This window comes from Liolophura sinensis, chromosome 7 (assembly GCF_032854445.1).
Source record: "Liolophura sinensis isolate JHLJ2023 chromosome 7, CUHK_Ljap_v2, whole genome shotgun sequence".
Lineage (NCBI taxonomy): Eukaryota > Metazoa > Mollusca > Polyplacophora > Chitonida > Chitonidae > Liolophura > Liolophura sinensis.
Window position 1 is genome coordinate 49711743 of NC_088301.1, and position 65925 is coordinate 49777667.

Below are 65925 nucleotides of genomic sequence, written 5' to 3' on the forward strand. Positions count from 1 at the left end.
ATGAAACGAGGTGAGTGAGTGAGTGCTTGGGGTTTAATGTCGTACTCAACAATTTTTCAGTCATATGACGACGAAGGAATCCTTAGGGTGCATGTACGTGTAATGTGCCTCCTTGTTGCAGGACGGATTTCCTGCCGCACTTTTATTTAGTGCTGCTTCACTGAGACGACTTACCAAAGGCAAGTAAGCCGCCCCGCCCGAGCCTTTATACTGATACTTGTCAACCAGTCGTTGCATTATCCCCTTCTGGCTGAACGCCAAGCGAGTCTTGGTGTGGTTAAAGTCTTAGGTGTGACTCCATCAAGGATTGATCCTGGATCTACCGGTCCCGAAGCGGACGCTCTACCAACTGTGCTATCCGGGCCGGTCATATGAAACGAGTGAGGACAAACAATTGACTAGACTCAAATGCACAGTATGTTCGTAACATATTTCCAAGATTCCCTTCGAGGCAAAGAATCTAGGCATCAGAGGACAGTCATAAACTATGTATACGGCGTAACTTACGTCCACAAATCCAGTATGATAAAGACATGTCAAGTCTGGGTCTTTGTATGACTCGGCAAAGCGAAAATTCTGTTCAGTTGCGCAACGAGAAACATCGGCAACAACATCCACTGTTTGCAGCATGAGTGACGCCAGTGACAGTACGCCTAGTGGCAGTTCAATATCACAACAGGGGCCTGCCAATCAAAAATTATTCTTAAAATGTGTCAGAGTGTGCTTTATTCAACAAAACGAATTATTTATTTTACAATGAGGTATATTCATTGTGTAAAACATTTTTACTGGAAAGGCACAATGAACAACTGTATGGACTTTTGCTCTGGTTACGATCACCAGAGCTTAATTCCAACTTTGCTTTGCAACGAAAAAACAAAACAAAACAAAACAAAAAAACAGTCTTATCGAAGTTCTGGGATTGATACTAAAGCTTTATTTGTTAGATCGAAATCTCCGTGAAACTGAAAGTAACAAGAAACGTGCGTTAACAATGCAGTTTACACAAAACGAAAACTGGGGCACCAAATGACGATTAAAACATTACGCCATGTGTGTTTTACATTTATACCGTTTTACTCCAAATAAAGCTTCTAGATGAAAGTTACACAGTTATCCAGTTGAATCACAACTTGTCATTACGTTAGCACTAACAGTTATTACAAACAAAAACCACTCTAACTACTATGGCTCGGTGAACTTAGACAAGATCTACATTACGTTTTCGCCAAAATGGCTGCACACAGGTACACAAATCATTATACAAAAAGGGGGAACAACTCTCATAATACAAAGGGGAACTACTCTTGGCAACTTTCTCTCAGCCCTAGTACAGGCCGTTAAAAAAATCCCAAGCAAGGCCCAGTTCCTATAGCTATATGTTCACAGGCCAAATCTTACACGAATCCAAAAAGTCTTAAACAATTTTAGATATTATGTCAATATATCATGCGGAAAGCAAACTACCTAGACGGCTGAAGAACGGACTTAACCCCACTATATACGTGTACCCCGTAGGCTCTTCATGTAATATGGGAATGAAAGAATGTTGGTAGAGCCAAAAAATATTTTAGCTCACATATAAACGTAGATATATATCAGTGAGAATGTTGTATATACATGTATATGATTGTAAAATTTAATACCTCACCATTACTTGACGTCATTTCATCTACGCGGTTGATTTTTAAAGCTTTTTTTTTTACATAGCCTAGTTCTGATTTTAGATGTATACAGTGTATATGTATTACGTTGAATCTGCGGTTAACAGATATGTTTGTCCCAGGCTGAAATAACTGATGACTTGGCATTGTTGACATTGTTACACTGAATGTAGATGTGTATATATATAGGCATACCAGAATACAGAGCTGTGTAACGGTGTTGTGTTTAATGCAGTAATTCGGTCAAATATAGCGCCATTCTGGGTTGTCCCGAACATATATACTGGGGGTGTGACACTTTCTGACCAATGAGAATGTTATCATGCAGCAATGTGACATGTGACAAAACACCTGGGTGAAGCATTTAATGTGAGTTCCCTTTCTGATGTTAGCTCGCGTCTGGGTCCTGCCGATAGGTAAGACTTTTTATCAGGTGAGTAATTTAACGGGTTAGTGGTGTCTTGCATGATCATTAATTTAAACTGGGCTATGTACACGATGTACCGATGCACGTATGGGTCATTGCAACTATAACTATTATGAATTAGTAGATGTATTGTATGCATTGATTGATTGTTCATCTACTAATTGATTTATGATTACAATGTATGCAGCTATATCTTGCACGTGTATCTGTAATTGACAAATGAGTATATTATAGAACCTTACTATAAATGTATCTTTGCAAACGACTTGTGCATGGTTGTAATGTAATATGGCTTGTCTAATTCTACTTCATGAGTATGGCGTTAATCAACAAGTAAAAAATAAATAGCTCATACATTTGCAAATAGGAATAGGGTTATATAGTATGTGGCTATATATAGGCATACAAATGCCGCATAGGATTAATAAACGCATGTTTGTCTTCACTAGTTATAGTGAAATATTCCAATGGTCTAAAGACAACAGAAAACTTAAACATCATTTATTATTATAGCCTACAGAATTTAAAAAGTATTCTGGTGGATTTCCACAGCTTCTTCACCAGCTAGCCAGCTACCGCTGGTTTTAGGCGAATCTATACAGTATATGTTAGTGGGTTAGGCATGTATTTAGTGTACGTGTGGGAAACTTAATGTAGCTGTTGCTTCCTGCAGGACTTGCACAGTTCCGGCCCCACCCCATCCATAAACCTAGATGAAACATTTGTGAGTAATATACAGCACATCACATCAACAAAATGAATAAATAAATAGGATGATCGAGCTTGTATACGATACACTATATGACCGTTACCTCCACAATGGCTGCATGGACATATATGGTCTCTGCATTGGTATAATTATATGGTCTATGTATGGGTATATATGGCCTCTCTGCAAGGGTATGTATTGCCTCCCTGCATGTGTGATACACAATAGTGTACATTGTATTCTGTATATCATGTCTAGATAGACAAACCTATTTTCACATAAATACACAAATGCATACACCATAGGAGGAATAATTTTACGAATGTGTGTAATGTTAGGGACCTGTACATGCATGTTATATGATGTTTGGGACCACTTCACCACCATGAGAACAGGCATAGACCAACATGTAGGACAACACAAATGTAGGGCAAATATATTAACGTGCACGCATTTATGTACAGCTAGCTTCACTAAATGTAGGTTAAAGTATACACATACATGTACGTAATCTTACTCTTCATATATATAGTTTTAATGGATTATAAGTTAGGGGAATATAGGAATGAAACCTGATTTTTTTAAATTTTGTTTTTGGTAGGACTTTATATATATATTTCTTAATTCGCACAAAAAAGCCTTTAGCCATTAACCATATATGGGTTATACATGCATCTTCTAGTCTAAAAAGGGTTATCAGCATGAACCAGTAATCTGTAGTTATATATACATAGTTTAGTTGGTGAAGTAGATTTATCACATTTGCAGTGATATTGAGTGATATTGAGCTGGTTTGAACTGGATCAAACAGGAGCTTGCATTATCAAGAATCTCGGATAAGTAAACCTTTCAGGCCTATGCGATGAATATTGAAGTGTAATCCCATGGCAAGGGTACATATATACTAGATAACACTTGAACTCATATACATGTAGATCTAGACTTTTCCGGATTGTAACAGAAATACAGAATGTCAACTCAGATATGGAGCAGATCAAACAAAACATGTAGCTGTAGGGTAAGCAGGACTATTCAGCACAAAGCGGTTAAAACACGATTTTTAAACAACTTGGTCTTGTATGGAGTTTGATATCTTGATGCGAAAAACTCATGCAAAATTTAATTACCAGTACATGTATAGTTACCGTAAGTAATACACAGACAAATTACATTTTGAGCCGAAATATATATATATACAGACCGGGCCTTAACAGAATGAAAACAAAAGGAAAATTATGAGAGATGTACGGAAATTTAGAACTTAAAAACAAGAATGATTGGATCATGCACCATCATATCTATCACATATTTGAACGGACACCACCAGTAATCTTGTGCTGTTATATAACTGTTATGAAATGGTATTAACATTATGTCATACCGTATATAGGCTAGTTGACACTGGAGATCAATCTCGTTATTATATACGTCGGGCAATTAAAATCTGTGATTTCTCATGAGAGGACTCAGAGAGAGCCTATATCTACATTTACGTATATACCTTTGTATTTAAACTAGGCATATTGGTTAATTTACAAGATACATGTGTCATTATTTCTGTTATGTTCCCCTTAACACGTATGGCTGTACCCAGTGTGGATTATACTTGACCCCTTGGTGAACTTTACGTGTACGTCAATTACTGAAAATGCTGTATGAATGAAAACCAGAAACACAGGTAAATGAAGCTACCCCATAATGGCAAGAAAAGGCCCGTCCAATGACTGTATTAACAGCGATAGCGGGCCATTCCACTCGGACTTTGGGGGTAGCCACATATATTCGGAGGAGTAACCCACAACAGCTGTGCTGAGCTGTTTGACAACGACGAATGTGGAGATACCATTGTTAAATTAGCACGGATTTAGTGATACACGGAGGCTCGGGGTTGAGAAGTGCTCAAGGGTAATATCTGTTCTAGTATTGCATAATGAGGTACTCTCTGTCTAGACAGTAATGCAGAGCAGTGCAGTCGTACATGTTAGACGATTAACCTGTATAACGTGTGTGCAACAACAACAACAGTAGTGGACACACGTACATTATGCTTAATGGGTATACTTAAGATCAGTGTATGAAATTCAACTTGGTTGTATTAGTAATAAATACAATACTGTCATACAGTAATTTCGGTAATAAACTAAACAGATTGTAAAAATAATATTGCGGATGGAAAACAGGTGAATAAAAGGTACACACATTAAGAAAAATAAATCTTCAGTCGAATCAGTGTCAAATAAAGTCAATCTCAAAGGAAGTTTGATACTTCCAGAGAGCAGACAATATATCTTCAGGAATGTCAGAAGGACATCAGTGCCATTTTCTAAGTTAGTCTGAACGCTCTCCATTTAAAAACCTGATACAGTTGCTGTGGAAGTGTGTCACTGTGTGTGAGACAAAAATTGTGTATCAAATACATCTCCCTGGCAGTCATTTTGCAGGCACTTATGTTCCTTATCTTTTCGTCAGTTGTCTTATCGAAAACGTAATGTAAATTTGTTATTTCCAAGGCGGCATGGGTCCAAGATTACCTGGTGGTGCTCAGAATGAACAATTGCTCTGACAGCCTTGACATTTGACAAGGGCAAGTAACTGCACCAGCTTTTTAAATAGAGTGCACTCTGACGTTGGTAAGGGGTCATCCATGGCGGAACAAAATTTTTCCAAACCTAACGTTAGAGCAATCTTTGACTATTTCTAAACAGTGAATCTGCACGCAGACATATATTGCAAGGTTTAAATTCCAGACTTACAATATGTTTTCAAACTCAGTTCACGAAGCAACTGACCAGGTTATCAGATGAGCATCCAAGTCATGTTTATTAAGATGCTGCAGGTATTGATTGGACTGAGTGAGATACCCTTAAATAGGTACTTCTGGAAAGGTGTTATTTTTTTCCCTTCACTTAAATTATAATGAACATCCTTCAAAATCCTTTTTCTTATGACACATTGATACATGATAGACAGTGACCTCCACATTACACACTGTTCATGGACTGTTTCCTGTATTAAAAAATTCATACTAAATCTGGGGAGTGGGATAATATTAAAATGCCCATTTAGCTGAAATAGATTTATTTGTTTTTTCCTTTTTGTGCAGGCGGCCAGAATTCACATTGCAAAAATGAAGATTGCCGTTATAGGACAAAGTCGATTTGGAGCTGATGTCTACAGCCTTCTTCGTCAGGCGGGCCACGAGATTGTGGGGGTCTTTACAATCCCAGATGTTAAAGGAAGACAAGATCCTTTAGGTTATAAGGCTTTCACATCAACTTATGCAGAGACTTGTTTATTTGTTTGGTTGGTTGGTGTTTTATGCCGTTCTCAGGATTATTTCACTTATGCGACTGTGGCCAGCATTATGGTGGGAGGAAACCGGAAAGAGCCTACAGCCATCTGCAAGTTGTTGGCAGACCTTTTCACGTAGGGCCACAAATTTAAGATTGCTAAGATAAACGCTTTAATATTGTACACATGTATGTTAGAATCAAATAATATTCCTACACGAAAAATTTGTAAATTGATAGATTTTAAGTATATATGATAATTTGTTTGATTTAGACTATGCCATGTTATCAAAATCTATACAGTAAAGAAGTGTATATATCATAGATAATGTTTAATGTTTCATTATTATCACATGGTTTGAAATAGAATTAACAAGGAGAAAGTAAAGTCCCGAATTCAGTGTTCAGTGTACTTGAATTTGTTTTTCAGCTGCATGTGCTAGTGAAGATGGAGTTCCAGTATTCAAGTACAAGCGATGGCAGGTGAAGAAGGTCGCTGTACCAGAGGTAGTGGAGGAGTACAAATCTGTTGGTGCAGAGCTGAATGTGATGCCCTTCTGTTCCCAGTTCATCCCCATGGAAGTCATCAACTTCCCTAAACACCAGTCCATCGTGTATCATCCTTCCATTTTACCCAGGCACAGAGGCGCATCTGCCATTAACTGGTACATTAACACATGAGCTTACACTCAATACGTAAATACATGTAGCTGTGCTGTTTAGTAGATTGGCCTGATTAGCTTAGTAAATTTAACACTGCTCCAATGAAAATTAAAAACGTTATATGAATCAGCTTCTTTTATAAACCCTAAATGTAAATATGCAGATTGATCTGTGAGATTCACTATTAACCATCTCAATAAAATAGGGCAGGTGACAGGAAATGTTCTTTTTTTTTATTCTGGTTGATGGAAAAGATAAGGACTTTATTAGGAATTAACATTGAGAGGAAAGTCTACCAAAAACCCAACTGAAGCATTTATTGTTTCTTTTTTTTCTAAGAGTTTCCAAACACTATACACAATCAGTTTCATCAGTCAGTTAAATTTTGTTGGTGGTCAGTATAGTTCAGTCCCTGTGTCTGTAGTGAAGGAACTTGGGTGTGCAGCTGTTGCGCAGGTTTATGGTATTCTGGTGACTTCTAGTTGACCTATGAAAAGTCATGAATATTGCTGCTTGATTTTAGGACCTTGATTCAGGGTGACAAGAAGGCTGGGTTTTGCGTGTTCTGGGCAGATGACGGTTTGGATACAGGACCAGTTCTATTACAGAAGGAGTGCTATGTGGATCCTGATGATACTCTGGACTCTCTGTACAACCGCTTCCTCTACCCTGAGGGTGTCAAGGCCATGGTATGTTTGTACATATATGCTTGGGGTTTTGCAATGTGCTTAACAGTCATATGATGATAACTAAGTCTCCTTATGACAGGGCTAGACCATGTGGCCAAAGTGCTGCCACCAATGAAGTATCATGCCAGATAACACCAGTCATAATACTGAAGACACCAGACACAATACTCAAGACACCTAGTCAAAATTACACTGACACCGGTCCAACCAGTCCCGTTCCCATGCTCTAGCCTCCCTGTGGTGAGCCCCAAGCGAGGCAGCAACAAGTACCATTTTTAAAGTCATTGGAACGATCCAATCTGAGTTTGGTTCCTCAAGGTCTCCAGACTTCGAGGCAGGCTCTCTAAGTGGTGTGAAGACCATGGTAGGACTATAATTTGATATGCACTGGGGACATTGCTTGCTTAGATTGTTCATTATGTTGTTAGATCTGGACTGGTAACTTAAATAGGGTAGGAGCCTCCGTTACTGAGGTGGTTAACATACCAGCACTGCATAATGACCGAATGGCCCTGCAGTTGCATTGAGTTCAAGTACAGCTCATGCTGGGGTGGGAAGGTCTGTCAGCAACCTATGGGTGGCTGTGGGTTTCCCCCAGGCTCTCTCTGGTTTCCTCCCACCATAGAGCTGGCACCTGTTGTACGAGCGAAATATTCTGGAGTATGGCGTAAAACACTAATCAAATAAATTAATAAATAAATAGAGTAAATGTTTTGGAGAGATGCATCAGTTCCATCATTGATTTTGTGTATATTTCTCTTAAGTGTTGTAGGCTTCAGCTTATGTAAAGTGTATCTGTCGTGGATACCATCTAAACATAAAATGAACATTTGTATCTCTGCAGCAGTATGAAATACAAGTGTGGAATTTTATCTACTTGTAGCGGTTGTGGAAAACTGTTTTAAGAAGACATCCACAACCTTTACCCCTCTCATTTGTAATCAGTACTTTAATCCATGGTGTTTTATATTCACTAACTTTATATGATTGAGGCTTTAATTTTGCTTATTTCAAGGATTAATCACTGTCTTTTGTTTTATGTAGGGTGAAGCAGTGCAATTAATAGCTGAGGGGAGAGCTCCAAAAGTTCCCCAACCGGAGGAAGGGGCGACTTATGACCCCATGATGAAAAAGGCTACAGCTGAAGTGAGACAATTACTCTATTCTTTGGGCAGCATTTTACCCACCTGTTCACATTCTTTTCTATTCTTTATAAATGGGTGTTTAGTTTTATGTTTAAGTTTAATATGTTCCTTTTTTATAAATTTCTATTTCTTAGTAAAGTAGTGCAGTAACGTATAGGAGCTTCACACATGTTTTTAATATAGTTTATAATGCAGACAAGCATTTTGTGATTGACCTAGTCAGACACAAGGTGTGTATGTACCTGGCTGGAATGCATGTCCAATATCAAGTGTTTCCAGATGCTCTAATGCCATTGGTACATAAGGATACATGCTCATGTATTCATGTGGCTTAGTGAGCAAGGCTCATAACTCCTAAAAATGCAGGGTGTGTTTTCAATCCCAGCCTTGGGCAGGGAATTTGTTTGTGGAAGGGGTTAATATACCCTTGTCTTTAACCAATAGCTTACAGACAGCTTGGCGATCAGCCCTTTGGGCTATTCATGCCTTTCTCTGTGTAACACTCAAGGCAATCATACATTCACCCATTTGACAGTTAGGGACAGACACCCACGTTAGAAAATATTATGTTTCTCCTTCCATGTGACGATGTTATAATGTAATGAAATAATTCACATATTTGTCTTTAATTACATGTCTCTAGTATCAGTCACTTTTCCCTTGAGTTGTCTTAATAAACTTCAAGTTAGAAATTGTCTTTTTTGAGTCCAGGCTAAAAGTAGTTCTCAAAACTGCAAGCTCGTAGATAACATCAGTGTAAAATGCATGTTCTGTCAAGACATAAGGATGCTGATTTCTTATCCTCTTCATATTCTGATAATCACATAGTGTGCATGGTTCAGTCTGTAGAAATATATGAATTGGAGCAGTAATAAGCATCTCTGGTTATTGAGTTATATTGACTTTTTCTAAAAGCGGATGTCAACAAATATTTTTCGGGCGTATTTCAGATAAAATGGGATCAGCCTGCTGAAGCTATTCACAATTTTATCCGTGGTTGTGACAAAGTTCCAGGGGCTTGGACTAACTTGGAAGGGGAAGTAAGTCATTTCATAATTTGATGGCTAAAAACATCTATTGGAATAAGGCAGTATTACCTAGACGAAATCAAAAACGAGGTAACAGTTTATAACTGCTGTATGCCGATAGTGATTTGCTTTTGTATTGTTCTTGTAGACAAACTCACTGAGTATAAATATTTCACAAATAAGCCCTAAACATTTCTTATGACAGTGTGTTTTTTTTTTTTTAAATTCATTCTTGCTTTACTTCTTCAGACAGTTACACTTTATGGATCAAAGCTATGGAAGAAACTTGTGCCGAGGGGAAAAGAGTTTCAGGTGACAGGTGCTTCAAAGCCTGCAATTGTCCACAGAAACGGAATGGTGGTCTTTGGCAATGATGGGAAAATGGTTTGTATATTGTTGTAAATATAGCATGTTGTTCTAAGACTTGAATAAGTGGCTTATTGAAACTGACCATCATTTATGAAAAATATGTTAAATTCATTTATTAATGATATGAAATCATGGTTTTAGGCCTGTTACAATTACTCTTTATGTACAGGGTGTCCCAGAAGTTATGCACCATCCTGATTTTCATTTTTTTTCTGCGTTTCAGATTTAATACTGATTTTAAATTTTTTTCTCTCTTTCAGAATTAATTATGGCTAATAAACTAACAGTACAAGAAAGAGTTGAATTAGTTTTTATGTTTGGAAAACATGGGGCAACACTCCGCTCTGTAGCTCAAGTATTCAACCTCACACTGGATGGTGTGCGACTTCTGGGATAGCCTGTATATTACTGGAAGTCCATTACCTATAAGTATGCAACTTCCCTATAGCTTGTCTGCAGGGCACCTTGCACATTACGTCATTTGTAGAAGCTCTCTACAGATGACGGGTAGGGAGAAATGTGCCAACCTCTTGGGTGGAAATGGTAATCTGATTCTTGGCAAATCTACGACTTGGCTATCAAATCATTGTTAATATCCAGTTAAGAACCCATTGACTATGTCTATATTTCCAAGCATCTCTAAAACAATTGTTTTCCTTTTAAGAAACTATACTTTGTCTTTTTAAGCCTGTATCAACACAACCATAACATAAATTGTAACATTTTTCCCAGCATGTATCAGCCATTTCTCAAACGTTGGCTGAGTAGTAGAAAGAAAAAAATAATGGCTGTGCAGATATGTCACATAATGTGTTAGAGATTGACGAAAAGTACCATTGAGACTAGCTATAGGAAAGTGGCATACTTCTAGGCAATGGACTTGCATGTAGCTATTGAAGAAGACGTGGACTTTTCATACTACCCCAGTATGAAGGCTATACCAGTCACGTGATGAGATGACAATGTCACGGTAGTGTAAAATGTGACCGAAAGTGCCTTTTTTTTTATATTTTATCAGGTGAATGTGTCCCAATTAAAGTTTGAGAGTGGGAAAATGATACAGGCGTGTAAGTACGGACAGGTCGATGACTCTTCAGCCAAACTGGAGCTGACAAAAGCAGAGGAAGAAATGATCGACAATGTCAAGGTAGGACTTTCACCGGAGTTAGAAACAGGTTATAATTGAATAATGCCTCTTCAATCATTCCCCTGAGCTCTGTGTGGTTTCCTGGCACTGTAATGCTGTCCGCTGTTTAAGTGAAATATTCTTGAGTACGGCATAAAACTTAAGTGCCAGTCAACAAGTTTGATTGAAAGACTTGAATCGTTTGCAGACTGAAAACTGGCAGTTAAAAGAGGAAAATTAGCTAAATTTCAACCACCACTGCAACCAATATTTTGAATGACTCTCTGAGAACTATGGGATTTAGAGACATAATTTGCACAGTATTACTGTATTTTGGCATCATTTTCATAGTAATTGAATGGATAAATTCCAATGAAAAAAGTGTTTCAGTTGAAAAGGTTGGAGATTACATGTACACCATACTCTAACTCTTAGTACAGTATTATTGCTTTGTGTAGAGATGACATTTGATAATTTCTATTCTTTGAATGGCTTACGCAATAATATTTTTTTAATCATTCAGTCAATCTGGTCTGGGATACTCAATATAGAGATTGAAGATGAGACTGATTTCTTTAAATCCGGAGCAGGATCTATGGACGTTGTCAGGTATATTGTCTCTGAATTCTTTTGTATTGGAAGTAGTCAAATGTGTGTATTTGGTTATAAGATGAATTCTTGGAAGATGGATAACCAACGTTTAAAAGAGTTCATGTAACATGAATGAAATGATCTTTGAGTTATTACTAATTGTTATACTTTTCAAATTAGAAAACATAACAGTTATTGTCTATAACTGCCTTTTTCATCTCATTGGGTCTTATAAAAGAATACTATGTGACTGGCAACTGGAATGTTAATAATTGCTTCTACTTAAAGCTTAATGTAATAAAACACCAGGATTTTAATATGCCTGTACTTATTCATTTACTAATTTCAGATTGGTTGAGGAAGTAAAAGACAAATGTCAAGATGTAAAACTTCAAATAGAGGAAGTGTATATGAATACAACATTTGATGAATTCAAAATGTTAGTGGTGAAAAGGGGGCGTGGCATAGATGACAAACCAGAGTTCAAATATGATGCGGTTAGTACAACCATTTGAATACATGTAGGTTTTGTTACATTTAGCTCAGCTGTGTCTGAATTGAAAGTAATGTTGTTTAATTGATATCACGTCCTGTATCGAAAAGTTGTCAGCATGCAAGAATGAGTACAAAACAGTAAAGAGTCACACAAGTGATTTTAATGAGACCCACTGTTGTTTAACAGTAATGTGGTGGTACATTCATGGAGATTATCTCCCTGAGCTTTGCATGAATTCCTTCAAAATATTGTATTGAATGATTGATTCAATGAATGGTTCTAATTCTTCAACATATAATAACATGCAGAAAAAGGACACTCCTCTGTGAAATTGTAAGGCTTATCTTAACAGGCTACCTGGTGTTTTGTGTTCATTAGTCTTCACAGATGTTTTCTTTAATCCATTGCAGGTGAAACTTCATGTGAACAACATGGACATTAGCTTCCCACATCAGGTGTTTTATGACAATGAATTCTGGGATTCATCTGATGGAGTCACTTTCAATGCAATAAATCCCACAGATGAATCAGTGAGTGCATGTACTATGATAAAATATTACTTTTTATTCCCTGTAATCCTGTTATCACTAGGATTTGTTGTAACAGGTTGAATTACCAATCACACCATGTGAATGCTGCCTAATAGGGGCATTTGTCAATAGTTTGAGTGAGTGAGTGAGTGCTCGGGATTTAACGAGGTACTCAGCAATTTTTCAGTCATATGACGACGAAGAAATCCTTAGAGTGCATGTAATGTGCCTCCTTTGTTGCAGGACGGATTTCTACTAAATTTTTTTTTAGTGCTGCTTTACTGAGATGCCGTACTGAAGGCAAGCAAGCCACCCAGCCTGAGCCATTATACTGATACGGGTCAACCAGTCGTTGCACTATCCCCTTCATGCTGAACGCCACAATAATTCGAACAATGCCATCAATTTGAAGTAGTTTGATGTGGATTAAGTGCGTCCGGATATGGCAATAATAGAAACCTGCATTGGGTTAAAGGAGTATTGAAGTGTATTGGAAAATTGCAGTTATAAGTTGATACAAGGCAGAATAATGCATCTATCCATGGAATTAGATTGTTATGAACGAAAAGGATTGCAATGTCTTTGACATGTTTGCATATGTAAAATATACTTTATTCTAGTAACATGTACCATGTTGTAAATTCATATCTGTCTAGTACATAGTACATTTCTTAAACCTGAGGATAATGTGAGTTTAATATTAAAGTATGGGAGTGTTTTTGTACACTTTAGGTAATATGCAAAGTGTCCAAAGCCAATAAGGAGGATGTAAATCGAGCTGTTGAAGCTGCACAGGTATGACATGCTCTTATGATTTCAGATTCCAAGATCCTTGATTTTTATTCTTTTTCCATTTGTTTAGTGAGGATAGAGATTTCAAAAAAGGCAAAATTTGTGCAATTATTAGATATTTCACCTGCTATTAAATTCATTTAAGAACCCTGGTTAAATGTATATGTTTATGTACATCATGTTGCCTAAATCAGCAAATGCATATAAGCTAGTGGTTGTGATTTTAGGATGCCTTTGAAGGAGAATGGGGCAAAATGAATGCAAGAGATAGAGGAACACTGATGTTCAGGTAACTTAAGTTGCTTTTGTACTTTGTGGAGTTTGTGCATTAATTTGAATATAAAAGTTAGCTTGACAGCTGATGAGTTTAACATGATGTTTCTACTTTAGAAACAAGAATTATTTATGTTATGTCCAAATAATGAATCCTTTTATGACCGTTTGACATTTACGTTGACACATGTCTACTCTTCATCTTTGAACACGTGCATGTAGGATGTAGCATGTAGGAATCAAGTTTGCTTGTTTAGTTTGAATAATAGGAAGAGATATTAAATTGGTGGACCGCTTACATGTACGTGCATTTTTGTTTTTGTCACACATGTTAGTCATATTTGTTACTTGTTAGGTTGGCTGACTTGATGGATGGGCATAGTGAGGAGTTGGCAACAATTGAAACCCTGGACTCTGGTGCTGTCTACACACTGGCCCTGAAGACTCACATAGGCATGTCCATCTCCACATTCAGATACTTTGCTGGATGGTGTGACAAAATCCAGGTCAGATTTAGGTTACTCATATTTGAATTAGGCAAGCCTCAAATTTTTATAACAAAATCAATAATTGTTTTGCTTGGTTAATTTTCGTTTATTGGTGTTTTATGCCTGACCCCAAATATATTTCACTCATATCACTAAAATCTGAACTATTGGTGGAAAAAGCCCTCCACACTTTCCCAGGTACATAACAGATCTACTGACCAGCCAAAGCTGGATTTGAACCTGCGACTTCATTGCTTAGGGGCTAGGATCTACATAAGATTCATATTCATGAAGATGAGTCTTTTTGATTGGTGTAAAATAATGGTTGTTTTCTATTCTCCTGAGTAATATTGTCTCCTCTTGTTGCTCTTTTCAGTGATATGTGTGTTGTGGTAATTGCATGCTTGGCATCAGAATACATGCAGTTAAAATGCTGATGATGGAATTTTCCTTGTAAATATACAATCTTGTCACATTGACTGTAGGGGAAGACAATACCGATCAATCATGCCAGACCAAGCAGGAATCTCACATACACCAAAAGGGAGCCATTAGGGTCTGTATTAGTTGCAGAGGTATTGTTTGGGCATCAAACTGATCTTGTTAATTTAATAATCTGATGACAGTTACTTGTAGCAAATTTGTTGCAATGATAATACACCTCTCCCTCTTTATAGTGCACTTGTTTGTATCACATGATTCAGTATAACACAGACACAGATGTGTCCTTCATCCAAAATTTTTGTTGCAAACTTCTGTTCATTGTACATACTCTTAAAGAGGCTGTACCAGAGACTTTTGGCAAAAAATCCATATGCAGTAATGAAATCAGTTTTTGTGTTTTTTCCAAGAATAGCTCAAATTATTGCCTTTCACTGAATATTAAGGCTAATACATCTACCTTTCATAGTGCTAAAATCATTCAGTCTATAGCTTTAAAAAGTTGTAATCTTTAATTTATACATTTTAGGAACTTTTATACCAATTTGATGATCCAATTTTGCACCTGGTAACGTGAAAACGCGATGATGATATTGTGTGTAAGCTAATTATTTAGGCTGTTTTAAAATATATGCCCATATGTGGGAAGGTCTGGCAGCAACCTACAGATGGTTGTGGGTGTCCCCCGGGCTATGCCTGGTTTCCTCCCACCATAATGCTGGCCACTGTCGTATAAGTGAAATATTCTTGAGTACAGTGTAAAACAACAATGAAATAAATAAATAAATAAAAAATATGCAAAACTTCAGTTGGATTTGCATTAATCAATTTCTTGCCCAAAGTGTCTGGTACAGCCTCTGTAAAAGTTTCAGTGAAAAGAGGCTTTGTTAACAGCATGAAATTCTCAACGAAAACCATGATGTAATGCTAATTTGGCTTACAGTGAACATCCAGAATCATTTTGTCACCCTTCAGCATTGTAATGAAGGGAGAGGTGTATAATAGTGAAGAAGTATAAGCTGTTATTATGCAGTAAAAATGCCTTGTAATGACATTATATAGTTAAAGTCTGTTTGATATTTGTTTACCTTTCATATAAACTATGTTTGCTAATGTACTGCATGTATGTGTGACATTGTTGCCTTCACAGTCTTATGACCATGTGGTTCACATATTGATGACAGTTATTTTATCATATTTTCATTACAAAGTTATCTACCCTTGACTTCACAGTGTGTGTGGTATTGTTGTTCCATGGAACTATCCACTCATGATGTTGTCTTGGAAGATGCTGCCTGCTTGGCTGCTGGGAATACTGTGGTGCTGAAGCCTGCTCAGGTACATACATAGGTGTAATTTAAACCACACACTACCTCTGTCAGAACTATTGTTGCTGATAAAAAATGTGTTCAGTTTTTGGTTTTGACAAACTGTTCTTAACTCTTCAACCCTCAACTTCTTTTGTCAAGGAGTATTGTCATTGCCCTGTCTGTCTGTCTGTCCTCCATTTTGTGATAAGCATTGCTGTTAAGCTTTGAAACGAAATATATGAAAAATTTTTGAGTTGATCATTGTAACTTGTGCTTGTGCCTTTGATTCTTTTAAGTCTACCATTGAATTAATTTGTATCATACTTAGCTAATTTGCATAAGTGTCAGCATTCTTGTCACCATGGTATCTCTGAACATATCAAAAGGAAATTCCGGGAGTTTTGCAGGGATGATCATTGTGACTCACATATGGGTCTTTTTTCTTTTTGAAATGTATACTTTTATTAATGTTCATTTTATTGAGATTAAGTTGCGTAACTTAATTTACTGTATCTGACACATCTCTGGATCTATTGTAACATATTAATCACAAATGCACATATGTACATATACAAATATCTAAACCTGTTGATACAAGAAATATGCAGGGCCGAGTAGAGCTGTAATTCTAATGCTATTTTTTGTATTGTATTTATGATGGCAAGTTATAGTTGAGTTCTGCTTGAGCTGAACTTAAAGATAATGTTGCCTTACTGCTCCCTTCTGAACTGTACATTCTATTTGATATCGTAACCATGTTAGAAAAATACAGCTCGATAAATGAACTATCTGAATTGTTGCTAGAGTGTGTGGTATTCTTTCATGAAAAATGACATGTATATGTAGGTTAATTTAATGTTGTGAACTTCAGTTCAGAACATAATTTCATTGCCCGTACTGCTTCACTTCTTTTTCTTGGCTTAAAAATATTTTGTTCTTGAAATATTGAATTGTAGACAATTGTTTCATATATCCCCTAAGGTAACCCCTCTTACAGCTCTGAAATTTGCTGAACTTGTTGTGAGGGCAGGGTTTCCACCTGGTGTTATCAACATTCTTCCTGGTTCAGGTAAGATACTTTCTGCTGCACATCAATCAGTTACAGGTAAACATCTAAAGGAATAGACCTTCTACAGTCACATGCTACTGACTTCCTTTAACTTGTATGGCACTGTGTCTGTGGGATTAGTGTGTCATTGTTTTCCATTGTGAGAACCAGCTGTTAAAACAATCTGTATTAAATGCATCTAATTTATGTAAGCACCTCCTTATTTTGTGGGACAGCATGGGTAGAGCAATACCCAGAACTGTTTGGGAGAGGAGGAATAAGGAATGATGGCAATAGCCTGCATTGTCCCTACCCTCCAAGTCATGAGGGAGAGGGGAGAGAACTTTGCCTTACAAATGATAATCTCTACACAGAGAATTTTAACTGTGAAGCGACCATAGTGGTCTGTTTGAATGAAACAATGGACTTTATGAGGCTTAAGATAGTTGTACATCAGTTGCTAGGAAACCTGCAACAGACAGTTCCAAAGACTGTCGTTGTGTACAATGTTGCATGGTAAAAACACATTTATTGAGGCTAAGAATTCATCTGTTTTGGTGTGCTTCCACACAAAATGTTGCAGTATCTTTTAAATACCTACTATGACTATTATGTTTCCTTAAACACATTTGATTCACCATCAGTGGGTTAACCAGAAATGTGAAAGAGGGTGTCCAAAACATCTCTTTTTGAGGCCATTTTATTATAACAGGGTGTCCAGCTTTCATTTTCTCCTGTCTATGACATGTTAAAAGTGCAGAAAACAGGATGTCCAAAAAGCACCAATTTTCTATTTTACATGTCCACTTGGACAGGTGGACGTGTGAATTGAATATGTCAGAAGCAATTTTATGTCATGTGTAAATATAGATTTATTTATTTATTTGATTGTTGTTTTACGCCGTACTCAAGAATATTTCACTTATATGACGACGGCCAGCATTATGGTGGGAGGAAAACGGGCAAAGCCCCGGGGGATTCCCACGGCCATCTGCAGGTTGCTGGCAGACCATCCCACATGCCGCAGAGGAAGCCAGCATGAACCGGACTTGAACTCACAGTGACCACATTGGTAAGAGGCTCCTGGGTCATTATGCTGCTCTGGCGCACTAACCAACTGAGCCCCAGAGGCCCCTGTACATGTAAATAAAATGTGCGTGAAAATAAGTTAAATTGTTCCTGTTGTTTGAAAAGGTTTTCATTTAATTTAATTTACATAGGAACTTGAAGTTTTTTGTATGGTTGTGTCATGTTTAGGAGCTGTTGTGGGTCAGGCAATAGCTGATCACCCCTTGGTCAGGAAGCTAGGCTTCACAGGGTCAACTCCCATTGTAAAACCATCATGGAAAGGTGGGTATTTTATTCTTTTTTTTTTATCTCACATTATCTTCCTCTGGGAACTCTCCTATTTACATGTTTTTCTTCCCTTGCATTTTGTATTTTGGTATACATTTAATTAAGTAATGAATCCTGTAATATTTTCTCTGAACTTGATCACCATTAGATTTTGCTTACTTTATAACAAGACAATGGCCAGGGATAGAACAATCCCTCCTGAGCTTTATTAATACCACCTGAGTGTATAGTAACCAATGAATATATATGTACATGCTGTAAAATATTGTGATTAAATGGTCAGCCCATATATGCTATAATTTTTTACTGTTTTTATTATTTCAGTTGTGCAAAAAGTAACTTGAAAAAAGTGTCCTTGGAGCTCGGTGGAAAGTCTCCTTTGATCATTTTTGCAGACTGTGACTTGGAAAAAGCTGTCAGAATGGTTAATATACATTCTTTTTAACACATCGATTCATATGAATGTTTCATATTTTTGTCTAGTTTTTGTTTTCTTTCATTTACCTTAGAATTAACTTTTTGGTTGGGTCAGGTAGCTAATTTAAAATGAGATATGTGCATTTATTTATTCAAAAAGAAGTAATACATGAAAATGAGGACAAAATTTGTGTGTGCGTTTTTTTTGTTGGGTAGAACAAAATTATATTATACTTTATATGTTATATGGGCTTCTGGCATATTCATTGACTTGTAAAAAATTACATTGAAGTATTATACTGTAGACATAGAAATTAGTTACTTGTGAGCAGAATGAAAGATTCTATGAAAGACAGAATTAGAAATGTATTTTGAGCATTTTGGTTAATTTTTTACAGACATGATAGAATAAGATATGCTGAAGAAGCTAGCTAAATAGAATTTTAGATGTAAATTTCTTTCCGGTTTATCTACTCAGGGTTGTGGAGCTGTATTTTTTAACAAAGGAGAAAACTGCATTGCTGCTGGAAGAATTTTTGTTGAGGAGTCTATCCATGATGAATTTGTGAGAAGAGTGGTGAGCATGAATTTTATGCTTTAATTCCTTAGCTTTCATTTGTAAAAGCTCGCAATTCATAACTTTATTAGAATTCATAACTAATTAGAAACCTTCTCTGTTGTGGGCCATTTCCTAAAGTATTTCACAAAGGTGAAATTATTACATCAGTTATTGAAGTACGTGTCATATCACCTGTGTAGTGCATAAGCACTGCTACGTTACAGAAGAAAACGATGTCCTCTACTGTTATTTGTGCCTCTTGTGTGACACGCCCCTTAATCATCCATTTGTGTATGCAATGTGCAATTTTTAAAATATTGGCCACAACACATCCGTGGTTTCCCATTTGTGACATTGTGAAGTTGTTTTGATGAATGGTTGTGGAGAAATCAGACACACAGACAGACAGAGATTTCTTGCTTTGTTGTTGGAAAGCTATAGAATGAACCCATCGTTAAAGTTTGTGTGTGGTTACTCAGGTGGCTGAGATAAAGAAGATGAAGATTGGTGATCCCCTGGACAGGTCAACAGATCACGGACCTCAGAATCACCGTGCCCACCTGGAAAAGTTATTAGAGTACTGCAGGATTGGAGTGGAACAGGGAGCGCGTCTGGTATATGGAGGGAAACAGGTTGACCGTACAGGTATGTAGTCTGTATACTGGTACTCGTGATTAATTGACATTTAATTTTTGAAGGTGGTGTTTAAGTGATAATGTAATAGAGAAAAGGCTTATTTTCTAGTCACAATAATATGCTCTCTTTATGTAATTCAAATAGAACTGATTTGATTTAACAACTAATAATTTGATTGGTGAAAACTTGAAGCCATGACATGACTTAATTTACTAGTTTGGTAAGCTACATGTACATTAATGGAACATTAATGAAATACTGTTGAAAATGACACTTGTTTTCTTTGATACCACTGAAAACATGACAGCTTTTTAATGCTTACAAGCTTTTTCATCATTTTTACATCTTACAAATGTAATTAATCTGTAATGCATTCAGAGAGCATTATGCTGCTTGTACTTGGAAATATTTTGTTAATAAGGCATGGAAATAGGGTTACAGAGTTGTCCTATGGATATTCATTAATTGGACGTTTTGTGCTAAAATGTTGATTTTTAAATGAAGTAGGTAAATGCCCTTATTTACATTAGAGCATGTTTTGTCAGGCTTGTTCTTTGAGCCTACGGTGTTCACTGATGTGGAAGATCACATGATGGTAGCACAAGAGGAGTCCTTTGGGCCAGTCATGACAATTTCCAAATTTTATGATGGGTAAGTTTTAATTTTTTTTTCTTGGCATGTGAGCACACATTTCACACTCTGATTTTGAATATTTGTTTACAAAGCACCTTGCAGGGGTGATACATTGCTGTGGTAGACATGCTATTTAGGATGCTGATTTTCTGATATCCATGATCCGTTTTGTCTACATTGGTAAACATGTCATCGTAAGTGTACAGGTTCTGAGTTCAAGTGTATCTGTGGACAATTTTGCCATCTATGGTACATGTAGTTCATGTTTCAAGTTGCGAAAGAACAATTGAATATAGACTATTTAATTATATTTGTTTGAAGTTTAGTGGACCATGAAAAGGCATTGATATATTAACAGAGTGACATCCCTTTGTGACAAGACTTAGTCACTGTATGGCTTGGTAGGGTCAATGCGGCAATTTTAGCATGGAGTCTGATACAGAATCGAAAACTAATTGAACAAGATTAGAATAATTTTTGAATGAGTTTGGATGTTAAATATTGTAAAAAGGCCCAGGACATTCAGATTGGGACAAGTTATCTTTCTTAAGTATTTCATTTTTGTCAACATGAGGTTTTTGGAATTGCTGAAATGTGGTAATTTACCTGATGTGAGAGATGATTTTTATTTAAAATGCACTGACATAACAGTTTTTTTTTTCTTGAAATTGCACCAAATGCTGTAGTGAATATTAGAAGCATATGTTGGCTTTAATAATTTAGGAAGCCAAAATACTTTTACATATTAGGCCTTTTTGAAAACTCATTGGCAAATACAAGTAGGTTATCTCTTATATTACCAAGGGTAGTCTTTAATAGACCTTCATGACAAAAATAAAATTATCATTTCTTCATTCAGGAAGGAAACCACTGTTAAGACTTAAGTTTAATACAGCTTTAATTTTGATCCCAGGGCCAGTGTGTATGGTAATTCCTGGAAATTTCAACATTCATGACTTTTGTAGTAATATAAGTAATAAGTTAAATGTTAAGGATGGTACATGAAAAAATTCTGAAAATATTGAGTTCAGGTTTTTGCACAAACATAAAGCACAACTGATCATAAGGGGGATATTCTATCATTGGTGCCCTGTGTACATGTACATGTTTGTTTTAATGACCATAAATTAGAATCCTTATGTCTTAGTCTCTTTTGTATTGGGATCAGTGCTGATGTAAAGCACAATTACATGAGATCCTTCCACCCTTTGATGCCCAGCATATTTGTTTATTGCAAAATTTTCATCAGTCTTTTTTCTGTATTAAAATCAATGTCAAGGTAATTATATCAAAGGTGGTACAGTATCTCAAAAAGTATATTGAGCTGAAATTTGCATTTATGTCTCCTACAGGCAAGCTCTTTGCAACTTATAGCCATCATCCAGTCAGGTGTACACAAGAATACAGTAAATGAGTATGTGATTTCAATAGATGAAGCCAGACATAGATAATCAGCCTTAAACTCTCTCATGGCTGAACCTCCTCTTCAGCTATAGGGGTCTTCCCCGTTTAACGGTTCAGCTGGTCACTTTGTCTGAGCTATGTCCGTTTCCGCTGTAAAAATGCAGCAAATGCATGATTGTTTCCTCTCCTTAGTTATTTTTGGCTTTCAGGATTGGAAAAATTCATTTGCTTGTTTGCCATATACAAGCATGAAGATAACGTATGAATGCAGCATTATCGTCGTTCACCAGATTTAGACCTTCTGCACGTTATAAACAGTGGGATTAATGTACATTTTTGGCATGTTCTGAGGGCCATATTGCATTTTAATGACGTAATAGGACTGTGACTAGCCGAGGACCATTTTTATGAAACATAAACTATGCATAAAGACATTCCATGAATACATGTGGTTTGTGATAAAGCAAGATTCAGTGGTTGTGGTACCAGTATCTGAAAAAATATTTTATTAAAATGGTCTGAGACCTTACATTTATTTACAGGGTTCATATGTAACCAGAAAATCTTACTGACCAGTGGGACCAGAGATGTAAGAGTTGTACTTGTTCTTTGCCCGAGAACATTTCAAAACATTCCTATAATATAACTGTGATGTATAATAATAGGATCAATGTGGTACATGTATCTGCCTATAGACAGACCTTTCCAGTGTGTTTTTAGTCCCCAGCTGACACCCATATTGGGTGTATATTTACATGTTTACACCCCATCTCTCAGTATGTGCTTTTGTCACACTTTAAGGTTTTGTGTCAGGGCCCAGTATTAGTTAAAGGCATAGGAAATATTAAAAATGTATGTATCAGGTTAAAGACAATTAGAAACTGTCCTAGATAATAGTTTCTCTCATTTTTTTGAGAATTTATTTAACAAACTAAAATGGCTTAAAAACATCAGAATCTATGGTGGCCTTGAGGGTGTGTCAGAGCCAAATACATATACCTTAGAACTGGCTGTTTTTAGTAGTGTGGATCTGTGTTTTGATATTCTGTCATAGCTGGACTTGTGAGACTACATTTACTGATGTGTCACTCTCAGTCAACACTTTCAGTGTGGCACACCGCCTATGCAAACATTTGTTGCGGGTTGTTTGGCAAAAGAGTATAAATGTCCAAGGAGGTTTCTGAACTATGTGAAGACATAGTCATTATCTGATGTATCATTCTCAGATGTGGTATCATCAGCTGTATATGTGATGTTGATATCTTGTCCATTCATTTGTTTTTTGTTTTGTCCACCACGACATACTTTTGAATAATGGTTTAATTTGCCGTATGTTTGACCTTTAGCTGTACAAGGGTTTCCGTTATATGGCCAGTTTCCACCGCTGCTCGTACGGATATTGTTAGATCTGTTGTTTGGGTTTTTTTGTCTGGTGTCTGTTGTAGTTGTAGACTGCATGTTTGATGTTTCAAAAGATTTAGCAACCTTGAGAATATCATCAAACTTTAAGTTTGAATCTCTGAGAAATCTCTGTTTAAGATGACTAGACTGACATTTTTCAATGACTTGATCAGAAATGGCATCGGCTGCATCAGTAAATTTACATGTAGGATCCAATGACCGTAGGCGAGTAACAAATTGGGAAATAGACTCACCAGTTTGCTGTTAGACTTCTTTGAATACGTATCTCTCATAATGAGTGTTTTCTGTGGTAAGAAATGATTGTTTAGTTTTTCTGCAGAACCGGAGAAAGAATCACCTTTATTGGTTAGTCCACAAAAAACTTCCTAAACAGATTCGCCTACTAAGTGAAGGAGAAGTGCTTGCTTTTGCTTATCTTCAGTCATGCCAGTTGCTGTGATGTAGATTTCGAACTGTTCACGCCATTTTTCTGGTGAAGCCAGGGAAGTTTGATCGATGTCTACCTGGAACGGGGGTCTAGTGGATAGGTTGAGTAGGCCTGCCACAGCGGATATTGTCTGTTTTACCTCGTCGCCAGATGCAATATTTATGAAGAGATCTCACACAACAGCTGTTTGTGTATGATGAAAATATATATTCTAGTCCTCGCACACACACTACGACTGACTCCTCACTTCTGATATGTTACCCATAATGCCTCTAAGGGAGCTGCTATTATTTACTTCAGACACTACATTTGTAAAGTACCAAACACGTGATGCGACTTCACTGTTCCCAATATTGGCAGAAAAGGCCTCTGTAGAATCAAAATTTTCAAATGCATTTTACTAGGATGAAAAAAGTCTAAAAAAATAAACTATTTTTATGGACAATGTTTCACGGTTGTTCACCTGGCATGTACATGTACTTCTTGTTGGTGTTTTCTTTGCCTTTAAAGGGATCTTAAGGTAAATGCTTAGGGTGGCATAAAAAAAATATGGAATGTATTGAGCTCAATTGCTCCATACTCTTACTATTAAGAGTCATTGTTAAGAAAATGTTACGGGTGTTGTGTAGAATAGTACTGCATATATTGAGCAAAGGTTTCACACACATGTAGAGTAGTATGAGCCAAGTGTCTGTTTGGTACATATATATATATATATACAATAATGAATATTTTAGTGCAAAGTGTTAAGATACCAATCTACATGTGCGCTATAAATTGTATATTTATGTTGTAGTCATATCAGATATCATTTTTTAATGTGCCTGAAAAATCAATTTCATTGCATTAAGAATAGCTCTGTTGAGCCATAAGGTTGTCCAAGAAGGCTTTGATCAACAGGTTCTGGTTAGGTACTGTATATGATTTTGTCTTTGATGAAATAATACATTCCAGTCTGTTTCCTTGGGCTAAGTTGTCCTATCAGACATGTTACAGGTTTATCCTAAAGCAGTGTGTGTATTTTTACAATAAATAAAGACTGTCCAAGCCCTCAGGCATTTAGTATATGTATGTGCATGTCTAGCCAGTTGGCATACTGTCCTAAATTCTCGCGGGCCGATTCCACAAAACCATTACTGACTTTAATATTAAAAGTCAAAGTCTCAAAGACATTTTTTAAAGCTTACTTTTGGGCCCAGTAAATTAGAATGTTCATCACTTGTGATCTTCAGACAAATGTGCCACAATTTCCACTTCGAGCAGCAAAAACTAATCATTGTGACAAAGTTTTAAATTTTTTCTTAATAAGCAATGGCTTTGTGGAACCGGCCTCAGGTTTCTAAGAACATGAAGAAGCCATGTATTACTTCATCAAATTTGGAATACCATGTTGCATATATTGTGTCACTTAGACACTTTGTTCACTGCCTCAGGTGTATGAAAACATTTTTGGCGGTATTATCTGCCTGTGCTTACCTACTGTACATGTACCAGCACTGTATTGAGGTAGCCTCTTGTGGTCAGACTGATGTATTAACTTTGATATGTACATTTTGTACTTTAACTACCGGTTGTAGTACAATGTTCCGGAAATGTAGGTTAGGCTTTTATGGTTGTAAAGGTCAGAAGTGACTGGTAATGAAAGATTAGACTGACTTAAGAAGAAGAAGAAGAACTGTGTAAGCTGTGAAGATGATAGATTGGTTGTCTAACTGTGATGCCTCAAGGTGGGGAGAGTTATTCTTGGTAGACAGACATCAAGGCTTTGGTTGCCTTTGGTCAGAGTATTTGAACTGTCTACTGGTCAGACATCCCTGTGGGAAATGATACACCAGGTAACCAATAGTCTTGTGATATATTTATAAAGGTTTTCTTTTCCACTGTGAAATGTGAGAGAGAGAGAGAGAGAGAGAGAGATTACATATCATACAAGTAGGTGTAAATCTTTCATGACACATTTGTTGTCGTGGATTTCAAATAAATAATGGCAAAGTGTTAAATGTTAGAGCTAACTGTTAAGGTAAACTCAGTACAACATGAGCTTGTAGTTTATGTTTAAAGTGTGATAGAATTGTTATTTGATGAAAAGAGGCAAAGAAAAAATATATGAAATAAACATAGCGGGATTTATGAATAAAGGAGTTTATTACCTTATCGGGCAGGTGATATCGATATTTTTATACGTTGCCAGATTGTCTTCCTATTGTGCCTCTCGCAACCTCATCAAAAACGGAAGTGAAATATCAATAAAGTAAATGGAAAGCTAAGAAAGAAGATTGAGGTGCATTTAGGTCTGCGAGATTGGCACTGCTGTCTTTATTTAAGCCCTACTTTTCAAGCGTCTGAGTATTCAGGAGCTGTGTCTGAATGTGATGGCGTTGAAAGCATTTTATTAACTTCACCTGGCATGGATTTAAGTATGAGTAAGATTTTATAGGGCAGTAGGTATCCCCATTCATGTAGAGTTACTTTGTGTCTAAGATCTCACTAGGATAGCCAGGTTTATGCTCTTTTCCATGGAAACAGATGACACTTGGACACTGTAGGTAACTACATGTAAATATCTGTAAGAATCATTGAACTTTCCATATTTTAGAGCTACAATAAAAGCAATTGCTGGAGATGGTCAATTTCTCTGATAAATCCATGTGAAACTTTGAGTGTCTAAGATCTGGCAATAGCATTTTGATATCCAGCAATGGTAAAGACTAAAGGGTAGACCTTCTCTTGGCAATGTAAATGATAATTTAATGTTAATAAAAAATAATAAGCTGTTGCTATGCCAACTGTTATCTTGCTTCTTGGCAAAAAAAAAAAAAAGAAGGAACATTTTTCATTGGGTTTTACACCATACTCAAGAATATTTAAGTTTTGAGAGAGAACCTTTAAACAAATGAGCTATTGAGAGTAAAATATTCCAGTGGTGTGATTTGTATGTAAAGCATGGGTTGTTTATAGGGTTTGTAAACACACGTTATTTTTACATTCTTTCAGAAGAGAAGTATTAGATTGGACTGTCTGAAACTTGATTTAATTTTCCTTTTGTGGATTATATTAGTATCCAGTTACATGTGGCATTTCTATAGATACCTTTGGAATCAATATTGCTCTATGGAAGCAAGTTTTATAAGATAGACAGGTTAGATAGATAGTCTGATTGATGGGTGCCTAGGTTTTGTTTTACTGGAGCCTCTGATCTCTAGAAAATTAGTTTGTGAGAAAACGCGTACATGTAAGGTGAGGTTACTTGGCATATTTGTCAGAAGGAAAGGATTATTGCAGTCTCATTGTCATTAGATATATGTAACTGATAAACAACTTGGGGGAAATGATCGAAAATGGCTTACTATGCCGCAGTGGAATGAAGAAAATAAGGTGATGTAATTTGTTTTTTTGTTAATGAATGAGATGCCTTAGTGCTTGCTAAATATTTTGTTGTTCGTCTCTCTGAAAATCTTCCTCTCAGATTAGTATCAGCACCAAAATTATGTTCACCTCAGATTTTTTTTGCAGTAGGATATCGTCCAACATTCCAAACAAACCTCGAAACACCTTCCTAAGATCAACAGTGATTTCATAATGAAGTAAAAACTTGGTCATGAATCAAAGTTTAGGTCATTGACTTTCTTTCATGACCAAGTTTTTACTTCATTGTGAAATCACTGTTGATCTTAGGAAGGTGTTTCGAGGTTTGTTTGGAATGTTGGACGATATCCTACTGCAAAAAAAATTTCAGCAGCGAAAGTAGCATTTCTATTAGCTGTTGTCATATCACAGCAACATCATCAAAGTCCAGTAACAGCTTAAGTAATGTTAAGTCAGTGTTAGAGGTACATGTAGTATATTAAAAAGTACTATGTGCTCAGGGTTTACATACATGTAAAGCACAATCACACAAAGGGGATGTTCTACTGTTGATGCTCTGTGTTCAATTGATTACCATGAATTTGCGAAATTCATGACTTTGTTGTGTATTGGAATCAGTGTGAAGGTAAATGTTGGGTGGTGTCTCAAAAAAGTACTACGTGCAATGAGCTGAGGCATAGATGTACATTTAAAGCACAGTAACAAGAAAGGGATATTCCATCATTGATGCTGTGTGTTAAGCTTATTACCATAAACTCCAAAATTCACAACTTTATTAAATAGTGCCTTGTGTATTAGAATCAACTTAACGGTAATGTTATGTGTCGTCTCTTAAAAAGTACTGCATGTTTTGAGCTTATGTTTTTTAAGTACATACACAATTATATGGTAAGACTGCTCCATTGATAATGCCCTGTATGTGAATTACTGAAAATTACAAAAACCTTCACATCTCTTGTGTGTATTAGAACCCATGCTATGGCAATTATTTGAGTACTTAAGTTTTGCAGTCATGTATCTTTTACAGGTAAGCTCTAAGTATGACCTTTATTTGCCCTTAATTTTAGTTAATGTCTAAAACTTCAGTGTATGTATTGGGTGTAAAGGGCTAACTGTCCTTGTTAGATTCCCAATGGCTTTAGGCTGAACTGAAATATTTCATCACAAAAATAGCATGTGACATTGCATGATTAATATTGTCCTGTAGTATGTTGTACTACAGTGCAAGACCCTTAAGTACAGGGTCTTGCTAAATTTGAATGTAACAGACATTTTTGGACTGTATAAGGTTCATAATATTTTACACATAATTACAATATATGACCCATCAAGGGTGTCCAAATAAATATTGTTGATGGATTGTAAATCTGTGTTGATGTTGAAAGCGAAGTCATGCATGGAAAAAAGTTATGAAAAGCACAAGTATAAAGCATTGATGAAAAAGGTGTAGAGCCAGTTTTAGTAAACCATAAAAGATATCACAGATTAGTTTATTGCTTGAGGTTATGCAAGCTGCTCTGTTTAATTTATCAACTTAACATTTGGGAATGTTATTTGATAAGTGGTTAAAGTCTTTACCTTTAAGGATAATAACAAGAAGAAAGTTGAAATGTAAAGACATTTAAGGGGTCATGATAGAATAAATTTTATGCTTGACATACTTCCAAAATGCACTCAAGTGGTCATGGAATACTGAATAGATGTATTCTGTAATGTGTTTCAAATTTAATTATGTGGGTCAATAGGAGGAGTTTTAAGGGAGGAAAATGTGCATTGAAACTAATTGAACAAAATATTGTGGTGTCTTTGCAAGCTAAGTACTAATCTTCCTTTAAAATTAACATTTGAGTTTCTGAATCTCACAGATTTAGACATTTTCAAGATGCTCACTTTGTAAAGTTTTAAGTTTTACCAGCAGACACATAAAAAATCTCAGGTGGTATAAGCTGCTGAAACATATGAAAGACAGGTCTTATACAAGGTCTGTGTACACGTACTTTGAACATAGAAGGGGATATATGTGTTTCATAAAGGCAGTGCAGAGGAGTCTTCCATGTAAATGCATGTCTATATATGTACATGACAGGACAACTTGTAAGTTAGTACATGTACATATCCATCCTTTCCCAAATCTCACAGTATATCAGCTATCCGTGTAAAACAAGTATTGAAGCATGTTTTTTTTTTATACCCAAGCTAATTTTTTTGCATAATTAATAATCTGTTTCTTCATATTGGCTTAGTTGTTCAAAGTGTATTTAAGACAAAGTGTATTAAGGTAATTCCAGTGTAAGATACTAAATGTTGTTTATTATAATGGAGACTTCTGTAAGACTTCAGCTTTTACATTTACTCACCTTTGATTAATATGCCCTCAAGTTCCTTTCACTCAAAATAATGAATTACATTCAGTTGTATTTATGATAATTGAATGCTGGATTTTTTATTAACAACATACATATTTTGCTTCATATGTGCATTAGGGACGTGGATGGAGTTCTGAGAAGAGCAAACAACACAGAGTATGGCCTGGCCTCTGGAGTGTTCACCAAAGACATCAACAAGGCTTTACATGTGGCTGACGTTTTACAAGCTGGCACTGTTTTCATTAACACTTACAACAAGACAGATGTAGCAGCGCCATTTGGTGGATTCAAACAGTCCGGCTTCGGAAAAGATCTGGGTATGTCATCATGATTTATCAGTTAAAGGCCACAAATTTAATTAGAATTCTGTTTAAAAAAAGAGTATGTTGATGACATTGAAGATTGGCATAAAAGTTTCCCTTTGACCAGATGATACTTTGACAGATGGGTGTGTTTATATATATATATATATATATATATATATATATATATATATATATATATATCTATATCCATCTTTGTTTTCTATATTGGATGGTAGAATATGTATTGACCTTCCTTTCATTTCTCCAATTCTTTGACCTGCAAAAAAAAAAACAAAAAAAAAAAAAACAATATTATTTGTCTTTTTTTTACAAATGGAACTGATAACATATCTCAGTTAAGCACTGTAGGTTTTTTGTATTGCAGAGGTTGTTTCTGTGTAAATAACTGTAGAGGTTATCTGAATGTGGGATTCATTGAGAATCCACCACTGACAGATTGCAATAAATAGAAAATGACACATGTTAGTTCTGTCACAGTAAAGGCATCATGGTGATAATAATTGTATAATACAGGGTTGCTCCTTTTAAAACATGTTAATGAAAATTACATCAAGCACGGCTTTGTTTTAAATGAATCATCATATTGACCAACTGTCTGTTACTTACAGAAATCCTCAATGCAAACTCTATGAAACTTTTAAAATTCAAAATTCATAATCTTTTGAAATATGCCGACTGATGTACTTGATAATATATGCTTCATTATCAACATTACCTATCGAGTTTTCTTGTATAAAAAAATAAATGAGTAAAAAAAAAACCAGATTAGTAAATAAATGAATAAATAAATAAATAAATAAATAAATAAATAGATGATGATTTGGTTGACCAACTTTGAGCAGGTCAGTGCTGTGGAAATGCCTCAATGCTACACCAGCATATGTAAAGGTGGATATGTTAAATTACTTACTGTTCCAGATTAGTTATTTTTCCATATGGATGACCTCTTAGAAGAAATTCTCAATTCTGTTATTTCATATGATTGCTGTTCTGTATCATAGAAAAACTGTAATAACAGTTGTCTGTTCAGAAATAATTTCTTTTTTTTATTAAAGATAGTAGAGTCTGATCCTTTGTGGGTTGGTCCAGTTAGAGGCCCTTGAGTTAAAGACTTTGGTCATCAGGGAGGGCATGTCATTAGGACAATCTGAAGAGTAATTTATCTTGTTCCCATGACAGATCCTATCTCTCCCTAGGGTTAGGCAATGAGTGACATTTCCAATTGTTGAAATGGCGGGAAAATCTAGCTTACAGGCAGGAAGTGCTGTAATTTGGGCTTGAGGAAAATTGAATGTGTGGGAAAAGGAGAATTTTTTGACATTCTCCCTGGAGGTATTCCCGAGAATCATCAGGGTCAATGTGTAGTTTTCACTCCCATTTCTGATGTACATCGTACATTTATCCATGGATTGAAAAAATGGTTTTACTGCATTAAAGTTTAATTCATTTCAATATGTCCAGTACATGCAGTTTACAAGAATTATTTTTTGGTCCACCATTCTTTTTAAACTTTTTAAAGTAGAATGATTGAGCCTGAATGAAATGATTACAGTAACAGTGTGGCGTAGTTTAGATTTGGTTCAGTCCTGTCTGTTTCTTTCTTCTACTACAGTGGATTAGCAAGAGGAAGATATTCATCACAAAACGACTTACAAACATAGCCCAGAGAGTAAATGCATATGCATTTGTTAATAAGAAGATGTAGGTACATGTACATACAGCCGTCCTAACAAGGTTTCACTAAAAAGAAATGTGAAAGACCATGTCTTTATTTATAAATTCATGAATTATAGTATGCACATGTAAATGTAGGAAAGGTATTCTAGACTTGTGAAATGGTAAGCTCTGGAAATTTGTTGGTCCATAAAGCAGTACTGTATTTTTACCCGAAATCCTGGCATGTATTTTCATTATGTGTTATAAAATTCCAGAAGTTGCTTTTTCGCTGTCCAAATTTAAAATCACGACATATAATATAATTAAAGATGTACAGCATAGATAGGGAAAGCAGAGCAGCGACAACATTATGATAGTTAATAAATGGTCGCATAACCGTGAAATACGCATATGTTTAATTAGTAGCCATTAAATAAAAAAAAAAAAATAATAATGCAGAGATGTTAATTACAATTTATTAGACACCACTGGTCTAGAATTACTCAGAATGCTGTGTTGTCACCACATTTAACATACAGTTACATTAAAACAATGGAAAGGGATTGCATAGTTTACTGGGGCCTGTTCTACAAAGCTGTAGCAACATTGTGTCAAGGGTATGTTACTATTGTAATGTATGCCTCCAGTATATGTCAAGGAACAGGTATTCTGTTTTACAGGACAGACTGGTGGATTTAGTCCTGCTAATGGCAAGACTGAAGTTTTGTTCATGTTAACTTATGGAAAATCTGTGCACAAACTGCCTTCAAAACACTATCAGAGAAATGTGGTTTTGTGAAATGCCTATCAATATACAGGTTTCTATTTTAACATCCATTTAATTGTTTACATTCAGTTAAGAAGAAACTTGTGCTTATTTCATCCATGACATCTTCAATAGATCAGTAAACTGTGGTAATTCAACATATAATGTTGCCAAAAATAAGTTTTCATTTTTACATTGTGTAGCTGTCTGATTATATGCACTGTGCTCATCAGATGAGTTTTATGCAATATCTAAATTCATTTACATAGGTAGAAAATTTAGAATGCTCACAACATCCATCAAACCTTTCATTCCAAAAATATTATTTTCAGTGCCGAAAATACTTTTAATACTGTACAGCTTCAACATTTTCGACTTCTAAAAAAAATTTTCAGTGGAATTTATATGCACAGGTGTAATGAAAATGATGTTAATAATGATTTATCAAATTAGTCGCTGCCACTATTTACGAGAACAGATTAACAATATTCAGTCAAAACCACAAGAGAAGATTAGAGGTTTGCTATGTTTATTATTATTATACACTATCAAGAATGACAGTTCCTGTGGGTATAGGTAGATGCAGGTGATAAGGAAACCAAACGAGTCTCCTGGGCATGACACAAGTAAACCTGCCCAACTACCTGCCCAACCTGGCGTCCCTTGGGTACACACAAGAAGACATCAAACATATGATAAAGAAATCATGCAACACTGGCAATTTAGTGCCGTTTTCTGCTCCGAATACCCCACCAGTACAAAATAGCTTCAAACTCAAATTGATATCGAGTAAGAGGTGTACTGTCAAAATGACAAAAAAAATGCCTACACGTAATTTCCCGCCGGGATGCCAAGTAGTGTCCTGCACAGCTGTGACTGGACAGAGGGATAATCGCGTTCTTTGAATGACAACCACTGAACCCACACCTAGCTGATCTGTCTCTGAAAAAGGAACGCGAACTGTTACTGAGTCGCCACCTGGTGAAATATGCACATCCGTAAGACCTATGAATATCAAGTTCACATCATTCTTACTATCTGCAACAAATTCACTAACCCGGAGAAATCCACAAAAGGCCAGTAAAAATGCCGCCTTGAGGGTTGGCTGAGGGTCTGCATGGGTGCCAAATGACAGAATCAGGTCCACTGAAAACGTGAAATGCTATAACAGATTCCATCACCTGTGCCAGGTATATGTTTCGCTGTGAACAAAATATGGTGCTTAAGGCTAGATGATACCAGAGAGCGGACTAATTTCATAGTCCGACTTCAGTGGAGATGTTTGCTTGTTTACTATTTATACCATGGTTGCGTTGTCAGAACAAAACAGAGTCTTCTTGTTCTGTAGATCTGGAACCCAAATGTTAACAGTAACTACCAGAGGAAAAAGCTCAAGGAATGTTAAATCTTTAACTAATCCTACTTTAAGCCAGTTAAAGGGCCATGCAGAGCCTGCCCATCGACCACTGTGGTACACGCCTATACCCGAAACACCTGTAGCATCCCAAAAAATCAAAAGGCTAGATTTGTACAATTTGACAGAGTTACCCTCTTTAAATAAAAGATATTTTATCTTTTTGTTTTAAGCTTTCTTATGAGGACATTCATAACTGATTAGGTTTGTGTTCCTCTCTGTGGGCCTGATTGTTTGTTGGATGCATTTTAGCAATTTTTATTGCTACTGCATGTATGCAAGATATCCCCCATGATTGCTTTATAGAATGTAAGCTAATTTGGTTTCAAGCTTCTTATGGAAGACCTTTATGACTAAATAGAGTTTTGGAACCTGTTTGTAAATCTCCTTGTCCATTGGGCCACATTTGAGGAATCCTGATTGACCACTGCTTGTCTCTAAAATATCTCAACTGCTTGACAGAATTTAACCAAATTTAGTTTCAAGTTTCATAATTCAGGTATTGAAATTTCAAAATTTATTTACCCTGAAAATGATCTTTCAACAAGTGAACCCTCCTTGTGTTACCACAATCAGATGTCTTGCACATACATGTATTCCACCCTCTGGGCTTACTACCACTGTGAAATTATCTCAGAACCACCATTTTATAAAAAAATTTCAATTTATCACTCTGTTTAGAAGACAATTTGTGCAACCATTTTCTGTGCGGTATTGATTTGACCTTGTTCTCCTTGTTCTTTATCAGCACATGGGAATGTGGTGAATTATCCCACTTCTAAATTTTTTGTTTTTAAGTTCCATCTTTTTACAACTCATTGTGAAGCTGCAAAGGTCTGTCCCTGAACCCGGAGAAATCTGTTGACATTTTATTTTAGATTTTCGCCATTTTTGATTCAAAGAAAAAAGTTGATGCTGTTTTAATTTTGCACTATCTCTAGGCTAACAAAACAATCATTCACATGAAATTTTGAGACTTGATAATTGATTAAATTTTTTAACAAGTTTGTCAATTTTGTATTCTTGTGTGGCCATTTGATTGGTTACTGCTTGTCTACGATATTCTGAACTACTTGATGATACCTGTAGTATTTGATGTGATTTTGGTACCTGTGATTTGTCTGTTCATTCATCTTTTGGCCATTCTGATATTCTGCTGTAACACAACATTAAGTTATGTGAATGATTTTGTAATTTACAAACTGAACATTGATTTGTGGGACTGACATGTATGGGTACATGTACATGTAGGATACTTCTGTTACTGTAATTCTTTAACTTTATCGCATGTTTGCAAGGTGTTTATTTAAGCATACTCTAAAGACATTATTCTGTGTACATGTAGACTGATAAAATTATACTTTTTGCGAAACCCTGAAATTGGCCAATCCAACCAATGTAGTTTTGTCTCCAAAACCAGATTAAAAATGTGCATAAATTTGACTGAAATTTGTTCTTTCATATGCGAAAATGTCAAGGAATTAGGGTAGCTGTTTTCTAGTTCTTCTAACAATACAGGAAAGCTGCTTGTAAGTGGTTGATATTAATTCTCTTATAGAATTCATTCAGGAAGTAATCTCTACAAAAATATATATAGTTTTTGTGATTTCTTTATTCATATTGCCATTTTGCACATTTAAATGAAGCATTAAGTACGTCCTTTGCATGGTTCATAAATAATAAGTTAGATTGAAAATGGCTGACTAAAGCACCAATAAAATAAGTAAAAACTGCCCACTAACTAGTCAGATTTTAACACTATTATAATACAAGATGTTACTAGCTGTTTCACAAAAATGGTACAGCTGTACATGGAAATTAAAAAAGTGCTCTGATGATTGTAAATGGACATTTCTAGACATGTCTAGATTTTTATTTCAGATATACATACATATGTATGCATACAAATCTCCTCTCCCGCCTGAAACTCAATAAAATAGAAATCATAATAGATTTATCATGTATCATAATCTTAATGAGTTATTTAAATGCAAGTAGCATGTGAGGTGTATTCCTTATTAGACTTCAAACATTTGAAAGAAGAAAATGGTTTTTCCATAGAATATTTACACTGGCATATAGTCAGCTGCCTGAAAGCAGATAGGCATATACTCACTCGTGTTTTTGTGAGAAAGACGCCCATAAAGCAAAGACACTGGACATGTTAAGTGGTGTAAGTGGCAGCTGTCAGTTGACTATTGAATATGTTCATGTAGTTACTTGCCATAAATTTTGATTCTTTTTTTTGTAAAAAAGCAGAACATTGATCATGTGAATGATAATAATATGCCACAAAGTTTAATAAGATAATAGGTGGGTGAGATGAGTCTTTGTGGCGTGAGCTTGGTTTTATGTATTGCCCTAATTCTTCAACCTTTTGAACCACCTTTGCAACCAATATTTTGAAACATTCTGAGAGAACTATGGGTTGTAGAGAAATAATTTGCACTGTTTTTTGAAGCTTGCATACTTAATAATAAATGTATGCATAAATTTCGCTGAAAAAGGTGTTTTAGTAGTTGAAAAGGTTGGAGATTTACATTAACCTATCTGTGGCCATGAGTAGATCATTACATGTAAATGTCAGAAATGCAGTTTAGTCCTGCGAAAGGATTAAATAGCCAGTTACACAAGCCATATTTGCACACAGCTGATTTATGTAAATACATGCAAATGATTATTTGCTGTACACCATGTGTCAGTCCTTTTTAATATTACATTTTGTAGTATTATTGATGTTCACTACTACTATCTATTACTGTACACACATTCAATTCTTGGATACAGTATAAGGTGAAAACCATATTCTGTTTTTAGCCATTGATATGCACTGAGGTTGATGGTATAACTCAGTAATTTGTCAATTCTGCATAACATAAAAAGCCTTTTTAGATCATATTTCTTTGATGTATTGACTTTCTTTCAGTGGTATCAGGTCTGCATTAAACATGTGTTTTATACAGTGGCACAACATGAAAATAATGGATTCATATGCACATTTTTCCTCTTCACCTTTGTATATTAAATGAGCATTTGGGGTGTTGGAATTAACCTGTACAAAGAGCATATCAATATTGCTTTTTTGCCATGGAAACTACATGTAGGTAAATCCAGCCTTACACAGAATTAGGTGTTGTTATTCAAAGAAACTTGTTGACGTAGACATTAATTCCAGAATTGGTCAAATTTGATGTATTTGACATATTGTGGAATATCTATAATCAAGATCAGCTCTCCTATAGTCTATTAGTAGATTGCTCTCTAACCATAGAAAGTGCATGCATTAGGTTTAAAATTCTATGTTATTGATGTGAAGAGGACAGCAATGGGATAGGTAAAGACTGATTGACATCAGTCTGATTGTGAAATATGTTAAAAGTAAAGCAAAGTCTGAAGAAAGCTGAAGAGTGGCAATACTATTTAGCCTGGGTGGATGCTAAAACAATACCCAGGCAGGGATCAGGAAAAGTTTTTGTTTACATTTGTGATTGTATGGCCAAGGAATGAATGATTATGGCTTTTAATATGCAGCTTATGCAAGTATTTCAGCCATATTTTGGCGAGAGCATGTGAAGATCTGGGACCGATTTCACAAAGCCATTTCTGACTTAAATAAAAATTTGAAATATCTGAAAAAAAATCTGAAAGCTTGTTTTGAGCCTTTAGAAATTAAAATTTTGTCCCCTCCCCTCCATCAATTTTGTCTTAGGCAAATATGTCCAGATTTCAACTTCCAGCACCAAAAACTGAGCATCGTGCAGAGTTTTTAAATTTTGGCTCCATGCTGTTAGCCAATGAATCTGACTGAAAAAGCACCATCAAGATATTTGTTCCTTCTGTTGCATGTCTGTTTTACTGTGATAATTCATTTTCAGAACAGGTAATGGAGTTTATAAAAACGACATGCTAAATTTTAAATTATGTCATTTCACAGTAGTCAAGTAAATAAATAAATAAAACAGCAGGTTAAGGTTACAGCATTTCCATAGGATTTGATGGTCTTTAGGTGTATAATGTGATTAAAGTCTCATGAGATAATAAAGTCTATATTGTGAGTGAAATGTGAAGAACAGAGTTAACTTGAACGTAATGCCATCTTAACAGTTTCATTACATCTTTTCCTTACAAGAGTTGTAAAGGAACAGAGTGCTATTTGTCTTCACCACAGGTCATTTTGTTTACCATATTTTGAATAGAACAGCAATTATCGTTGTGGTTTAGAATTTCAAGTGATATGGCAAAATACTTGTTCAAACATGACAATTTAAATTCGCTTTGCCCGACATTTTTTCATAAATTTGTGAATTACCAATCTTGTCCTTGTTTGAAGGACGCCATCACAACATTTGACCATGTTTTATTAATAAATCATACACATTTTTTCATTAATATCCTGTGCGAGTGGTGTTAACTCTAATGGCATGAAATCTGGTAATTACCTCTCTTGCGACGAAGTGTGTTATAAATAGGTGTGGAAATCCCCAGAGGGTGTTGATGCCAATGTGATTGGACACATCATCAGACGAAGGGCTGTGACCCACTGTCAGCTGGAACACTGCATACTTAGCACTCAGACCACTAGATTCATTACTGTGGACATACACCATCTAAGAATTCCTGCCAGGTTATGGGCAGATACATGTATTTTCTGTGCATGTTTTTCTTTTTTACACCATCTTCTCCTTGATAGTAGTAATGATTTTGCAGGGGAGTAAGGAGGAGTAGAGATTTGAGTCCTCAGTTGAAGGCTGTTCAAATAGAAAAGAATGAATGCATTGGAGTCATTAGCAGAGTGTGTAGGATTTTTGTTTACCTGAGAATTAAAATGTCTGAGCATTTAAATCGGAAGCTTCACAGACCTAGTACCAGTAGTAAAATATGATGCCTAATATTTGTACCTTTGTTTGTAGTTGTCTTCATGCAGCCTTCGTGCATTTTTTTCCTTCTCTTTTCATCTCAGCAATGTCTTTGTCAGAAAGATGGACGCAAGCCAAACTTGCTTGACTTCTATTTCATAAGGCTAAGTTCTATTCAATCAGGGACATCATCAGGAAATAGCCTTCATAGTTTCCATGGCAACCTGTTATTAGGTTGACCACAGCATTCAGGGCTTTTAGCTTACATTTTCATAAGGCTGCCTGCCATCAGCAGATATAACTGAATCAGCTTAGTTAGAAGTTTACCTATTAACAAAGCCTACGGTGTAATGCTAGTTAGATAGTGGGGCTAAGACAAACATACAGCAACCATTTGAAAGGCTGAGAAAAGATCAAAGAAAGTTGTGTCATTAAGGCAAAGACAAGGCATCCCTGGAACAAGAAGGGAGATGACGCTCCCTGTAATCTGCAAGGGAAGTCATAGGTCTGCGCTTGCTGTGCAATGATACCTTCATCAAGCATCACGGTATGGCGTCTTGTTGACAACCAGGTTCTTAGAAAGGCAGGCAGCGTAATTTGTTTATTTCCTCTTAAGCCCCATGGTCATCTCCTGGCAGACTGTGACTCTTTCTATCCTGTCACTGTGAACTGTTTCAAGCACATGCACCTATTTATATGCACTGCAAGTCTTTCAAACAAGAACAAGAGACAAACCTTGGGAAGCAAGTTTGTTGCTGTGGAATAAGGGATACCATGACTTTCATATACTCACTTAGATGGCACAAATAAAACAAACGCTGTTTCCCATGGTATGTAATTGAAGGGCCAGGAGGACATTACATGAATTATAGCAAGGTCTTTAAGAGCAAAATTTTTGATTAAGAATCAAAAATACAGTTGAATTTTTGTAACTGTTCTTGCTCGTGTAGCTGCGTTTACTGAATGTTTCATGGAGAATATAATATGAGCAGAATATGAATTGCTTTAACACATGATGTGGATAAAAGAATGGTCCATTACATGTACAGGTACAATGTGGGATTCATATATAACCATGCTTTGGTTTGCTAAATGCAGTAGATCGACATCATTCCTTTTCAAATTACGTTGGTGAGCCAGAGAAAAAGCTTTTCCACACGGATACCCATGTTGCTCAGGTTAAGTGCATTGGATTATGTATTGACTTTCCTGCTGTTGTGCATTACTATTAAGGTACACATGTTTTTTTGTCGTGACAGGGAGAACAGTATGCCAGTATGTTTGCTTCATTCTTTCCCTGAAGCACTCTGAGACTGTCTTTGGCTTTCTCTTCTACAGAATGTTACATTGGTTTCCTTGAGAGTGGAAGGACTCCAGTTTTGTATCTAACATGAATGTGTGCTTGGGATTGTGCCATCAATATAGCCAGTGTGAACACTGTATCTGTGACATAATGAAGTCTTTTAGCTGTCAAACTCAAGAACAGCAGTATGGATTTTAGATTAACTACATGCTACCTGGAAAATACATATGCATGTAAATTTTACAGGTATGTCGAAACTTTTGGAATGTGTGACTACTCACGCTGGCATATTTACATCAACATGTATAGATGATGACAATTACTTTCCTAATGGAAAGATTTAATCAAGGATTTCCTGAGAACTAAACTAACTCCACCTGTATGTTTAGTAGGATTTTATCAAAATTTGATAAATCCAATAATATCTCCAATAATCGTGATATTTCTTTCTCACAGGTGAGGAGGCTCTGAATGAATATCTGAAGACAAAGACTGTTACTGTTGAGTACCAGTGAGACATCCACATACACCTACAGCTGAGTTGTATAATCATGGGCTGTCGTGTTAAGAGGGATATAAGAAGCAGTGGGATACTGCACACATTATCTCTCACAATGGGATTATTCCTTTTAAGGTTCATGGTAATCCTTTTATTTCTGTAAAACATTTCATTTTGTTACGTTTGATTCATGAGCTTGCTTTTTCTTTGTGGTAGTGTTTAGAAAGAGGTAACAGTTTTACTTCTTGTGTAATTTTAGCTAAAATATATTGTAAACATTCAGTATTATTGCATATACATATTGCGTAAGATTGGCTGAATCAGTTGTAGAAGGAATTTTGCATGTATTTTGAATGCATTCCATATCATTTTAAAGCTTTGATGCATCTTCTGGTTCAAATATAGCATTTGTCTCTGTTTTCATTTTATATGAATACTAAATTTTTATCTATATGGCACAGGTGGTTTAATTGATTAATATAGAGAAATTTTTTGTGAGTTTGTGTGCTTTATGAATACATTTCCTGTAGCCATTGATCAAAGTAAATTTAAAATTTTGTTGTTTCAAGATGATACAGTAGTTGTTTGCCTTATAAAGGCAGATGTTTGAAACCAGTTTGTTAAATTATATGATATGCGTTGTTTCAGCTTAATAAGCCATGTGCTTTTGTTGAAATATTTTGGTGTTTAAGATTAGTTGAGAGGCAAAGATGCTAAAGTGGTTATATTAATCCGTGTTCATACATTTACGCTTTTGGTCAAAGCTTTAGATTTACAGTTGTGCGCATGTATGTTCCTATCTATGGGGAAAGGCAACAGGAATTCTTTCAATAAAATAACTAATAAATGTTATTAATTCGTCATTTTGTTTTATTATTTTTTTTATTTTTTTGGTCATTTACATATTGTGATTTTTAATAATTGTTTTAAAGATGATTGAAAAAGATTTAATTTAAATTGCTTTATGATAATGACCAGAAACAGCAAAGCAGCCGAGATCAATTCTCAAAACTAAGGGGTAGATTACTTTTGCGAAAAGGGCTCTAACTTCGTTATATAGCTTTAGAGGATTCCTCATTTAGGAGTTGTGTGTGTGTGGTGGCGCTCTTGCATATACCAGAAAGTTGGAATAGCATAACGGTCCACAGCCTAAGCCTAGTTGGGAGATTGATGAATCCAATGCACTTTAAAAAAATAATCGGGCTACTACCTTAGTTTATGAATTATTTGTTTTCCTTAGTCGTTTGAGAATTTATGAGGATGTGCACACATGTCGATAAATTTACCATTTACCATTTGTGACCTGATAGGTTATTCCTCCAACTTCCGGTAGATCGGCGGATCAATTTGTCTCCATGGCATTTCTGCTAAGGCACACGTTTACTGCAGTCTACCATACTAAACGTTTTCAAATTTTGTTTATATACACACAAGATGGAAAATTAGGTATATTGTCAACTAGGCAGATTTGACGCATGTCAATACCCTTAACCAGCTATTCTAGTCACATAACACAAACTTCGTTTGGCCTGATTTACTGGCCTAGGAAGTTATTGTCAAAGTTGGCGAACTGCTACCCAAGCAATATGGAAAGAGGATGATGTAATCAATTCACTGTGTTGCAAAGAACATGAATTGCCCTAAACAGTTTTAAGTGAAATTGTACATATTAACGTGGCTAATTTAATGTGAGTGAAAATCAGTGAGATTCATCACATGTAGAGACGATCCCTTTCCAAGAATACAAGCGGCGAGTGAGTATTACTGTTGAAGAGTGTCACTGTTTAGGCTGTGAAGATTAAGCTTTATACCTCAGTCAATCAATCATCTCTGAAATAAATAAAAATTCTATTTGTTTAATTCAAGTTATCATACCAACGTGAATAATACCATGCCATGTTGCTCGATAACAGAATGAAGGAGTCGATTGTCCCAATATATCATTCCACAGAAACGCTTGCAAATATTATTGGAGTGGATATGATAAGGTGTCTGATCTGAACGGATATGCTTCGTCGATGCAGATGTGATAGCCAGAGCGATGTATAAAGGATTCTGTGCATGCTCTTGTGTGTGCGTTGAGCTGGCAATACATTCACGGTGGTCGCATTCATAGCTGTTTGTGCTCAAAGACGTCTGGAACAGCATAATTTGCTGGAAAAACTGAATTAATAACATGGGCCGGATCTATAAGCGATGCTAGAAACCTTTTGCTGCCTTCATCTGTGGCAGTGCTTAACAACAGGTCTTCTCCAATTTCAAATTATATTTATCCTAGAGAAGTGGGAATGTCAGCTATAGAAATAGACACAGGTGTATCGAATAACTATGCGACATGATGGCGGAAGCCGTTATGTCAGGCTGCTGATCTAGACGTGGCTGATCTGGATACTAGTCAGAAAGCCATATGGTAATTATCACAGCGTGCTCCTTTCAGGTACCCGGCAGGTGAACACGTTTGGGGCTAATGGACACGTAATTATTAAACGTATTGAACTAATTTCTCCTACTAGCTCAATTTTCTGTTGAGACGAAATCATGCACTTGTTGTTATTTTTGTAATTCCATTCAGTTTGCTCTAATTACTTTCGCTTTCAAAGATTCACTTTTTAATACTCTACATATAGACATACAGGGCTCAGTTTATGAAAAGCTAGCCACAAAATTGAATTTAGCTATCGTTCAAAATAAGATTGTATATTGCTCTGCCAAGAGTTCTGCGCAGTTCCTGAATGATTTCTTCCAAGCAAACAACGTACGAAATGCATGGCTTCCACTTCTGTAATTCTCCGTGTAAGAATTCATGTTTACTACATCAGTTGAGTGCTTTAATGGACAGCTGCAATCAAAAAGCGACAGAGATACCTATAATCATTTAGACTACCAGTTTTAAATTTGAATTGAGTGAATTGCACTGGAACAAGAATGTCGACTGACCTTCATCACTGAGATTTCAAATTCCTGATTTCATAGATTGTTTTTAAAACTGGTTAAGCGATTGTCAACTTGGAACGTCCGTTCATGGTCTGCGGTGATGTACGAATGTCACGCTCGACTCTAGATTACCCAAAATGGCCACCATACGAAACGCTATGTTGAGTACAATATTTAACAAAAATCAGTTGAGCGTGTTTGTATATATTTGGGGTAATGTATAATTCCAAACTCAATGGTCGAAGTATTTTATCGTGACGACAACGTTGTTGTTGATGGGAACCTTGTTTTGAAATGCCTATGTATCACACATCGGACATTTTCTCTTCTTTCTCAACTGTAATGCAACGTACGAAGTTCATTTATAGTGATCATTGTAAGTTGTCGGCATGACCAGAAGATCGCTGCTTTGTCTCTTTGGCGTGCTTTCCAAAGAAAAAATCCTATAGCCAATTAAATTGTGTGTCTTAAGAGTGGGTCATGTCTGAGTTGTAAAGGTACTTCTTTTCAGTCTATACGTGGGTTTTGCTTTAATTGTTCTCAGGTCATCACATGGTCATCGGTGTTATTCTGTATGGTTTTCAATGTTCGCTAGAGAACACTTCCTTTCCATCATACGTGGGAGAGAAGTCTTGTCACACATGGAAGAGAAGTCATGCTACTGGTGAGAGAGGTCATGTCACGCCTGGGAGAGAAGATATGTCGCACGTTGGAGAGAATTCATGTCACACGTGGAAGAGAAGTCATGTCTCACGTGAGAAAGAAGTCATGTCACTCGTGGGAGAGGTTTTGTCACATGTGGTGAGGAAGTCATGTCACACGTGGTGGAGAAGACACATGTCACACGTGGGAGAAAAGTCATGTCACACGTGGGAGAGAAGTCATGGCATGCGTGGGAGAGAAATCATGTCACACGTGGGAGAGAAGTCATGTCACAGGTGGGGGAGAAATCATGTCACACGTGAGGAAGAAGTCGTGTCACATGTGGGAGAGAAGTCATGTCACACGTGGAAGAGAAATGTCTCACGTGAGAAAGAAGTCATGTCACACGTGGGAGAGAAGTCAGTCACACGTGGAAGAGAAAGCATGTCTCACGTGAGAAAGAAGTCATGTCACTAGTGGGAGAGGTTTTGTCACGTGATGGAGAAGTCATGTCACGCGTGGGTGAAAAGACATGTCACACGTAGGAGAGAAGACATGTCACATGTGGGAGAGAAGTCATGTCACTTGTGGGAGAGGTCATGTCATACTGGGGCAGAAGCCATGTCACACGTGGGAGAGAAGCCATGTCACACGTGAGGGAGAAGTCATGTCACACGTTGGAGAGAAGACATGTCACACGTGGGAGAGAAGCCATGTCACAAGTGGGGGAGAAGTCATGTCACACATGGTTTACTACGGTTTACTTCATCCATAAAACTGGCTACCATCATTATAAATCGTGAAAAGTTATTGAGTATATCTCGAAGCAACAGATTGAGATAGAGAAGAAAAGTCCCATGAAAATTTTTTGGTTGATTTTGGGGTTGGAATAATATGTGTGTTTTGGGCCATTTGAGCTAGATATGGAAAGTTACATTTAATTTTGTGCATTCTTTGCTCTGATTGAATGTTGCAATTAGATTTTGATTTTCCAGCTCATTTCATAAATATTAGTACTGTGGAGATAATTACTGTGCGAGTCACAGACAAATAGTTGGCTTGACGGGTATAAGCCTACAGAATGGAATGACATAACCATTGTTCGCAAATGTAAGTAGGTTAGATTTATATGTGTGAAAGTCTTTGGAAGATATTGCTTGCCAGATTAACCATGACTGTCTATATGTAATAGTTAACTGACCAGGATTAAAATTAAGACAATTAAGATTGTTAAGCCTTTGCTTCAAGCAGTGGCATGATGAAATCACTTCTGGTTGTGCTATAATATTGAAAAACGCTATCTGCCCTTTGGGTAATTCCTGAGTTACCCCATAGTTTTTCTTCACGCGTCACTTTCCCCATTAAGTCGATAGTCTAGGCCTTCAAAGCACTTGTTAGGCGTCGTGCCTAGAGGTAGCTACATGTAGAATAAGGCGGAAATACTGCCTGAAGTGGGAAGCCATTATCGGAGTCATTTCACGTGGCATATCTCTGTCGCCGCATGAAAAAGAAGTTGGGCATGTTAGTGTAATATCCGGCAAATGTCACCATGAAGTAGCTTATCCCTAAAGGAGAACGACAACACATTTAAGGTATCTACCGTATGTCCATGATAATAGCATTTAGTGTTGAATCAACTAAGCATTCCAGCACAGTCACAGAATAAAACAGTTTTCTAAACATTGTACTTCATGCAATGGAGAAATATAAAGTAGCATATCCTTAAAGGGAAAATATAAATCTTTCTTACTGTTCATTTAATTTGAATTTCAGAAAGTACGAAAACTACTCATTAAGCATATATATTGAGATGCAATGTTTAACTGCATCTGAAGAACGGTATAAGCGTTATGTATTCGCCATTTTGATTTGATGCACCCTTAATGTAACAAGAGAGGCTTCTGTCCTGTATCTGCTTGACCAGAAAACTTCAAAAGTGTGGTATTGGGTATCTAAAAAGTCTTGTCTCTTTACTCGTCCTTGTATACATCAGATAAACCTGATAACTTTTGATGAGATGACGATTTCCGGAAAAGCTTAATACATTTAGAAACCATTCATTTGCAGACAGTCCATATTTAGTAAGCAATATAAAATTTCCGCAGACCATTTTGCAGGATTCATCAATTAGCTTTTGTCATGTTTGTCATAACTGATGGAGCAATGGTCAACAGGTGCGCAACTGGATAACCAAGTCGTTGGGATAAAGTGACATACATGGAAGTCATTATACAGAGCCATATACTGTCGCAGGAATGCATCATCTTATTATCCTGACGTCAGCAGCAACTGGATACAACATGGCGTATTCTCTAAGGCGTCATATTACTGTGGGCTGGAATAAAAACTTAATCGAAGCCGGATAAATATTTTATTAGTTCTTCCGTGGAATGACGTCAATTTTAGTTGGCGGATTCTCCGATGACAGTTACACTTGGCATATACACGGGTTGAGTGGCTTTGGTGAGTGGTCGCTTCTCTGCCGTTCACTTTATTTGATTGGTGCAGAACACAGGAATGTTATGCAAGACTGCGGACAGGTTTTATCATGCCAACCATCTGACATACAATCTCAACTAAGAGCTGTATTGGAATGCGCATCTTCTCTGGATTTATGATGACGTGTTAAACTCAGCGCTAATACATCAGCAACTTGGTCGCTGTGACAAAGCAACCCTCCAGTGCACGATTTTAAGAAACACTGTTGAAATGAAGGATTGTGTGTTTACTTGGGATTTGGCGTAGCTTTAATTAGGATTCCAGTCTGAAACCTGCATGCCTGTTGTTCATCCTCGGATGATTAAAGAAGAACTGTTCTTTCTAGCTTACTCACTTTTCATTGATTCCCCCCTCCCCTCTCACCCCTACCCCCATCCCCCCAAAAAATGTTCGTCTTGACTGAACCAAACTGTTGGTGAGTAATCGAAAACAGAAGTACTATGTAACTGTAGACTAATGATTAAGGGTGTGTACTTTTCCGCCATACTGGAAAGTGACCAGTGCTGTTACAGCAGCAACAAAGTTTGTGAAGGGTGTTGAATTCCAATGAAAACTGTAGACGCTCGCCATCGGTCATGTGTCGTCATGTAACGATCGTTTTGGATGTTTTTTCTATGAGATTTTTTTATAATTCTGAAGGTCACGTGACTAAAAACCGTTGTGGCTGTGAAGCTGAAAATTTGTCAACTAATATTTATTGTTGTCTCATGTAGCCATTTTGATACTTGGCATAGTGCGCCAAAAAGCATTTGAAAACATTTTGTATTTAAGGACACCTTGCGTTTAAATTCAATAAATCAAAATGCATAGCTAACAGGTGGATATGGCGGAAGCCTAACTGTAACTAGGCTATTAACCATACTCTCATGCGGTTACCTTTCAACCAAAAATTGTGCATAAGTTAAAAACCAGCAAATTTGCAGATTTCTTTGTGCGGTGGTTAATGCGCCTACTAAGGTAAAACATTGAATTGATTCGGTTTTCTACTTTTTGGCTCAGTTTTCACCAAATATTGCAAGATCAGAGATTCTAATTATAGGTAGAGTGATGTAACTCAGTCTGTTGCTATATGACAGTGAATTCGAAAAATCCACTTATACACACCTTGGAAGCCGTAAAACATTAATCTGTTAATTTTAACAGAAATTCTGTTGTCAGCAGATTGTTCTGTTAAATAGGCCTACAACACAAATATTCTATTTATTCAACATAAAGATTCTATTATCTGACTAACAGGATATTATGTTGAATATGACACACTATTATGTTATAACAACAGAATATATTTTGACATCATTCAAACAACATTCTTTCTGTTAAAATTAGTTTTTGAGTGTAGGAGTTCGATCACAATACCGACATAACGCCCCGTTCACAGCGTACTGACACCAGACATGGCTAGTATTTGGCCTGTCTATCCACATACATCAAGTATACCCAAACTGCCCAATTTATGATCTTATATATGTTGAGTAGACTCCTAGAAAACCCCGGTGTGTAAGATGAACTGTAACCGAGTTTACATAAAAAATACCATGTATAACTTTCAGATACCGTCGATCTCTCATCCAAAAAGGAAAAAAAATGGAAAAGAAAAAGAGAAAAATTAGTTTAGTATACTTCGCATAAATACATGAAGGCTTACGAGGATTCCCACGATAACAACCGTTACAGTAGTGATGCGGTGGTAATACGAATGTTTGGTCACATGATCTCCTATAAATTTGTTAGTATAGGCACAAATAAATAAAAAAAATATATTTTGAAACGCTCCAATGCCAATGACGGTCTATTTATCATGCACAAAGTGTAAAGAATGCCGTGTATTAGCCCACATGCATAGAGCACGACATACCCCGCAACGTCCCATCCGTGAGCAAATGCTGAGTGGTTGAAGATCGGCGTAACGTACAGAGCTATATGGTCAGCTAACCTGGGTACAGTAGTCCAATTTTGAAATCTTCATCAAATTAAAGTGCTTAGTCTCTGCGGTATGCTAGCGGAACGTGTCCAGTGTCTTCTTCTAAACATACATTTTTTATAAGAGGCAGTTAGGAGAGTTTTCAAGGCCAAACATACTTTTGAAGAGAGTTGATGTAGGCCAGCTGCTAATTACAAGCGCACACTTGCATGCATCAGTGATCATGCCCTCTCATGAATACAGATTTAATCTTACGGCTGCGTTATATAGCTTAAATGGGATGGATTTCTCCCGTTTTACGATATTGCGAAAGTACAGTTAAATATGAATCATCAAATCTTTTCAAAATAGCATATGCATTGCTTTAATTTATCAACTGTAGCGGAAACAGTTATAACTCCCATGTCTAACATATAATAGCCTGTATTTTACCGGTACTGCTCGTTGGAAACGACAAAAATTTAACTTACGGATAATATAAGAAAAGATGCCGAAAGGCTTCAAAATTTCGTCATCACTAATCTCTCAGACGAGAAAAAAAATCTCTTGATTCTCATATTGGTTGAAATGAGCGATATAAACTTATTTCATTATGCATTTGATTGATGTTTATTTTTGATTGTAGTTAGCATTTATTTATCTATGTGATTGGTGGCTTACAGCGTAGACAGTAATATTAAAACATCAGATTTATTGATTAAAACATAAGATTTATTGATAAGATAACCTCCTCAGCTCTCCAGACAGATCCTTAAACGGACTTAACGTCGCATCAGAACCACGTCGTGAGCGCTGAGTTGGAGTGTTGTGTGCGACCTCACTGGTCAGGGGGTCGTTCAGCAGGCACGAGTGTCACGCTTCAGTTCAGTGAGCCAAGATATCAGTCGAGGCATTAGCTTTACCTAGCTCAGGAGCTCCTTACATAGCGCTCAGCATCGGCGCAATGTCTCAAGCGCGGAAAAATTTCAATAATCTTAACAACTTATGACCTGTTGAGGAGGATCTCTAAATCAAACAGCTATGGTGAAAAATTCTACTCTTTGTTTGCAAGCCCTGGAATAGAATGTTTATAAAATGCTTTAGAATTTAATTATTTTACTTAAACTGTTCCTAGATTTTAATCGATGTGTCCATTGATTTGGATGTTCTTTCATTGTTGTCAATATAGGCTCATGTGGCGAATTTCTTTTTTTCATGTAGCCAGTAATGACGGTCGTTAATAATGACATATCTAAATTAATAATTTGTATTTTAAATTCTCTACAATGATGAATGCATTCAGTTGAAGTTCAAAATATATGTTTGTCGGTGTGTAAGCACAGCCCCATTTTACAGTTTCACATGAACATGTCTTAAGGTCATAAACATCCTAGTTCGCCAAACGTCGTATGAGACGAAGACATGCACAGGAACGTCTGTTATAAGCTATAAATAATAAGTTAAGGATGTGAACTTATCGTAAGACAACGTCAGAAAATGTGACAGAAAATGTGCCGTTGGTTGGCTGCTTTTAGAATATTGTGATGTCATTCTCTGTGCCAAAAGCACCTAGTCGTAGGTGAGCGAAGTCCCTGGGTGAGTTCCTCTTTGTCCTGAAGGTACAACGCATCTTTAAGGGATGCTATAGCGCGTGTATTTATTATGATATAAAAACGAAACGGGCCTTTGTGTAACAGTGGCGTTTAAAACAATTTGAAATATTATATATAAATATGTCTTTACTTAAGCAAGACTTTCTATTTCTCTTTTCTCTTTGCTCCAGACGTATTATTTATTCATCAATTTTGCCTCCTCTTGAAAATGAGAGTATTCAACGATTGCTTTTTCTGCGTGTCCATGGGACTGTTGGTCAGTGGATTCGATTTGCTTACATCTTGAAAAAATACTTCTACAAGGTACCAGAAAGAGGAATCATGAAACTTAAAGGTATATCAGATCTCGATTCAAATTCGAAAAACAGCCGGACACCTGCATAAATTTAGCATATGTAATGGTTTCCTTCTTTTCGACTGAGCAGAAGCGGATCTTATAAGTACACTTTAGCCCTTTTCTTGCTCATTTAGGGGGAACATGCATGTCATCTATCATTTAGTCATCACTGCCCACGGACTAATGAAAACTGACCTAGAAAATAAATGTACTACTTTTTATCATCTGCAATTATACAAAAATAAATGTCACGGGAGGAATACAAGATTGTTTAGTGTGATAGCATGCATGTTTTCAGTGCATGCATGGCTGATATTATAGTCAGGGCAGTTTGCGTTAAATCTGGATCTTGCTTGCAGTCTGTGTGTAGATTGCAAGTTACCTAAATTGTTCTACAAATAGGTTACCTGTAACAGCCTACAAATTTTAAAATTAAACACGACGTGGGAACGTTAACTTTTTACAGGGCATCATTTAGAAGGCCTGTTGTTTCATTTATATCGTGTCAAAATTTTATTACCGTAACTAAAAAACAGCATTTAAGCAGCCCGAACCAGGTACAAAACGTCTTATGATCTGCTAAGATTAATCCGACTATATTGACGATGTAGAGGTACAATGCAGATCTGCCAGCCGACGTGTAAAATGGACACAACAGGCCGTGCAGGGGTCTGAAGATAAACACTGACGAGTAGCTGCAATCGATACAATCAAGGCGTCAGGCCATCCAACAGATGTTGTGTTGTACGTTTTTTTTCCATATGGATGCCTTGCTCTAAAGGAGCACGTGAAACAAATGTGAACGCTGATGAAAAAAACAAAAAACAAAATAAAAGCAGAGCGATATCACAGCTTTGGATCAACCTGATCAATACAGTTTACTCAATATTTTATGAGTGAATTCGAAATGACAGTTTTAGTGAAAACAATTCCTGATTACTTCACTGATGTTACTGAATGCTTTCAGAGGTGAGAAAAATTTCCGAAAGGTTAACAGTGTAGCCGTAAAATATGTTTTATTGGTTTGTTTGTTAGGGTTTAACAAACAACATTGTTTTGGTCATATCATGCCTATTTCTCTTGAAAACATTCCGGTCCCAATGCCGACATATTTAGTGCGATCACATAGAAATACTATGCTAAGGCTCCTGACATGTCGTTCCACTTGGCCAGTGTGTGCATTCCACACCGCTATGCTGTTCCATTCGGTGACAGTATGCTCTCCACACTGCTATGCTGTTCCACCTGGCCACAGTATGTATTCCACAGTGCTATGTTGTTCCACTCGGTCACAGTATGTATTTTACACTGCTATACTGATCTATTCGGTGACAGTATGTATTCCACAATGCTATGCTGTTCCACCTGGCCACAGTATGTATTCCACACTGCTATGCTGTTCCATTCGGTCACACTATGTACTCCACACTGCTATGCTGTTCCATTCAATAAAAGTATGCTTTCCACAGTGCTATGCTGTTCCAACCGGCCACAGTATGTATTTCACACTGCTATACTGATCTATTCGGTGACAGTATGTATTCCATAATGCTATGCTGTTCCATTCGTTGACAGTATGTATTCCACACTGCTATGCTGTTCCACCCGGCCACAGTATGTATTCCACACGGACATGCTGTTCCACTCCGCCACAGTATGTATTCCACACTGCTATACTGTTCCATTCGGTCACACTATCTACTCCACAATGCTATGCTGTTCCATTCGGTGACCGTAAGTATTCCACACTGCTATACTGATCCATTCGGTGACAGTATGCTTTCCACATTGCTATACTGTCCCATTCGGTGGCAGTATGTATTTCACACTGCTATACTGATCTATTCGGTGACAGTATGTATTCCACACTGCTATACTGTCCCATTCGGTGACAGTATGTATTCCACATTGTTATACTGATCTATTCGGTGACAGTATGTATTCCACATTGTTATACTGATCTATTCGGTGACAGTATGTATTCCACATTGTTATACTGATCTATTCGGTGACAGTATGTATTCCACATTGCTATACTGTCCCATTCGGTGACAGTATGTATTCCACATTGTTATACTGATCTATTCGGTGACAGTATGTATTCCACATTGTTATACTGATCTATTCGGTGACAGTATGTATTCCACATTGTTATACTGATCTATTCGGTGACAGTATGTATTCCACATTGTTATACTGATCTATTCGGTGACAGTATGTATTCCACACTGCTATGCTGTTCCACTCGGCCACAGTATGTATTCCACACTGCTATACTGTTCCATTCGGTGACAGTATGTATTCCACACTGCTATACTGATCCATTTTGTGACAGTATGTATTCCACAGTGCTATACTGATCCATTCGGTGACAGTATGCTTTCCACACTGCTATACTGTACCACCCGGCCACAATAGGTTTTCCATACTGCTATGCTTTTCCACTCCGCCTCAGTATGTATTCCACACTGCTATGCTGTTCCACCCGGTCACAGTATGCTTTCCACACTGCTATACTGTTCCACCCGGCAACAGTAGGTTTTTCATACGGCTATGCTGTTCCACTCTGCCACAGTATATTATCCACACTGCTACTGCTGTTTCACCCGGCTGGAGTATGTATTCCACACTGCTATACTGTTCCACTCGGCCACAGTATGTATTCCACACTGCTATGCTGTTTCACTCCGCCACAGTTTGTATTCCACACTGCTATACTCTTTCACCCGGTCACAGTATGTATTCCACACTGCTATTCTGTTCCACTCCAACACAGTATGTACTCAACACTGCTATGCTGTTATACCCGGTCACAATGTGTTTTCTACACTGCTATACTGATCCATTCGGTGACAGTATGCCTTTCACACTGCCATGCTGTTCCACCCGACCACAGTATGTATTCCACACTTCCATGCTGTTCCACTCCGCCGCAATATGTGTTCGACACTGCTATGCTGTTCCACTCGGTCAGAGTGTGCTTTCGACACTGCTACTGCTGTTCCACTCCGCCACAAAATGTTTTCTACACTGCTATGTTGTTCCACTTGGTGACAGTGTACTTTCCACACTGCCATGCTGTTCCACCCGGGCACAGTGTGCTTTTCACACTGCCATGCTGTTCCACCCGGGCCCAGTCTGCTTTCCACACTGCCATGCTGTTCCACCTGGGCACAGTGTGCTTTCCACACTCCTCTTGCTGTTCCACTGAGCCACAATATGTATTCCACACTGCCATGCTGTTCCACCCGGCCACAATATGTTTTACATAGTGCTATGTTTTTTTACCTACAGCCATCGACAGGACGAGATTATCGGTCTCTTCTACAAACGCATTCATGAGATAGACTTATTAATGATAGACCTAATGAGTGCTGCATTCAATCACATAATAGGCTGCCCGTGTAATGACCAAAATACATGCAACATCAATGGCTGATAGAGCTTGCCGCTTCTGATCTGATTTAAGGGATGCCCTAAAATCACAATTGTTTTCTCCTGGCTTGCCCCGCCATTTCATACAGTGCAGCTCGAGTTTGACGACTCAGTATCATCCGTCTGACAATACTTACTTTTCATTCACATACCAGGACGAATTCTGTTTATTGCTATTTGGTTGGTGTTTTGCGGCGTTCAGGTTTATGGGTTTATACCACAGTCCATCGCTATCTATCAGGTATCTGATGGACCTGCTGGCTTAAAGCAGCAACCCAAGGCCTCATCTGCCAAGAGGCTGACAATCGAAGCCAGTCATTGAGCAGTCTGCACAACCGAATAAACAAACTGTGACATTATGAAGACCACCAATACCGGAACTATGCCATTGTCTTAAGCGTCAAATAAGGAATAAACTAAAGTTTTAAGATTTAAAGTCCTTGTACCATATACCCTCTTGCAATATAGCATGTATGTCTACTCGATCTATTTTCATGAAAGTTGTCAATTACACTAAAAGCTCCGGGGCAAATTGTTGACTGTTTTAGGCTTTGAATCCAAGTGGTTCCTGAGAATATTTATTACGTTAATTACCTATTGATTAATTAAGCATGATACAGACATGTTTCTGTCTCATGACAACATTGTTTTATTCAGCAATTCGATATATCTTCGATGTATTGCATACTACCTTGTTCAGGACATCTATTTTCTGATATAGCATCTAAATTTCACGTGACTGGTGATTAATATTTAAATACACGCAAGGAAATGATACAGGCTGTGTAAGCTCACAATTAATACGGTAGCCATGTTATAAACAGAACAACCGGAAGTGGTCCACGGAAGCGTTGACGACATGCGATGTCAGTGTCAGAAGTAGACTGCCTGTAAAGTAGTGTACGTGTCTAGAGGATTATGACAGTCGACCTGTGGTCAGACAGGTCTAATCCTGGCCGCCAACTAAGCACAAGAAGCTTTATAGATTCTCTTCGCCACGCAGGTCAATGTCCAATGAAATGTAAAAGGCATAACTAGCCTGGAGAAAAGCCTGGCAGTGAATGGTACCACGCTTATACCCCCAAAGGAGCGATGATATGAGTCACAGTAAATTAGTTTAGGTTCGTGATCTCATAATTGACAGCAAAGTTTAAATTACTGGAATTAAATCAAATGGGACAACTATGAACAAAAGGTTCCAAGTAAAGAACGCCCAAAGGTGAAAAAAGAACAATAAAAAAGAAAAGAAAAGGGTGGTTACTTATCAAAATGCAACACCTACAATATGTCTGAAGAGAGCCTGAATCTCCGATGTATCATTTCTGTGACTGGATGAAACTGCGTAATATGAATTGCAATGTGCCACATGGAACGGAAATACCTTCACTATAATTAGCATTTTCATAATGCAAAACTCATTATATCGCCTGTCCTGTGGGAAGAAGAAGGTTGAAACTATACACAGTCCCACTGGAACTCGATCTGCATTTCCTACAAACTCTACACATCATTTGCACTTAATATATTAAAAAAAACATACTTGCATATACTTAAATATGTGAGGATCACTAAATACAGAATATCAAAGAGCTATAATTTGTGCATAGCACAAGTACGATTAGTCTCAGGTCATGTATGTATAACACACGGGAAATCTGTGCTTTGGTACTAGTATGTTACTAGTGAATTGTATTCCCATGGCATTCGATTGGCTGTAAAGCTTCCCTGATATTTCGTCGTTCCGTTCTCGCAGCCTCCCTGGAAGCAGTGTGCACCGCTGATTTGCAGCCGACGGCAGACTGGCCCATCCTGTAGCAATCGACAGAGCGCTTGTAGTTCTCCATTCCGCTATGAAATATTCAGTGTATAAACCTAAAATGACAGCGTTGATGCGCTCGACAATGCCCCCGAGGCGAGCTTATCAAATAATAATCGTGTTAGTAGCAGTTCCTGAATTAAGTGAGGCTTGCTATAGAAATGAAGCACCTGAGGATCTATACCGTACGATCGGCAGACTTTCACAGACATGGGGAAATTTGGGCGACTAAGAAATGAACGAAAAGGTGCCGCTATAATTGTAGTTGTGATGTGCACCTCCCCCATATTCAAACGGTGAAGAGAGTGCTCGCTGATTTATCGCCTGCGGCCCTTACCTAATCGTGGCCCGGTGTTCATCTGTAGTCGATCATATATTCATTATGATAACTTTCAAGGCGCCAGACCCAAGGTCAAATTGTATGATGCTGTCACGGTACTACCAACCATAAAATTTCCGATAAAATTCCAAAGACAAAGACCCACTAAGTTGTAGTCTAGGAGAGTATACTAAGTTGCATTGCAACCTCGGACTTGGATGCATCCGAGAAAACTGCCAGTTGAGGACAAAGGACACAGACTGATTGACAAGTTCGCATACTAATTTAATTTACTCACTGGCTAATAGATTTTACCACCTCTAATCATGACAAATTATACATTCATTCGGCATTCCCTGAATACGCGTATAATTTTCTTGGCAGTTTCGACAAATTGATAGCCTATAGCAGGGATTATATGTTGGGTTTTTTATACCCGCACAGAAGGTTCTAGACTTCTTCATAGTCAAACAATCAGATTTAATGACCGTCGTAAAAGCTTAGCAGTGCACATTTTATATTGATATATAATCTTTTTAATGATAACAATTGTACATTTATATGATTTCGGTTAAGACGCTACAGAATTTTAAGGATCAGACACAAATTGTACATTTAACCTCAGCCTTCATTATACACATTGATGAAAGTCTAATGACGCAACTAAATACCTCGTGTGATGAAACTGATATCCTATAAATATTTTGAAATGCTGACATAAGTTACATTAGTCAACATCTCTTGACAAATGGTGCTTTCGTTGCACAATAACTATCTGTATATCGTTGTTCTTTGTGTCACTTGAGACGAAAGTAACAAAAACTTTGTTGAGTGTTTCACATTCATTATTCAACTCTTGGCAAAGCGGATAAGGATTTTTTGGTGTTAGGGAATAAGTGTTTTCGGAAAGGTTTATTTGATGGATGGTGTGGCAGTTAAAGATCTTGATGTATTCGGGCCCTTGATAACTGGGCTTGTTTATGTATGCTTCCCATGAAGATATTTAGCACAATGACGTGTGAAATAAAGAAGTTTATAGGTTAAGCAAACGCTGCAATCGCATGAGCAGTCGAAGTACCTTCCTTTCAGAAGATGTTTTCCATTCGGACATTTCGGTCTACCGGTTCTTTTGGCTCTACGAATGCAGGTCTAGTTTGAAGTGATTGTCATTCATAGAACTAGTTGTTGTTTTTTGTGTTATTGACTGGAAGCATGGCTTGTTATTAACGATGCAAGAAGTAACATTATTAAAGATGTTGTTATGACCCAATAACATCAAATGTAAACATCTCTCAAATACAAGTCCATTTGTACGCCAATTTCCTGATAAAATCAATCAGTGAGATGGATTTTAACAACTGGTCAAACAAGATTGAAACAAAAGCACATCCTTTATTTGAACAGTTTATTGAAATAAGTCCACTTGCAATGATTGCCAATGCATACAAAAACAACACAGGGATACCTACAGCAATGTACTTGCAGTAATGTACTTACACGCTACATTGCCCATACAATTGTTCATGCTCTAGCCTAATCTAGACTTCCGGCCCAATCCATTTCTCCAAAATGTCCTTTAGAGTACAAGGTAAAGTTGTTTCCAGTACTTCTGAATGTGTTACTCTGAGCTTTTCTGATTATGGCAAACTGACTATTCGTCTATGCACATATTTGAAGTACATGCAAGAAAGACCAGTCCTCCTGAAAGCCGTCTACCAACACGTGGCGAATAACACGAGCAATAACACAAATGTACTACTCTGGGTATCATACCGTGTCCTATTCATGCTAGAAATTTCTCAACCCCTAAAGAAGACTCACATTGTCTCCAGAAGAATAAAATTTAACCACTGTGGCCACGTCGGACTCCACACTACCAAAGGAGTTAATACATGCATTGTTTATGCTGAACGACATATCTGACTAGACAACGCATGCGCAAGTGATGAATTAAAAAAGCATTACTGTATATAAATAGTGAAAAATTTAACCAGGATGTAAAGCAAATCTATAGACAGATGACATTCTGCATTCAACCGGAATAACTATAGCAGCCCTTTTTACGGCTGAAATTGTGAACTATGATGTTCAATGTTTGGACTTATAAATGTAAACATTGCACCATTTCAGGAAGTATACTTATACCTATCAAAAATGTGAATTTCCGAGGTCAAATTAACCAATCAGTGAGTACTTTGAGAGTCTAGAGTTAAAACGTCGAGCCTGATGTTCACTTTAGTATCCGACAGAATGAGCGTATGCTCTTGGTTGCCATTAGCCTGCCGGCCTCTGTCACAACAAGCCCTCCCGCTTGACAGGAGCCGTCTAGTTACCAGAGGGCAAATATAGATCTCAACAACGTAGGTTGCGATTGTGGCCGTCTCACACTGACACTGTGGTAAAGCCAGTAGTAATGGACAACATTCGGTCAATAGACATACATCAAATGTCACTCTTCCAGTACAGACAACCGTATGCTGAATTTTAATATATATATTTTTTAATCCCGTGACGTGGCGCTAATGTGGAGCAGGACCTTGAGCCATTGTTTCGTTAAAAGTGGAATGTAGCGCAACGTCCACAATGATACAATGTATCAGTGTCTGTTACAACGTCGTACTGTCTTTTATGTGACGTCATCATGATGAGCTGAATAAGGAACATCTGACGTCAACAAAATGACGTCAAGTTCCTGCAGCCGGGCATTTGACAGGCCCCCATTTAACAGGGGAAACAAAATCATTAAAAATTGTATGCACTTCACAGAGCTTAAACTGGCAAAAAACACAAGGTGCTGCCATCAAGCAGGGTATGACCGTCTTACTTCATCTTTAATCAGTATCTTTTATAATGCAGTAATTGATTCCCATTCTGTAATATAAATCTAATATAGGTATTGACTATGAAATGTGAGAGGCGATAATTTGGATTATGTGCCATGTGTGTGTATTCGAGTTTAGGAGCCACAATGCTAAGAAAGTAGAGACGGGTCTTTATATCTAGAGTATAGTCAATATACATAGCGTGTTACATCATACAACATATTACCAAATCGTTTTTATTCAGCAGTGGGTTTGGACAAAACTACATTTCACTCATAACCAAAAAAAAAACCTTTGCTATAACCCACGATAAAGCCGTTAAAGCTGTGGGCAGCTAACCGAGAATTACCGTTGTGGAGATGGGATCTCCTTGTCACTGAGCGAGTAACAAAGTCAAACAGTTTTAAGGACATTATATAAGCATTCTGAATATTACACCTGATCGCCTGTACCATGAACTGCAATGTGTAAAGGAAGGGTCTCTTTATGGTGACTTTCCGCTCTGGGCAAACTCTCCCCACTGACCATGTTAAATGGTAACGCTATTAGTGGTACACTAGAATTAGCTTCAGGCAGCGGAAGGAACTGTGAATTGCTGGCAGAATGGACCCTTTCTCAATACGACAGGCTTGGCTGGAAGGCGGATAGCGTGGTGTCATAGACCTAGGCTCACTCTATCTAGTCCTTTTCCTGGACAGGCACTTAAAAGAGCCAGTAATAACTACCATAATACATGTTTCTGATGGAGACTGTCCTTTGTTGAGAGAAGATGAAAGCCAGACAGTAAATTAATGCAGTAACGAAGAAACGGGCTTTGAAGTTTCCAGGTTACTGTCCTTTATACATAACATAATCATATAACGACCCATAGTAACGTGTGTTTGGACTTCATCCCTTTCTCCAAAAAATAAATAAATAAAATAAAGCAATATTTCGCAGAGATTTAGATAAGAATTATTTGTATATATGTGTAATATGTGAATTAACATATACTAGGTGTTCGTGACAGGTAATTATACACCTGTTGAACGTGTATGGTTACATGTTTTGTGTACATTCTACGACCGCGGTTTAGGGAAACTATGTAAGCTGAGACTGGCTGAAGGTCATAATAGAATATCGAGCTTACTATCAAGCTAACCAACAATGGGAATGCGTGATGGACTTCATATAAGCATTCCGAACTTCACCCCACTCATTAGTCGACCGGAAATGTCTGAGAACTGTGACAAGTTGCGAGTGTGTCGACTGTCGTCATGGCTGGTACATTGCGCTAGTATCGGTTTAGATTGCCAGGATTCTAGCAATAATATGACTGTAGAGTTTCCCAAACAGACGTTGCGAGATGCAGAGGAATAGTTGTAACAGATTGCCGATGCTAATAATATCTTGAGCCACTCAAATTGCCAAATAGCTGGTGTTCCCACTGCCATCTAGGCTGAAATCATTTTCCCGATGGATTGAAAAGACAGCGGTGTATTCCACATTACGTCTAAAGTGCAGCCTATATGCCTGTGCGTTTTCATTGCTGTGTCATTGTTGTAGGAAACGGCAAGTCTAGTTTTTCGTTTCGAGAATACACGTTATTGTTTGAGTGTTGTTGAACCAAGGCGAGTCCTCGTGAAGTGGCGTCGACGCGGCGACAGATGAAGTGACCGTGTGGCGTTTAGACAAATATAAGCGTCATGTACGGCATTCGTATACCATTCGTAGTCCGTAACGGGCGTTCCAAGTCGATAATCGCAAGATCCATTTCCAAAACAACGTTTAACACTAGCTCCCAAAGACAAAGGTATGTAAGAAATCATACAAATAGGAAATAAAGCCGGTAAGACACAAGAGAGAAGCGGTCATCAGTTTTCAATGATGCCGGGCAGACAGTTGATATTCCAGGCATGTAATATAACCATAACCATGGTTTCTGTAAATACATTCGTCAAAAAAAAAACCCCACACAGCAATCACTATTGTGGATGAATTGAAACGATTTAGCTCTATATCAGAAATTTACAGTCATTCGTGAAGTTGTGCAATGTATTAGCGAGAGATTAACACATTTCTGGAACGTATAGTGTGGTTACCAATATTGTTATAGTCAAAAGTAAAAGCAAAAAGTAACAATCACTAACATGACAATCAAAGATTGATACTAACATACCACCCAATCTCTCCTTAAAACTGTAATTACGATCTGTAGTGGCACAAACAACCATCATGTGGTGAGATCAACAAAATCAGCTTTCTTTGTACCCAACGTGGAGATTAAACACTAGTGGGCACGAAGAGACATTTACTTAGCAAATGCGTCTCTTCGACATTTCTTCCTAGTGTTAAGATTGTTGACTGTTTACTTTTTATTCCGAACTATTGCTTCTACATGTCCATTTTCATTCTCACTGTTTTCTAGTCAGATTGTGAGTTGAAACTTAATGAAGCCTACTTTTGCATCAATTTATATTCTTTATACACATTCAATTTCCAGTTTTTTACTCGGAAAGGCAAAGACGGACGTCAGCGTGTAAATAACATGGCCTGGAGACACTTCACCCTAGTTTATTATATTCTCGGTGGGGATTATCTTTCTTGGCGTTTCTAGCACAGGCAATCATCTTGGAGTAAAAAGGTCTAATCTTCTCGAAGCAGGAGACCAGATGAAGTTCCTGCGACCGGGGTATGGTCTTGCCTAAGGTAATGTTCTTCAGACCAGCTTTAAACCAGCACACCATTCATTAGCACCTTTACATATCCAGTACAGGCCTCTTATTTCCTCGCGGTTTTTGGTGCGCATCTGATCGGATGAAACGAAACTCTCTGAAAGGAACCGGATTAAAATCCCCGTTCAAAGCGCAATCGCAGGACCAATATTCCCAAGACACGCCCGGGTTGATGGATCCTTGTGTTGATTTAATCTTAAAAAGATTTAACTTCACGGTGGCGTCTTCTAAATGGAGGAAGGTTGGCAAGGTTTAGCCACTCGAGGCCCGATACTGCCTGTCTTGAAACACATTCGTTGCCATTTCCTCTAAGCATCTTTTCATGTGTGAGATAGCCTTAATTATATTTGGTTAGTTCACTTCGCAAATCCGTTGAAGTACGCTTACGTATTGTAAGACTGTACATAACAAAGCCGGCCCCGGGAGCGGTTTAGCACAGAATCCCTGGTAAGGGTTATGTGAGAATTATTCGGCATGGCTCTGTATCTACAGAATGACTTTTTCTGCATCAGTTAGTCGGTATTACCATATTTCATGGCCGTATAGCCGCCAGACTCGCTTAGCGCCATTCCGACTCAGACAGAATCACGACTGCGAAACAACTAAGAATAGATGATGCCCATCGCCCCTTTCTCTCTTTTTGTGCGAACTATATACCAGATAACACTTTTCTTGTAAATTCTTGTCATCAGCTGTGACATTCCATGTGGTTAACCAGTTCCGGGTTTGGTGTGATGGGCGTGACAAACAGACTTCGGGTGGTATTGGCCAGGCTACAGGGAAGAAGGAGTCCCTACTGCCTGGGTAATCTAACGTGTCGGCGGTGAACAAGGATAACAGATACGTTAACTGTTGTCTACAGTCATCTCTCTAATCAGATTGAATGTACATAAAAAAAAAAAAAAAAAACCAAAGGAGATGTTTAAACACGTCGATTTTGAGAGCTCTAAATAGTTTTGAATATTTTCCACCTAATTTTATCCGACAATTTTCCCTCTCCATGTTTTCCTGGAATTTTCCGTGGAAATTAGTTTTGGAGATTAAACATTCCGGCTTTTGATGTGGATTTATCCGTGGGATTTTCAGCTCATGCTTACTTTGCCATATGGTGTGATGAAGGATACGCCAATTGCTAATTGAGATTTTAAAATTTTATGAAGACGCTTTGTTTAACCTGCTAAAAGCGTGAAGTGTGACCTTTATCACGCGTCATTATGTTATGTCGTATCGTAAATAAAACACGAGGTAATTCTAGTTAAACGGAAGAGAAAAACTCCATACTATGTAATACATAGACTACCATGTGCCTAACCTTAAAGATATTATATGTAAAAGGAAATCTCTGCAGCAAAGACAATGCTTTTCACTTGCCACCCCTATATGGGGAAACAAATTTTCACATCCTCATCGCCTAGGAGATATAAGCAACAATGGTTTGGTTGTATTTACCTTTTTGTATAGATGTATACCTGTATATGTCTTCTTGATCACTGATGACTGATTTTCTCTTCCATATAACTAGTATTTTATGGGGGTACCTGTCTGTATATATCGGATTGGGTTTTGATATATATTGGGGTTTTGGAAATAATTCCTGTGGTAATTGACTCGGAACCAGTTTTATATCGACTTTTGTGGCATTCGTTTTTTCGCTCCCTCCTTTCTTCCACCCTTTTCCCTTGTTCAGATTTTCCGCCAAACTTCCATGTTCCTCACAGTGCACGTCTGAATAAATGCCCAGGCTTCAACGACTCTAGTTTTCCGACACTCCTCAGAGTGTAGAATTTCTTCCCCTCCTTCATTTTCCTCCTTCTTTGTCCTGTCCTAACTCTCCGACACAGTTTCAAAATCCTCACAGTGCAGGCTTCGAGGAATCTCCATCAGGCTTTATCAACTCTAGTTTCCAAATACACCTCCATACTCCTCACAGTGCAGGCTTCGAGGAATGTCCATCAGGCTTTATCAACTCTAGTTTCCAAATACACCTCCATACTCCTCACAGTGGTGGTGCCATCGTTACGCCAAATTATTGACGAATGTGATTTGCACTAGTTTGCACAACATTGTTCTCAATGGACTAGTCTGGTCCAAATGGTGACAGTGACCTGAGCATTTTGATTATCGACAAGTTATAAACACGACTGGGATACTGGTTTAATTCATTCTCGTAGAATAATCCTTGCGTCTTTTCATCATTACTGAAAACTTCTGCTTGTTTCTACTTCCATGAATACTTCCTAATTTCACATTGTATATAATTTATTAGGTCTTTTGTGGTTTGTGTTTAAGGTTGTTTTGGACACTGGTCTTGCGATTACACACTCGGGACATCCAGTTGGTTGATGGCTGGTATGTTTGGTTTGACACCTATAGACTAGTAGCCTCTAGCGATGTAACATTTTATATTATTTTAGAGATGATGTGCCAGAAGGCAATGCCAAAACACTGTAAAAGTTATATATTCTCAGAGTGGTATAGATTTTCTTTGTCAGAAGTTAATCAACAGGTAATTTAGCTAAAAACCTTGATGCTTGTTAGCTTTTTCAATTATAGCCCTAAATAACGATGCGGTAAAAATAGGTAATTTAATATCTTTAATCACATTCAAACTCCATCTCCACTATAGTAGCATTTTTATACCTTGTGTGCTATTTGACGATTTCAATCAAAGTTTTCCTACACAAAACTGTGTTGAAGATATTTCATGAATTGCACTATGTTTCATATCCATATCTGTTTTTCACAATGAGTTAATTCTCTCCTGAGAAAATATTGATGAAGTGGCCCGTATCTCTGCTGCTCTATTGCGCTTAATTCCGTTAAACCCGAGACAATGCACCATACATGCATATAATCGCCACCTTGCATGGATATATAAACAGTTGTAATCTATAGCCACACTGAGATACATATATTTGATCACCGACAATTTATAAGGTAAGTTGACAAGGTATATACAATGTACGTTTTTCCAGTATCTTTGAAAACTGTTGACTACTTCTTTTTGCATTACTCCTGACTTCTTACTTTATGTTCTGATTTAGTTATTTAGTGGTTTTTCTTGATTGTTGTTGGTGATGCGTGCAAATTAGTGTTGCCATTGCACTTGATTATTTTTCACAGTCCAGTGATATTGCACGCAACTGACTTCGTATATATATCGGAGTACTGAATTGAAAGAACTGAGCGAGTTACTCTGTCCGTAACCACTGTTCTGGCTATTTATAAGTATATGCTATCTCATTCCAACATCCGCCTGGCCAGTCGTTTTCCAGGTGTGTCAGTATAAAGCGTTTATCAGTTTCATCAGTACTTATAAGTAGTTGAGATTTGCGATGCTATTTCTCTATCTAATATCTGTGTTATGACGAACTGCCACGGAAATTAAAGAAAGGGCGTACGTGATGTCATTGTTTATACTTATACTCTTCACAGCTTGTAGAACATACATAATGTTTACTTATACACTTTAAAATACATGAATGAATGACTATAGGACTCAACATCACACTGGTAGTACTTCAGCCATTTCGTGGCGAGAAAATGTTTGAGGCCTGGAAAAATCACTTTCGACCTAATAATCAGGAAACATAGGAGACAGACGCTTATAAAACCATCAAAAGAAAAGTAAAACACAAAAATGAGGAGAAAAAGGAAAACAAGAACAACTGAAAAGAAACAGTTAAAATTTAAAAACCACGTCAAATATAGTTGGGGTGAAATATCCTAAAATTTTAGAAAATCTTCCAGACATATATAACTACCCTACATTGTCAGTTGTGGTATAAATGAATTATAGAAACAACTGTGTAGAACTGGTGGGCAGGGTTGTACAGGCAAAGTTTACCATTGTATTTTATGAAAAATTTCTCATTTATGATAGATTTTGCACTTCGGTTGCTGCAATGCACCCATAGAAGTAAAAATTGTGTTTCAAATGAGAAGCTAATATTCTGTCATCGGGCTCTCAAGAGAGAGCTTCGGAAACCAGCTGATTCACTGAACAGCCTAGCATAATAAAAAAGCAAAATAACTCCAAGAAATTTATTTTGAAGATCTCACTGACCCTATTTTGTAACCATCAGGAACAATAAACACGTCAATGAAACCAATCAGCTTAATCTTACTTAAACAGCTGCAGACCGTTGGAGGTCATGATCTAATGCTTAAGAATATGCATATTACATGTTTATATCTATAAGAATTCTTAAATAATAATGCGTTTCAATGAAGCAAGGTGTTAATTACCTCAATGTTACTCAGTAATAGAGAGCTAAATGTTGATGTTTTTTTACAAAAAGCTTTCCCACAAGGATGAAGGTAAACTTTTTATAACGTGTAGTACAGGCAAAACGTCTACAGCGTTTTACAAAGTGATAGCGCATTTTGAATAATGAGTAAGATTTAGT

The 65925-nt window shown here is 37.1% G+C and overlaps 1 protein-coding gene across 1 annotated transcript; it reads left to right on the plus strand.

Moving 5' to 3' along the window:
* The first annotated feature begins 2046 nt into the window (after positions 1-2046).
* On the plus strand, positions 2047-41337 carry LOC135469935 (cytosolic 10-formyltetrahydrofolate dehydrogenase-like). Its single transcript, XM_064748579.1, is given in 26 exon segments — positions 2047-2097; positions 5904-6054; positions 6521-6755; positions 7277-7442; positions 8487-8588; positions 9538-9627; positions 9865-9999; positions 11003-11131; positions 11634-11719; positions 12051-12198; positions 12608-12727; positions 13460-13522; positions 13747-13808; positions 14148-14298; positions 14766-14836; positions 15955-16007; positions 16010-16059; positions 17013-17100; positions 18337-18408; positions 18411-18429; positions 18760-18859; positions 19331-19429; positions 19891-20056; positions 20593-20698; positions 29783-29982; positions 40443-41337. Coding segments are annotated over 26 exon segments (2769 nt in total). The 5' UTR covers positions 2047-2049; the 3' UTR covers positions 40502-41337.
* Positions 41338-65925: the final 24588 nt, after the last annotated feature.